At 37.7% G+C, this 72,089-nt stretch overlaps 1 long non-coding RNA gene across 1 annotated transcript; it reads right to left on the bottom strand.

Annotated features, from left to right (window-relative positions):
* Positions 1-13,504: 13,504 nt before the first annotated feature.
* On the bottom strand, positions 13,505-71,345 carry LOC110352940 (uncharacterized). The gene is made up of 4 exons (XR_005266453.2): positions 71,259-71,345; positions 40,146-40,228; positions 31,742-31,836; positions 13,505-15,111 (listed from the first exon to the last, which is right to left on the bottom strand). It is a non-coding gene; the product is annotated as an uncharacterized lncRNA (long non-coding RNA).
* Positions 71,346-72,089: the final 744 nt, after the last annotated feature.

The raw sequence follows: 72,089 nt of genomic DNA, 5'->3' as shown, positions 1-72,089 counted from the left end.
CTCTTTTCCACCTGAGTTAAGTAGGATTGGAAGTAGGATTTATTTATTTTTTTTATATAATGCTGTTTGTTTTTTGTTTGTTTGGTTGGTTGGTTTTGTTTTTAGTTGTTGCCTTTTGTCTATTTTTTTTGTGTTTGTTTTTTGGTGGTTGTGTTTTTCTTTGTTTGTTTTAAAGTAGTCTACTGTGGTAAAACAGCAATGGCAGGAGAGCTGTGAGATCTTTTTACTCTAGTGAGTAAAGTCACTAGAACTCTCAGTTTACGATGATTTGGCTGAAGTTCTGCAAACAAGGACAAACATTCCACTTCCCTCAAATTAACAGTCAAGTTCACCTTCAAGTGGTGGGCCCCATCATAGCATTAAGGAGGGTACTAAAATTTGCCCTTGCTCCAAATTGGCTGTGGGTATCCCAGAGCATGACTGTGTATACTTGGGAAAGCTACTCAGCTCAGCCATGGGAGATGTGCTTTGCCCAGGGTTGGGATAGAAATAAGTTCTATTCTGATTTAATATTTTGTGTGTTTTTCACTGGGTTGGTGCCCAAGCTGCCTCAAATTCACAACCATTATTACAAGTTTCAGATACTCTTTCCAAACCTCATACCCCACCTCTCTTGCAGACATGGTGTGAATGATAAGAGACAGGCTTCAGTTTTTCCATTGAGGGAAAGGGCCTTTTATTAAAGCTTCTAATATGGAAAATATCTTACATGCAATGCTTTAGATCACATATTAAACGTGCTTTATATGATTACTTACTCCATCAAGAAAAGTAAAGCACACACTATCAGAGGAAAAACCTGTACCTGTACCTTTCCTGTACCAAAGAGGTTAAAATCTGACCTTACACACTTGCAGTACTGGCAGCACATGATTGTCTTTTGGTCCACGTCTCAACTGCACAAGCAAGAAATATACTCCCACACTTTTTTACACACAAAAGGCATATTTTTCAATGTAACAAATGTATCTTTAAATAAACAGCTATCAGACTTCCAAATTCAGGACTTCATACAAGGGAAGTCTGGCTTCAATAATGATAATTTTGTAAAGAATTTTGGGTAATGTAAGGGAATATGGATATTTAGGACTTCAGGAGAATAGGGATTTGTATCCGCATTTCTGAGACATTTATTTTGCATTATGTTGTCCTATTCAACTTTTGTGTAGATTTAAGATTATGAAGGTACCCAATCCCCTCCAAAGTATTTTTTTTCCTCATAAAAATTATATTTCTGCCCTCAACGAGAAGAAAGACAAATCTCTCTCTTAATTTTAGTGCCTTGAATAAGAGTTTAAAGATCTCCCATTTTTAAACTGTCTTTTGAAAGATCATGTGGTGACAGGCCACACCAAAATGCCTACAGGGAGAGCCAAATCTTCTACCTTTTCTTTGCCCAAAGATTACTGCTTTTCCTCATCTCTTCTTTCTTCATTCCAATGCCATAGGACTTATTCATCCTTACAATGTCACAATGGCTCTTGCAAATCCTTCCTGGGACCAGCGTTTGCCAAGTTAAAGTCTGTTTAATCACTGCTAGAGTACATACAGAGGGTAACTTGATATTTACAGGGCTGGAGCACCTTCCAGCGACAATTGGTTAAAACTGTATGATTGTATAGTGGTCTGAAAAAAGAGAAATAGTTTATTACAGATAAAAACATAGTAAGTTGTACAGTTTTAACTTTATAACCAGTGTTAGAGTAACAACAAAATTTCCAACTGTGAAAAGTTGCGAGGCAGGAAGGATATGTAGACCCATAAGAGAGGAGAAATGGAAATTTTGATTTTAAGAGAGATCCTTATCCCTTTCCAAAGCTGGTAAAGTTATTACATTGTTAATTGGGACAGGTTTAGGGTAGCCAATAAGCATTGTGAGATCAGCTTCAGTGAAATAAGGATTCACCTAGGCCCTTATTCTTCTCAGCAGGGAGTTCTGTAGCTGCTCATGCTTTCACAGATTACAAAAACAAAGCTTTTTAATATGTGTATTTATCATCCTCAACATCAAGAAACAACATGAAAAAATCCTTGAGATGCTGATAGCTTTGCAGTGTAAAAGCTTACTGGCTTCTTTATATTTTTCTTGCCTAATAACTTTGGATAACTTCCTGTTTACTGTCAGCGCATCTAATGCATATGTCAGCCTGGTGCAGCACTGACATGATATATGCATTAGACCACACATTGATAGCAAAGAGAAAGTTACTTGATTCTGACAGGACAAGAAAATTACCCACAAGCAGTAAAATATGGGGTTGCCATGTGACTATGTTCTGCTTCAAAACCATGTATCACATGGTGATAACATAAGAATTAGGAAAATGTGAGAGATATTGGAACTGCAAAAACAGTTATCTGGTCCCTTTGCCTGTATGTGCCCTGCATTACCACACATAACCAGTTTAAGTCCACTTACATCCTGTTGAGCTACTGATTTTTATTTTGTGTTACTGAGCATTGTTTTCCACCACAGTCAGCCTGATTGCTACACCCTTTGTGCATTGTCTTGTTTCCCTTGCAGCACTAGGTGACTGCACCTTTGATGCAATTACTTCTGTTTGCAATGGCTTTGCTGTTCACCTACCCACACACACCTTCTGGTCACAGTGCCTGCACTGCCTTAAATTTACTTGCCAGACTGAAAGAGGTAATACAGTCCAGAGGAAAAAAAAAGCAAGGTTGCAACAAATAACTTACTCTCAATAATAACAGTTTAGTGTCTTCCCCAGAAAAATGCAGGATTGCAGTGAATTGAGACTGAAATTCCTTGCAAAATTGTTGGGGTTTTAATTGGATCTGAAGTATCCAAATCACCAACTCAATGAAATTAAGGAAGAACAAAATCTATTAGCTACAAATAAAACAATACAGTTAAGGTATTCCACAAGGAATCCACTAGGCAAATTCTGGCATTTTATGTAGTTAATGTGAGGTACTGAAAAGTAAGTCGTTGGTTAAAAGTCCTGTACATGTATTTTTGCCTTTACTGTGATTTGCATAAATGCCGACTGTGCTACCTGAAAGCGTTCCTGTCCTGATTTATGGGTGTGTTTGTATTGCTCATATCATAAATCTTCTCCTCTAGGACACTTCTGTTCTGGTATTTATTGACCAAAGACAATTTGCGTTAAGAATGTTTTGAGATCTTGCCAGATATGCACTAGGGGATATTTGAGAAAGCATTCAGTACTCAAGTGAATGAATCTAGGCAAGTGTATGATCTCACTACCCAGATAAACATTTTGCCATAATATTTTAGTACCCTATTTTATTAAGAGAAACCTATGTCTCCATATGCATCTATTTACCATAGAGTCAATTCATTTAGGCCAAATCAAAATAAGTGCTGTAAGAAGATAATTTAGGCTACCAGCCTCAGGTTGGAGATTATAGTTCACTGAGAAAATCTTCAGCAGGGTCAGATCTTTTTCCACTAAATCTAGATTGAGCCTAAGTACCACCCCACACTGAAACAAAGTGCCCAGGCATGCCCTCTATGCCCTATTTCTATTTTAAGAATTTTGTTTAGAGATACCTTTTTTTTTTTTTTTTTTTTTAACCAATTATTATTATCAAACCTGAAATTACCTGGAAAGCTTTGATTGAAATGGGCACTTTGCACTGCTTGTTGTTTCCTCAGAGTAAAGAGTTAATGAGCAAAATAAACAGTCCATACAAACACAGGGGGGAATTATGTTAATAGAAACCAAGGCACAGGGAGATTAAGGGATGCATGTGCAGGGGAAAGCAACTACGCAGCACTGGGTGGCACAGGAGCTCATTTCTCCATGCCTGTCCCATGGACGGCCCTCATCAGATGTCCCCTCCTGGGATTTGGGGAGGGAAGCCCAGTGCTGGAAGCATAAACCTCTGCTGTGCGGCCTCTTGTGGCTCAGTGGGGGCTGAAGCCCCCCTTTCCCTCAGGACTAGGCACCTTTCCTTTGGAAGGCAGAGAGAGAGAGGGCAAAGATTCCCTCTGCTGTCCCCTTCTGCCCACCCTGCCTCAGGCAGGGTCTTCCAGAGTCTGCTTAAGTCCCCCAGGGTAGCTCTGCCCACCCACTGCTCCATGCTGAAGTTCTCAGTCCCTCCTGCTAAAGCTGTTTCACTTTGCAAGAAACATTTAGAGATTCATTTGGCCAAAGAGAAAAAGCAAGACCGAGCATGAATCTCTATCCTGCTGGTTAGGGCACTCACCTGGAAGGGAGGAGACCTGGGCTCCAGTTTCTCATTTCAGTGAATGTTTATGTGGTTCATATCAAACAGCCATTGGATAAAATACTTAAGTAGTCATTAGAACAGGGACTGCAGCCCAGGTTTGCCCCCTCCCCTTCCAGGTGAGGGCCCCTAACCACCAGAGAGTCATGCTCAGTCTTGCTGTCTCCCTATCTCCCTATCTCCCTATCTCCCTCTAATGAATCTGTAATTATTTGATGCAAAGTATAACAGCTTCCATAGCAAAGATGGGAGAGCACCCCTCCCTTGCTCCCCTCCCCCTATTTGCTGGGGAGATGGCAGAAGTGGGTTCAAAGGCTCTTGGGCAGAGCAGGAAACTACACTGAGGTCTCCCTGTCCCGGCTGGCAGTGGGAGAGGTGGCACTGCTCCTCCAGCGGCTGTGCTTTGAGTGAAGCTGTGAGGCATGCTCTGAGATCACCTGGCAGACAGAGCCCCTGAGGGGACCACACACAAAATAATACCTCATCTGTAGATCCCCATTCAGCCAGGCATGAATTAGGCGCTGAGCTACCCAGGACTAAGACGATTTGTGGCAGGCCCACCAGCAGAGCTGAAGGCACGGGGGCTTCTCCACAGTCAGGTGTGGGGGGCACTGGGATGGTGGCAGAGGAGCAGGGGTTGGAAGGGACTCTGCCAGGACAAAAGTGCCCACATCCTTGCCTGAAAGCAATCCCCAGTCATTTGCCAAAGACCACACAGGGAGACTGGGAAAGGAGCGAGACCTGAAGAACGATCTCCTGAGGCACAGCCTGGGCCGGGGCAGGCAGGCACCTCTTTGTTCTCAGGCACTCCTGTGCAGTCGCTCAAAGATTACCGGTAGCAAGAGTGGACAAGGCAAGCTGTTCATCACCCAAAAGATTGCATCTAGCAGCCACTGCTATTTCCAGTGGATATATGTAATTAGCAAAGCATTCAGTAGACACTCCTGAATGAAAAGCACAAGTAAAGCTGGTGAGTTCCTGGTGTAAAGATTGTGTTATCTTTCCAGAGGAAAACAATGTGTCTATGTGTAACCTTTTAACTCTTTTTCTTTTTCCTCCTCTCACTCTTATGCTGGATAATTATTTATTTTGTAGCTTAATTAGCTAATTATACATGTGTTATGGTGCTTTTAAGCAGAAAGTCACTTTGTTTAGTTGTTGGTGGCATGTGGCTTTTGTTCAGCTTCTGTGATGTCAGTTTATAACATAATCATCCCTACTTGCAGTGGTCTGAGGTGATGAAGTCTGTTGCTGATGCTAATATTTTAATTATCAGAGTAATGTTTGAAAAAGCACCATAACTGACAGGGAATGGCTTCACGTGGGTCGAGGGCAACCAATGAGTTTGCATAAGCCCCTGACTGCCTGTCTGTGAGGTGCAGTCACACTGCACTCTCTAGAAGAGTACATTTTGAAGCTTTACAGAAAGGACTAAAAGGCACTGACAAGAGTTCACCATATCCACTCATGAATTATTTTTTCTGGCAATCATTGTTTGTTTGTTTGTTTAATAAAATGTTTTTATTATTTTTATGTTTTTTTGTTTGTTTAAAAATATTTTGTTGTTGTTGTTGTTTTGTTTTGTTTTGTTTTGTTTTAAATAAAAGGACTTGAACTGGATCCCCATCCTATCAGCTCAGCAATAATGGGGTCTAGGCAGGACTGTTTTTTGGAAGGATATGCAAGTGGAAGCATATTGCAGGCAGCAGAGGCAGCTTACCTTGCAGCCTGCTACATCTTCACACAACAGCACAAGTTCTACCTGCCTTCAAATAAGCACTTGTAACTTACCCTTGTAAGTTCAGGCCAGATGCAGAAGACTATTGCAAGGGTTAGTGACTCAATACCTTACCAAATGCCCATCCAAAAAGGCAGCTACAGTATGTATCACTGGTTATTCTCCACACCTATCCAGCCCTTTAGTTTGTCTTATTCAGAGATATCCAGCATGGTGCCTTGTGCCAGCTCTAAACCCTGACAAATGTCTCTTGTTTGAATTCAGTTGTCAGACATAATGTATACAGTCACAGACCTGCAGTAACATTTATTCCTCCTTCTACTGAAAAGATGAGTAAGGATCTTAGGGTCATTTCACCAGTGGTAAATTCTAGCCATCTCAGTTAGGACACTAGTCTTCCCCAATTCCTTATCTAGTCAGCTGAGCTGCTCACAAGCACTATTCTGAATATGTGAATTAGGTTCTCCTGAGGATTGCCCTTTAAAAAGCCTATCTCATGCAACAACTCTACAGCCACTATCTTACATTCCCTTTAACAGTGTTTAAAACTCTTTTTTATACTCACAGATTAATACTCTACACATTTCTATATGTTAATATGTTAAGAAACACACTTTCCTATGAATCTATTAATTTGTCCACCAGAAACTACTCTTGCTACCTAATGAGTACAGAAGGGAAAAAAGTATAGCTTTTGAATAAGTCCCTTAGAAACCATAACATGTACAACAGTTCCTACATGATCGGCTTTGAGACTGAAATGTTGCTTATGTTTTTAAGCTCACTGACAGTTTTATGATTTAAAGGCATTTTTTCTGCCTCTTTCCCACCCTCCCATTCACGTATTCTTCACGGTGGTGCCTGTGCAACAACACTCAGTAATAACCCTTTTCCCTAAGGGATCAAGGAAGGAAATTCGACAAGTCACTGCCTCTCCCCTTTTTTTTTCCTCTCTCTCTTTTTTTTTTTTTTTTTTTTTTTTCTGTGCGTGTGTGTGTGTTTGGTTTGGATGGTCTCTGAAATGGGCTGGAATGCAAATGGAAGATATTTGGCAGGTTGACATTTGTCTGCAAAGCTAGGCACTGAGCCAGAAGCATGGAGCAAGCTGGAGTGGGTTTACATAAAGTGGGAGCAATGGTGCCAGAGCACTCCAATACGTTTTCCCCTGAGACTCATAGGCAGCCCACTCAATACTTCATTAAGGGTGAAATCCAGCACTGTTTGAAGGGCCTATGCACCAATTAAGTTCTCAAGGCCTCTGCACTGGTCTGAATTCCACCCAAAATAAGAACTCTTAGCTGAGGAAAAGATGCTATTACCCAGATTACTGTGTGCTCCTGTGAGGAAAAGACTGTTGGCATATGGTTGGAAGCAGCACAGTCCTTCTGTACAGTCCTTCATAGCTGCATCCTTGCAGCATATTTGGTGCAGACTCTTCTTTGTCCATGAACTTTTACAGTGGGAGAGAGTTCAGGAAAGCAAGAGGGCAGGATATCTCCAGGAAAGACCTTAGAATACGATCATTGTTAAAATGGGAAAACAGGAGTCACTCCTACGGTGACGGGATGCAATGAATACAAGTAGAGGGCTGACTATGGTGACGTGGCTCAGAACAGCACCCCAGAATCATTTCTTCATCTATAGATATGATGCAAAAATACACGATAAAAGAAAATGGATGGCCATTATATGGCATTTACTACAGACAAGAATTATCTGCTCTCCCTTCAGTAGGCTGGAATATAGTTTCTACTAGAGAAGAGGTTAAACTAAATTGTTCTCTTTTCCTTTTTTTTTTTTTTTTCCCATATATATATGTGTATATATATATATAAGGCAAACAGGCATTTAGTAGCTCTCTATTGCAGTAGGCAGTTAGTCTTAGATGGAGAAAATCTTTCTATTAACAAGGTCATTGCCATTATTTTGCATGGGTTACATGAACGCTCATTTGTTTGCATGCAGTGCAGAGAACACTGCATATTTTAACTTCTAAACAATGGGGTGGCACAATGTCAAAGAGACACGGAGGGACAGGGGGAGCATGGCGAATGCTTGTAATGCCCCAGAGTCTTTTCACAGCAAAACAGTGATAATACAAGCTAATGGTTTCTGTAATATGAACCAGCATAAGGTCAGTTTAAGACTTTTTTTAGCTTCCATCAGAGGGCATCTGCTCCACAGATAAATCTCTTTACAAAGTGCATTAAATTGAAATGTAGAGTTGAGTACTGAATGCTGAAAATACGCTTTTCAATTAAAAACCTCTTCACACTACATAGAGATGCCAGAGAAGCTGAGTGCAGGGATAGGGATTCACCAAACAATTTGTGAGATCAACCCATCAATTGAATATTAGCCCCTTGATGCACATGCTTAACTCCCATTAGTGGCACTGGGAGTAACAAGACTGCACCAATGGAGAGAATCGACCTCATAGTCTTTACACAAATGCAGATGCTTCCCATTGAAATTAAGGTGCTTTTAAGAATGTGGGGTTAACAAAAATACAGTCTACACAATGCAAGTGAATCAAATGTTTACATTATATAATTGCTTTTGCCTGCTTTGACAAGGAAAATTAGCTCTGTAAAGTGCCAGTTCTAAAATGCATACTTGAATACACTTGATGAGCATAAGATCCCTGCACACCTAAGGCTAGATTGATAAAAAAACCTCACATATGCAATTGAGATAATTTTTTTTTCCCCTTGCAGTTGCTGTCAGGAGCCTGTGAATTGAGGCAGTAACTCTGTAATTTGCAAAAGTGTCAAATGAAAGGAAATATGCTTTAGCATGTGGGCAGGATACATCCAGCAACAGACTGATTGGAGAAGAGAATAGAAGTAGCCTTGCCGCAGGTCAGCAGTTGCATGGTCTTCAATCAGGACTTTGGATTTCAAGGTCAGAAAGAGTTATTGCTATCATCTAAGATACATTGCAGGACTTAGGTCTTTCTCAATTTAAATACTTGAAAACACACACAAAAAAATGTTTTCTTGTATGGAGAATCTACTGCAGAACATTATAATTACTCTCCCTATCCAAACAATAAACAAACAAATAGTCCCACAAAATATCATAGAATCATAGAATCATAGAATATCCTGAGTTGGAAGGGACCCTTAAGGATCATCAAGTCCAACTCTTGACACCGCACAGGTCTACCCAAAAGTTCAGACCATGTGACTAAGTGCACAGTCCAATCTCTTCTTAAATATGTACCTTTAAAAGTTTTCATCTAAATTTGTCAGCTTTTTAAGAGCTGGATTTTAACATAACTTGGGTCTGCTGAACCAAAGAACTCCTCTCCTCATGAGAAATGATTGGGATTTATTATTATTATTATTATTATTATTATTATTATTATTATTATTATTATTACTGTTCTCTAGTCAACAGCAGAGGGAGAGAGAGGACATTCTTTTGCAAGGTGGGACACCCAAGTTCACTTCCCAGTTTTGCCTGAATTGGAGTAGTGGAATTTGGGTTACATTCCCACCACAAGCCAGTGGATCACACTGGAGGCCAGAGTAGACTCTAAGCTGAGCTAGTTGTGTCAGCTGATAAAGGCATTTTCCAGTGAAGGTTGGAAGATTTTCTACCTGGATGGCCTGTAAAGTTTGCATACAACTCATGTGAAGTTGTAGGTTAAGTGGACAGCAGTAGAATTGCACTCACCATCACAGGGTTTTGAAAGCAAGTAAAGTCAGGGAGAGGAAGTAGAGTCATGAGCTCTATAATAGTTTTAGTATCAAGGCTAGGTTTCACAGTGAGGCAATGGCTTGTTTTCTAGGGCTGCCTACAAACACTGACACAAATGGTGCAAATTGCAAACAATGAGTGGGAGAAGTGTATGTACAACCTACTGTATTTTCTTCACAGGTTTTGTGTGTGCCTATTTCCTCCATGATGTTTTGTGAAAGCTCTCTCCAAGGTGCCACAACCTGATTATTATTTGTAGCTTTACTTGTAATGCAATTCCTCAGAAAGTAACAAAATGAGGAGAAAACAAAAACAAAGGCTAACAGGTCCCAGAACATCAGGAAACTGTATTATTTTTATGAATCAGAATGCAGGCTGAGCCAGATATCTTTCAAATCTGGGGGACTCATAGAGCCAAACACTGGTCTGACACACCTATGTAAACCCATTGCCCTCAGTGGGATCACACAAACATGTATAGAGAGACACAATCCATGGAAGGATTAATTAAGCAGATGGCTAAATTTTGGGGGTGTACTGTTTGCCTAGCACATTATAATTCTAGCAAATGGAATTTGTGTTACTTTTTTTATCAAGTTATGACCTGTATTTTCAAATGTGGGTGCTTACAGTTAGGAATTAAATAAGTGCCCTGTTTTCCAGAGACACTGAGTACTTAACAATTCCACTGCCTGTTCTGTTCTTGTTTTTTGTTGTTGTTTTGTTGTTGTTTTGTTTTCATTCATTTGTTTTTGTTTGTTTGTTTGTCAAAGTGCTTAAAATATTACTGGGTTCTGTAGAGATTTATGAAGCATCAGGGATCTGAAAGATCACTTCCTTAACCAAAACAGCTGTTTAAGGTTCATTTTCAGAGATACAATTAGGAGTTGATGAACTGGGTAACTTTCCCACTTTCCCACTTAGGTTCATGGAACAACAATGATGTAATATGCTGGTGGAAAGAAGAAGATCTACACCTTTACATTTGTCCTTCCAGAATCCCTCGTATTTTCCCTCCACTCTGATTATGTCTACTAACCTTATTGAAAGTCTTATGGTCACAGAGCACAGCACAAAACTCCAAGAAATCTGAAACTTACTTACAAAACTGAAGCTTACTAACAAAATACTGGTCGAAGGTTAACTCACATTTGACCGGTGTTTTGGACTAGATAGCCTCCTGATGTCCCTTCCAATCTACATTGTTTTTTTTGATTCTAGTTAAATCATACGCACTGTGGTTATGAAGATGATTTGGGGGGAAAGTCAGAAATGTTTGCTGAATAATGACACCTCTTAAGCTACTAAGAATTTTTTTTGCAAGCCCCGAGTAGACATTTAACTTTGTAAGGCCAAGAGAGTCAACCTAAGGGTACCCAAGGCCTCCAGAGAACTATTAATAAAAAAGTGAGATAGCTTAAATCATTCATAGGGGAAGGTGGGTAGGAAGAGGAGATGTGAGAAATCTTCCAAGTCATGGCTGTGGCAGCAAGAGCTTCTATCAAAGATGACATAAGACATTGATCAAGGCAAAACATACCAAAGCACAATGAGCTGAACTTCAAAGGTATCAATTGCTTTTGAGCTCGGAAGGGAAAACCTTGAGACCACTGCACTGGCCTGAAATCAAACTGGAAGAAAAATGCAGTAAGGAATGGTGAGTACTATCATTTATTAGTAGATTTATTATATATCATTTATTATATGTATCATTTATTAGTAGATGTAGATGACTGAAGAAAGTAAAGGTCACAGTGCTTCTCCAAAGTACTCAGCGGTATCTGAGGCCAGGACAACAAGCTCTGAAACATAAACCTCTGTATAGGAGAAACAAGGTTATTAAGATCTTCTGGATGCAGGTAAGTGTAGATAGGCAGCTGCAAGTGTTCAGATGGGCTCTTTGTTCCCATATACAGATATGATGGGGCAGTTCAGGTTATAAAAATATATGAAGTCAGCATCAAAGCATGAAGCTAGAAAAAGAGAGATTTGCAATGTGTTCACTACTCCATATGGTCACGTGAATTTAGGCTCCATGCTCAGTTTCCATGCTCCATGTTTATTCTACTTAATGTGATGTTTTTCGTTAATGGAAGGCCAATTCTCATTCATTTTATTTGAGTTAACAGAGATTGTTCTATTAACAGATGCAAAATATTGTGTGGCCTCATAAGTTAGCAGAAAAGAAATCAACAGCTCTATATTATGCCTTCCACAGCTTCTTCTAGAAAAACACCTGCTCCAGAACTGATGGTCATTACTGATGAGGGAAGGGAATCTCACAGATTTTCCTTCAGAAAGAAAACACAAATATTTGCCTTTGGGGAAAAAAAAAAATAAAGGTGATGTGAATGCTAGGATTTCCATAATTCTCTTTTCCATCAAGTATTTTACCATTCATACTGATAAGCTATGTTAACTGAATCTAAGCATGGTACCTAATATTTTTTTTTCTCTTTGTATAGTTCTACTCTATGAAACATTCTATTAACAGAGATGCAGCTTCTGTCTGAGAATCATATGACAATTAAAACACTACAGATCAGGTTTATACTTTTGAAATATATGAACTCAACCCTACATTAACCTAGAGCATTTACAAAGTCCTAGAAGTCATGGCAGGAATCAGACAGATGTAACCTGACTCCTCTTTACTTAGATTTCCATGGAAACCACTTTTCATTATTAGACCAGGTCCCAGATTCTTTTTTTTTTTTTTCCTAAGATACCAAGGTCAAACCATAATTAATGTTTAATCATCAGTACTGTTTTTATTTTTTAAATAAAAACACAATATTCCCTCTAGGAAAAAAAAAAAAAAAAGTAAGAGAATAAGGAGAGTAAGATGTTGACTAACATAAATTTAATACTTTCAGATCTAATAAAATAATGATAATTTTTGCTAGGCAATGTTATGCATGCTAAGTACCGTTACTGATCCAGTCCATGTTGAGACAGCTGACATGTCACAATTATTTCTATATCTAAGCATATTTGAAATTTAAACTCAGAAGAATTGGAAATATTAAGCATGCATAATCAAGGTTTAAATGTACAAGGCGTAAGTGGTGGAAGCATATATCTTCCCCCCCCCCCCTCCAATAGTCTTATAGTATTCTTAAATAAATCTTTTACTCAATATATCTGTTTGGTGACACACAATTGATGAATATAGTAAAGTCCTATAAACATTTGATTCATATATACATTTTTTTATCTTTCCCTTACAGGTAAGTAGTGCTGGTGTCCATCTTTTTATAATAATAATAATAATAATGATAATGATAATAATAATACAATAGACATCATTAAATCCACATTTATTTTTTTGTGCTGGTTCAAAACATGGTTAGATATGCCTTCTAAAAGAGATAACTCAGTGACAAATATAAATAGGTTTGGCCTGTTCTCTTCTGAAGAATCAATTAAAAGTTTAATTAAACATACTGTAATCCAAGAGGGAAGATGTCATCTCTCTTCAAGGACTTAAGTGGGAATTTTTTGTTTGCTTCTTTTTCTCTTTATTAGAAATCTAACTTTCAGGGGCATCTGACTTTTAAAATAAGACATTTTCTTTGTCAGATTAAAAAAAAATGAAATACCATGAGGCAATGACAATATTGTCAATAGGTGTAAATTAGCTATGTTTATTTAAAGGTGATGCAGAAATATTAATTTATATCAATGGGGAATCTGACACAAACACTGTATACTTTATCTGGGAAACATTCTTGATTTTACAAGTTATTTAGTCTTATATGTAGTGTTTTACACAATTAACAGACTTGTTTCATACAGTAGATGCTGTTGTTTTTCTTATTGGAAAATGTATTGGTTGTCATTGTTTTGTCATATATTGAAATTCATCATAAGGAAAAAAACAGTATCTTGATATAAAGAAGTTTGCTTTATTTCTTTCACAGCTATAAAAGAATCCAACAGTGATAAGGTATTTGAAAACCACACTGTCCAAATAATATTAATATGCAGAGGTGGGAAATGAACATCAAGTTACTCAAAATCAACACTGTCCAGGCAGAAAGTTGCATCTCACAAAATAAATTACTTGTAAAACTAAATGTCTATATGAAATATTAAAGTTTAAAACCATTCTGTATTACCCATTTTAAATACAGTCACCCAACTTATGCTGCTTCTTCTCCAACCATATCTGAAAGTGAGCAGGCACACTGCATCAATCAAAAGAAGACTGCAGTGAGAAAAATAATCCCCCATCAAAGCAAAATACATAAATACATAAATAAGGCCAGTATTACATAAAATATCAGCAGTACTGAAAAGTATTTAAATGAGTGTTTAAAAACTTAGGGGTGTTTTTCTCTCCCTCCTTCTGCTTCCCCTCCATCACACACACACACACACACACACGCAGCCTGCGCTTGCTTTATTTGGCACCTAGAGTCTGGTATATTAGGCAAATATTTATGAACTTGACTTTAACCAAAATCCTGTTCACAGCTGCACCTGAGAGTTACTCCAGTCTTGGATTGGAGCAACTCTTGGGGATCAGCAAATTGTTTGCACAGCCACGGAGGGAGAATTAAAAATCTTGTTGAATCAGGATTAGCAGTCCACACGAGGAGGAGGAAGAGAGCTTATTTCCATAAGCTCTTCATCTCCCAGGCTGCTTCTCAACTCTCTGTGGCCTGCAGACATGTGTGACCCAAAAAAGAAAAGAGGAAGAAAAAAAGAAAAAGAAAACAAGGAAGACAGGAAAAAGAAAGGCGGGGGGCTGGGGGACACTTTTGCAATAAGTTATTCGCCTTATCTGCTGGGCAGGGTCCGAGCTAGCCTTCCTGCCCCTTCAGTGGGACTTATTACCACCTCCCACACTTGGAAATGCATACCAGTGTAAAGACAGATCCCAACAGTATGTTTAAGCCTTTGTTCCTGCCTCAAGCAACATTGCCAAGCAGGTTAAACTTTGTGGGGCCATGTTTATTTCTGCCTTCTGATTAACGGTAGCAGAGCTGTGTATGCTGTCTGAAGCATACATCACTCTCATCTGTCAAGCTGCCTACTTACCTATGCCTCCCAAAGTCTGGACAAGAGCATGCTCTCTAATCATTTGGGATCCATTAGCTGCTTGCTATTTGCATGCACATCAACAGTGTTTAAACCCACAACACAGTGCACAAATAGAGCACGCATCAGTGTCTTCCATGCTAGATGAATTGATAAAGCTGGATGGGGTTAACAGCCTTATATTTAGCCTTAATCTGAAACTATGCAATAATTTACAGCTTCGTTAAATTTGTCGTACTGTGAACTCTCCTGAATATCCATGAAGAGAGGTTTCAAAGCAGCTGCAGTGAAAGACAGCTACCAGAGCAGGGACATGAACTTCATCTCCCCACTAAGAACAAAAAAAGTACCACATTGTTCCTTACTGAAAAGGGAGAACAATACCAAAGTCCAACCAAGGTATTCTGGAAAAAAAAAAAAAAAAAAGAGGTTGGGATGCTTGTAGAATCTCCATTACCCACTCAAGCTCCTTCGTGACCACAGGCACCATTGGCACAGCCTCCTCTCTTGAGTGCAGCTATGATGTTTGAAGTGCACCAAGATTATTTCTAGACAAACCAAACCACAGCCAAACAGAAAGTATACATATGTAAGTTCCATTGATTATAAAAAAATAAAAATAAAAATAAATAAAAATAAATAAAAATAAAAATAAAAATAAAATAAAAATAAAAATAAAAATAAAAATAAAATAAATAAAAAAGAGGTATTATGCAGACAGAAAAAGAAAAGAAAAAAAAGCTGCATAGTTCTGCATAGCAGAGTCAGATTCAAAATGACTGGGGACGTCTATGTGAAACCAAACAGAAGCAAGCCCTTCTTTATACATATACATTTCTTCTATTTGTATTTGCTGTCCCAGGAGAGCCAAATGAACAATACTTTCAGTATTAATTGGAGGTTATATAGCTCAATCTCTAATATACAGTGTGCCCCAAACCATATCCTTCCCTGTGATAGTTTGTCTATCAGCAGGTCTTCTAATAGCTGCAATTAAGTAGAAACAAAAGCAGAAATCAATTTGTGAAGTGCTCGAAAGAAGAGAAAAATCACACATGTCCTAGCTATGTGGTCATTTCAATCAACCATCCTTTTAAGAAGCTACATTTGTGACTCAAACTGAAGTTTGAACAGCTCAGGTTTGTTGACTTTGGCAGTCTCGGTTGTATTCACTAGAGTAGCTTGAAATTTTTTAATGAAAAATGTGTGTGCAAATGTGGCCCATTTTCAAAACTTTCAAAACTTGATTTTTTTTTTAATATTGCTAAAGCACATTAAGGTACTTATGATTTTAAAGACAGGGTTGATTTTTTGTTTGTTTGTTTGTTTTTCTTTTTTTCCTTTTGTACAAGCTTTTCTTTTCTCTCTCCTACCTCAGAGAAGCTGCTTTTGCTTGTTCCTACATTGCTCATTTGACATGATCTCTTCAATCACAGCCCCTACTGCTGCCAGCACTTACACATTGGAACTCCACTGGAAGGTCTTGTCTGTGACTGTAGGCCATTTTAACCACTACTGAAATCTTACTGCTCCTAGACCGCCTCAGGGATGGAGATCCTTAAAGTCACGTAGGCAACCTTTCACACCTTCGACATTGCAATTGCTCAGCCAGGCTCTCTCACAGGTGACTATGGCTGTGTTACACTTGCCTAAGCTACCACCCTCCTAGAACAGCATGAATCTGAGTGCTCCTACTGTTGCTTCCCCAAATCTGGTGGCTCCTACTAACAGGAGACATTAAGGCCCTTCTGGGAGGTCCTTGTGACATTTTGTCCTTTTACTTGGCATAAAACACCTGGTCTGCAAGAGGGATAGTAATCTCCCTCTCTCTTTTTTTTTTTTTTTTTTAAATGTCCTTCACATCCCACATCTCCTAATTTCCTCCTGAAATTTCACTTCTTCAAACTTAGTAACCAACAACAAGCAACCTTCCCCATCACCCCTCCAGTTTCTTATCTGCCCTTCACAGTGAGAAAGGCAATGGGAATCACCTCTTCCCCTCATTCTCTGCAGAGTAACTTCATTTTCCAACACCAGCATTTGCCTGCAGCTCAGGGAACCTCCACAGACTTGGTCACCCCTTCTCCAGCTTGCACAGCTGATGTTCCTCCAAACTCAACTACATTCAGCAAAGCAGCCAAGACTTGCTGTCAGTGTGTGAAATGAATCCTAAAAGACAATAAACCCCAAAGTTATTCAGTTGCCCATATTGTTTCCTTGGCAGTAGCACCAAGGTGACAAGGAGGTTGCTCTCCTAGTCACACCTGAAAGAGATAAATTGATGGATAATCCAGGGTGGGTAAGATCCACTTCCCAGAGATGTCTTCAGTACATTTTTGCAGATTTTTTTTTTTTTTTTTGCTTTTGTTGTCTTTTAGACTGGTGCAGTGGCACATTGCATTAGTACAAACTGGTGCTGATGCTCAGAGGCTGTGCCCACTCTGTCAGGATTCAAAATATTACCACAATCTGCAAGTAAGCAATAAGATATGACAAGGAGTGTGATACTGTAACATAACAATGTACCTCGAGGGACACCTGTGAGGGAGGAGGTGAAACTGAGTGTATTCAACTGCCCAAGGTGTGATTTTTATCTCAAACTATAATGTAATAAGATGTGATAATAAAAAGGCACAAGACTGAAACAAACCATGTCTTTTTTAGAATGTCAACCTGTTTATGTGGCATACTGTAAAAAGAATGTTGTGCAGTTTCCTGCCTTCTAAACAGACTACTTATAAAATTACCTGATATAATTTACATCAACAAGTTTCTTTAAAAATAAAATAAAGCCATTAGTCTTGGTAGCCCTAGATTATAATTTCCTCATGTGGGTTCTTCAAAAACCCCTTAGAACCCCTTATGCACTCAAAACTGTTTTGCAGTTATCAAAGACATGCTAGAACTGGGCTGAGTCATTTGTCTCACTTTATATACCAGGGATATAGCAGCACCATAAAAGATATATAATATACAGTCAGTTCTCCCTTTTCCTAATAAGCCCTCTCCTCAATATTCCACAAGTGTGTTCCCAACACAGATACTACATAAGCTTCAAACCCTCTCACAGCATTAAAAAAAAAAAAAATTAAACTCACTTAAGCAAAACTAAAGCACAGTAACTTACAAACTCTTTGGGTATAATTTCAAGGGAAAGCATGCTCCATAATTTTAAGTTTTTATGCATCTACAACACAAACAATACGTACAAAATATTTTTAAAATATGGCACACCCAAAAGATGCTCTCAAAAGACTTAAAAGGTAGAATACTCATTCTGACCTGCTACCAAGCAACCTCAGCTCTCAGCGATTCCAGTCTCAGAAGAGGTGTCATGTTATTACATGATCAGGTCACTGAAGATCAGAATGCCTTGGACAACAGATGGTCACTCCTGCTATCAGAGGTCTCCTAACAAATCTCAGGGTTCTGTTCATGTTCAAATATTAATTCAAGATTTCTCAGTGTAATCAAATTGTATCTTAGAAAATATGCTCAAATCAAATAAATAAACATGATACTGACAATGTTAGAAATATCTGTACAGAACAAGCTTCATTTATGGACATTTTGTGTAGGCTGTATATAAATAAACCCTTTATTTCTGTTTTACCAATATGACAAGCCTTGGTATTTGTTTTTTCCAAAAGATGTCATTGACTGTGTTTCATGAAAAGAGGAGTCTCAATGATTTGGACAAATAAATTCCAGTTACCACCAAATGGAAAAAATACAATAAAATATACAATAAAATAAAGTAAAATAAAATAGATAAAATAATAAAATAAAATAAATAAAATAAAATAAATATAAAATACACCCACAACTAACCAAACAAAAAGCTTAGAGATCAAACTGAAGTATAGTAAATAACTACTGTAGGCCTTGCTATGATTATATGCACTACTTATTTAAGCATTGAGATCCCATTGAATTGAAAATCTCAGCTCCACAAATATCTGTTCCTGTTATTAGCCATCCCTCAAGCCATTTTTTAAGCATGTGCATAAATGTAACCCCATGAACAGTTAAGACCCATTTATCTCAGTCAGAGCACTCACAGCCATAAAGTTCGCAATGGTGTCTTGCATTGGGGCTGTAGTTAATTCATCTTGCTAGTATTTAATGATTCTGGCCTATGTAGTTTACATGACTGACTCTTCAGCTCAGCAGGAGAGAATCTACTGTTCTTATTTGTGCTCTTCACAAACTTCAACATGAAATACTCCCCTTGCTCTCTAGCTCAAGTAAATCTTAGTGTACCTGCACCAAGTAAAACTTTATTTCTCCATTTTTCTTTCACTTGCAGGGAGGGAGCCTGTTTTCATGACTCACAAGTTCAGCAAAGCAGGATTATATCAGTCCTTAGATGGGAGACCTACCTGGGGAAAAGCAGGCAGAAAGTGTGTCTTGGTGAAAGGTACCATTACTTCAAGACAATACTAAAGTTGTGTTTCCACCTGGCACCGCTTCCGTCAGTTGATTGTGGTATAGGACATGTCAAAAGGAGAAATGAAACTGAGGTTTCAGCTATTTTCCACCATCAAAAACCTCATAGAAATTTTCACAATAACATCTCCATTGTTATGTCTGGTTTCAAATTGGGATAATTGCATTCTGCCTACCTCAATTTCTTTTCTGGGGTACATTTGGATAAACTAACACTTTTTTGCTGCCAGAATTCAAATGCTGTTTAGGGGTGCAATCCACTTTTAAATAATTATAGTTCTCCTCTCCAGAGCGAGGTTCGTGTCAATTCAGATACTGCAAAGGTAAATATTAGAACAGTACATATAAATAAATAAAGGAATTTCAGGAGTGGTTGAAGTTAATCCTATACACACGCTCCCACACAAGCACATGACCCTTCAAAATGAGAGGCAGTATATGAGACACTACGTCGTAAGACATTGCAATGTTATTATGCTTTGTATGAAGGATGCTATATAAAATATTAATGCATTTCATTAAAATGACTCTTAATGTCAATATGTAGTGTGACTGCACCATGATTTCTTATGTTAGTAGGTGCTTTACTAGAAGTTATAACTTTACATTATTCAACCACAATAGTCTCTGTAGTAAATGTATTGCCTCTGTTATCAACTTACTTATGCCCCATGAAAACCATTGCTATGGTGATGAGTATTTTATGTTACAGTATTCACCTAATTATAAAACTGTTTTCTAGCAGAGGCACTAACGTTATTTTCAACAGCAAAATCCATTTTCAAAATTAAAATATATGCAAATAATTGAGCCATAACCTTCAGCAAACATTATTTTTGATTGATAATTAATTCTGCGTATTAAAAACATTGAGGTAAATGTAAAAGTTATTGCAATGGGTGTTTAAGAGGGCTTATTTTTGTAACACTATGGCAAAGTGTACCTTTGTTATTTGCTGATGGACTACATGTTGTTAAAGTGGAAAAGTTACAATAGAAATAAAATTATCCTATTTCTATGTGAAGCATAAGATCGTGCAAAAGAAAAATGCAAGGTCTAGGTTTATTAAGCATTTATTTGTAAATAGAATCATCCCTTGAAAAATGACATATTTAGTTCTCTGATTTTATTGCCACTTCCATGGAGCTCAGTGTTTTTCTTCAAATCATTATGATTATTATACTCAGTCTGAGAATTTGATAGCTACTGTTTCAAAACTTGATCACAAATGTTTCAGGATATATATCAGATTGTACAGAAGAGATGAATAAGATTCAGACTACAATAATGTAGGAAGATTTTAAAAAAAGAAAAAAAAAAGTGAAAAAGTGAAGAAAAAATGTTCTTGCCAGTAAGTAAAATCAGTCAAAACAGAATCGAGTATCTGGAGTTAAATTAGTGTTATGAAATTTTTAATGGAATGCTAAAACACACACACACACACACACAAAACCACCACCAACAAAAAATCAACCCTTCTAGGAGAGGAAGCAATATTGGTTGAATCCTATATAAAAAACTGTCAGTAGGAAAGCAACAAGACTAACAGTAATACAACTGATAGTGAGATGGCTAAACACGTAATACCAGAAATGCCTGAATGAAAAAGAATGGAACATCATTAGATAAGAAAGGGTAAGAACAATGTGTGTAATGTTGTGCTTTATTTTTATTTATTAAGTGGGAAAAAGACAGAGCATCTGATCTAATTTAATATCTACTATTATAATGAATCTGGAAGTGATATTTAAAGTTATCTGAAAGTCTCTTTTATTTCACTACTTCTTAGTTTGTTTTTCTTTTCCTCTCATTTATAAGTGCGTTTTAATATTGCACCTTTCATTTTGTATAGTATTTTTGAGATGCATGTTTATAAGAAAAGCTGCAACATATCAATCAAGTAATAGAGAGTATTGTACTGACGATTATTCAAATAGCATCATCTGTTATTAGCCTGTGCTTCCTGTAGGTTAAGCAGGGTTTCAGTTTAATAAATCATTTAGACATAATCTTAACTTTAAGCATGTGCTGAAGTCTGTCTGCAGTCATCCAAATATTTAGGCATATGCTTTAATTGGAATGAAGTGTGCATGGAGGTTTAAGCAGATGCTTTGCTGAACTGAGTCACAGATCCCAAAACTGTGAGCCTGATCCTTGGTCTATTGAAGGCTTTCAACTCTGCTGGATGTTAGTTCTTTTATTATGTGCAAAGCTGTCCAGGAAGGATGAGATACTGACCCCAAAATGAATAACAGTACATTCAGCCAATGTTTTTGCTCATGCCTGCTTTGAATAGAAATAGGATAAAATTAATGTATAAAATCTGCCATATTTTGGGAAAAAGTAAAAAAGGTCAAAACTAGGAGGACCTGCATTTGGACATTGTACCAGTTTCTGTATTTTGTCTGAACATTACTGGCGTCAGTTTATGATAGGTAAGGACTAATTCCAGACTGCTTTGTTTTCTATTTACTTAGGATTTTTATCCAATGTGTTGTATTTCTGAAGCACAAATACTGGCATTTGCATCATTTCTTTAGGAAACAGAGGTAGGAAGGAACTCATGTAATGATGTCCAGTCTACTGTGAATGGAAACAGCCAGGTCACATAAGCCTGTTAATAAATTTATCAAACTGTTGGTTTAAACATGTTATTATTTTTTTCCTTCATTACCCCTACTGCTCCAGAACTTCAGTCTTCTGCTAGTTATAAATCTTCTCATTTCTTTCCTAGATGTGTTTACAACCAGTTTTTACCCACTTGATCTTATGCCAACACTGTCTTGGATTTTAACCCCTCTCTAGTTGAAGAAACAAGGTAAGAATTTTTAAAGGAGACAAAGGGATCGAAAATGTGAAAATATGTTATATTGACAATATGTTATATTGACACTTGTAAGAATTTAGAAAACAGAATAATCCTGCATCCTGACTTTTGGGAACACTGCAATTTTTGCTAGGACCCATTGAAATATAAAGCAAATATGGTTTTACCATTGTCTTGAAAAATATATTGAGAAGTCTTGAGCACGCTGGCAAGAACAAGAAAACAACCGAGAATTTACCCAAAGAATTAATTGCACTTAAACCAAGAGGCAACTTTGACACCTTTCTGGTCTGCTTAACAGTTACTTTGAAAAGCCACTGGTCAGAACACCCTCTCTGGTGGTACAATTTGGTTCTGAAAGTCAGAAAACTAAGGAAATCATGCTCCAAAATCTTCAAGGTTTCTGGATTGCACCACTTTAAGCCTATATATACAAAAGGGTTCTGTGTGGACAAACTCTATCTTACTCTTACCACTGAACTGGTCACTTAACAGGGATTCTCAACTACACCATCCATTGGTCTTATCCCAAGCCTGTAGCTCTCCTGCCTTATAGTGTCAGCAAGAATTCACATGAAAAAAAAAAAAAAAAAGAAAAAAAAAAAAGTACAGAAGTTCAGTTCAGTTCCTGGTAGAAAAGGAAATATTTTCCAAAAGAGAAGGGTGAACATATTACCTTCATATGATCATCTCTCTTTTGGTCACAGAAACATACAAACATACATGTATTCCTACATATATAGATAATTATAGATAATTTTCAATACACTACATATGTAGTAATAGCAGATTTTTGTTTAAGACAATGAAAATGTATAATGAATTTTCAAGATAATTTTCAAGATATGTAAAGGAATACAGTGTTGTAAATGTTTCCTTAAATTGTAACTCAGATTTATAGGTTTTGATTTAAAAAATATAAATCTTGTAGAAAGATTAAGACCTTAGAAAAATAAAGTAAAAGAAAGCCTCAGAAAACTTGAACACTGGTGGGAGAGAGTGGCATAAAAACTGGAATATTTGCATTTCACTGGTCCTGTACCAAAACAAATAAGGTCATGAAGAAAGACAATACAACAAGGCAGCTTGAGACACTCACTAAGAACTTTGCCTTTTTGGACTACCAATACTATTGCTTCCTGTAAGTGAAGATTTAATGTTGGAAATACATCCAATTTTGTTGGAGTAAGGATCATAGGACACAACTGTTCCAAACGTTTAAAGCCTCTGACAGGACATTACAAATCTCTAACAATATCTTCCAGATAAATAAGCTTGTCATATTGAACTCTTCTCCTTTTCAGGATGACAATGAATCATGTAAAGTTAGTTCTACTTTCAAAGCATAGGGAATAAACTAAAAATATCCCATAAATATTAAGAATTAAAAATGCTAGTGCCCAATCCTATTGATTTCACTTAGAGTTGAGGGCACTCAGCACCTTGCAGGAGGCTCTTGCAGCATCAGACGATCAGGCCCTTATGCAAAAGGAAATCTTTCATTGATTGCTCTTAACTATAAGCAGTGTCATTTCAGAGGAAATAGCACAGAATGTCAAATACATTGCACTTTAGGCCCACTCTTGCAAACATTTATGCACAGGGGAGCATTTACATAGGTGAGCCGATTTGATGCAGTCTGCCAGGCACCGGGAGCTCCTCTCACCTAACTGCCCATGGAGAACTGGGCTGCCAGTACACAGATTTTCTCCACTTCCTCATTTTTCATTCCAAGGCACTTTGAAGCACATGAACCGGATGCACAGTTACTCCCTTACAAGCAATCTCATAAATGATTCCTCCAACTCACTTTCTAAGTCATTTTATGCACTTACTTTCCCTTTATTAGCATGAACTTTCCAGTGCACCCAGCACCTGTCCCTTTAATATAGCACACAGGGTTCTTTCCCTCCATACTGTACGTTATCCTCATTAACACATATCAGTCAAAAGCACTGTTAATTAAACTGGCAAGATGATTACACACGCCTCCATGTGCCCCCTCAGAGCATCCGCTTGCCAAGATTTTTTCCTCCCTCATCTAAAGTGGGTGGAGAAGGCCTTGAGTAAACCAGAAACTAATTCTCAAAAAAAATATCCCAGTGCATTGTTCTTTTTGAGCAAAATGGCTTACACATCATCACCACCGTCCCAAATAAATACATGCAACACTGACACCAGTCTGTAAAACTAACACATGCATATCTGATCCATACAATGCATACAATGACATTTCCTTTCAAAGCTCCTTTCCAAATAGAAGACTCAATGCATTGACCTTCAAATCTGGATTAATGGGGACATCATAAATAATTGATTAAAGCAGGGCAAAACCCAACAGGTTAGGTGTGGCTGGGGTGTTTATTTTTCTTTTTATTTTTAAATCTGAATGACTTCCCAGATTTTCTATTCACTTCCACTTGTTTGTGACATTCCTGATAGGAAATTCATTGGCTTCCAGCAAACATTTCCACAGCATTTCAAAAGTTATAACCATTTTTGCCACATTGCCACAGAACTCTTAAGAGAGTTTGCAATTCTGTAATGTGCTTTGGATCAAGCTCTCTTCAAGAATACTATTGGAATGACAGGGCTGGAGGGTACAGCAGTGTAGTATAAATAAAGGGAGGCAGTGGTGATCCCTGAAGCAAAGATAATGTACTTTTCTAGTACACAGACAGGCCTGATAGCTGCAACATAAGCCATCCAACCATCTTGCTAGCAGAATACAATTCTAAGAAGCTGTAAGAAAAACTGTCTTGCAAGGAAGGAGGTGAATTTACAGAAACCCACCACTGAGGTTAAAAATATTTACTCCATAATAGAATATGAATACTCAAGCTCCTGGCAAATAGGACTGGAACTCAGCTGACCACTAATAACTTATTATCTGACACAAGAGATGTCCTTGAATACTAAAGAAACAAATTAGATGTAGATCAGGATAGTAAAGTGTCTTCCTTATGCCTTGAGAATTTTTCACCTGAATTTTATCTTCCCGTCCTGTATTAGAACAAATCAAAGTTTTGAAAATGTTTTTGAGCTGATGCAAAATTAAGAAAAAGGGAAGAACAAAAGAGAATTAGCTGAAATGATTTTGCAGTGTTTAGTTCCAAATTGTCCCTTGGAAGCCAAAAATTTACCATAAGTTGAATATATGCTTCCAGCTTAATATATAGAGAGAGATACATATACATACACACACACATATATTTGATTTCATTTCTTTTTCTATTAGGAAATTGTCAAAAAATACCATCTTCAAAAAATATTTCTTAGTTTCAGTAGACTGTATTTTCCATTAGAAATGGTCTTTTTTTTTTTTTTTTTTTTTTCAAGCGGACCATACATAGGTCAGTAAATGTTCATTTCTTCTCTTTGAACTTCAGACTTCAGGCTGAAGAGAACAAGACTCTTTATATGACATAAACCAGTATTCTCATCCAAAATGCCAACATACACAGTCCAGAAGCATCCTGCGTGCTGGTACAGATGCTAATAGCAGTGCTTTTGAATCTGAGGTTGTACTGTGACAGACTTTCAGCAACTGTAAATAACTGATTATCAATTTTAAATGGAAAATATTCATTAAAATATTTTCTACTTTAAAGCATTATTAAGATTAAACTGTTAATTTATTATCTAAAACATTGCATTCTGGTAACTGAATTTCAAATTTGGTTGCTAGCACTACTTGGTAGCTATGTTCCAAGCTCTGAAATGAAGCCACCTTTGATTAATCCAGTTTCAGTAGGAGAGAAGAGAAATGCTATGTGCCCATAGAGACATGCACGCACACTCACACACTGATAGTATAGGGCTTCATCATATGCAAAGAAGGTAAAGGAAAACTTCCCACAAGATAGATTAGAGCTTTGCATCAGTGCATAATTTACAGCTTGAATTTTTTTGGTACTTTAAACCTAGATGCCTGATTCAAAGGCTTAGTTACTGAGGACACTTTCTCAAAGTGACCTTGGGTTATTTTTGGAGTGCAGGCAGAGTTTGCTAACCATTGCTTCCAGTACTGTCCTTGAAGTTCCAGTCTTGATATTTTCAGCCTATTTGCAAGCAGTAAGCATACACTGAAACCACTGCTGGACCTGATTCCATCCACTTTGAAGTCAATAGCAATTTTTACATTGAGTTTCAATAGACACCTATGATGGAAAGGGGGGCTGATGTTGCAGTTCAGTTAGCACTGCCACTTGTTGCAGTATCTGAGTTAAAATTCAACAACTGAACTCTATTCTCCTATATGAACCCCTCACATCTTGTCTGAAAAATTGAATGTTACATATATTATTCTATGGACCGCTGAAGATCCACACAATTGGCAGAAAAGCATATAGATGTCGCTAGTATCATTTTTTAATGCATTTTAAGAACTTGGAATGAAAGGAGTGAGAAACAAAGAATACATTCGGGTTCTCTATTTTATCAAAAATTAAATTTGTTCTCTAATTGTGTTTTTGCAGAAGTCAAAATTAGGCATTAAACATTATTTAGAAAAGAATATTAATCCAAATCTGTCATTCTTTCTTTTTTCCTGCCACTACAAATGTTCACATTTTTACATGTTTTTTCTCTAGTTAAGCAAACACAATACTTGTCCACACAGCAGATTTTTTTAGTTGTTGGGATTTCTTTTATAGTTAACATTTAAGAAAGTGAGTCAGTTTCAAGAGTACCTAAAAATATCTGTATTTGTTCCTGTACTTATTAGCCTCAATAAATGTAAATATTAACTGGTTCTATAAATGGACAAATAATATATTCCCCAATTATCCCCAATTGGGGGATACTTTTGAGTACAAAGTACAGGTAAGTTTATTCAGATGTGTCTATGTACCTAAAAAAAAGCGTATGATATTGATTAGCTATTATTTGATAATAGACTGAGGCTGCTGCTCTTTGGAGGAATAAAGCATAGAGGAATAAAATAATCCATATGCCAGGGAAGTTTTCAAAAATATCTTCAGTTCAGTTTTGTGTTTGCATGTTGCAAGGACAAAAAAATATGTCCTTCGGGAAGATCTTTATGATTTTGGTCGGAATGTGTTATCAGGAGCAAGAAAAAGCAAACTCCAGAGTTGAATAGCTCTTGCTTCCTCAACAGTTAATTCTAGAATTAACTAGAATTTTGCTACAAGCAATCTTCATAGTGACTTCCCTAATGTTTAAGCATGCCTGGGCTTTATTTTACTTTGGTATTGTTTAATACATAAACGTTTCTACTTATGATGTTGTAAGAAATACTCTGCTGTGTCCAGACAAAGCATACTTTCACAGGATACCACCAAAACCATTTATAAACTCTTGGCATTTAAAGTTTGGATGGAAACACAGATCTGAACTGCCCAACTGTTTATACAGTACTCACTAGTAATCAAAATACTTTCTCTGGCTGAAGGTATCCTCCTTCAAATGGACTTCACTGTGACACATCAGTATACAGCACTCATACAACAGTATTGTAATTTTTACTCACATGGAGTGACCCATTGTATCTCTGCATTTACATCTCAGCCTGTATATATGCAACCTGCTGGTCATGAGGAAGATAATTAAAGAAAGTGACGCACTAAAAAATTAAATGCCTATGTTGATGAAATATCTTTGTGCCTAGTACAAAAGGGACCAATTCTGGTCATGTACAATGAGTAGAAAAATCAGCTTGCTGAGGACAACTTAAGGCTTGGGTGAACGCTCCTAGAAGTGACCCAGTGAATAATGAATATACCGGAATTAGAGAATAACTGACCTCTGCTTTATAAATCCTTTATAAATCTCTAAGTTTAATGTCCATGTCACACAACAACTCAGGAGTATAGGAGAGGTGATAGAGTGCTCACACCATTGAGATAGAATCATAGAAGATTTTTGGGTTGGAAGGAACTTTAAATCATCTAGTTATAACACCCTTGACATGTGGAACACCTTCCACTACACCAGGTTGAGGAACACCACTTGTTACTGATCATTGGATTTTGAGCCATTGACAACTCTTTGAAAGTGACCATCCACCCAATGAGTGGTCCATCCAAAAAATCCATTTCTCTCCAATTTAGAGACAGGAATGTAATGGTGGACAGTGTCAAATGCTTTATACAGGTACAGGTAGATGATGTCAGTTGCTCTTCCACTATCCACCAATGCTGTAACCACATTGTAGGCCACCAGATTTGTCAGGCATGATCTACCCTTAGTGAAGCCATGCTGACCGTTACTAACCACCTCCTTATTTTCTATGTGCCTTAGAAAAGTTTCCAGAAGGATCTTCTCCATGATCATGCCAGACACAGAGGTGAGACTGACTGGTCTGTAGTTCCCTGTGTCTTTCTTTTTTCCCTTTCTAAATACGGCAGCAATGTTTCCTCTCTTCCAGTCAGTAGGAAGATGGCAGTCACCAGACTGCCATGACTTCTCAAATATGATGGAGAGTGGCTTATCAACTACATCTGCCAATTCCCTCAGTACCTGTGGATATATCTCATCAGGTCCCACGGACTTGTGCACCCTCAGGTTCCTTCGATGGTTTCAGATCTGATCTTCTCCTACAGTTGGCAGTTCATTGTTCTCTCAGTCCCTTCCTTTGGCTTCTGAGGTCCAGGCTATGTGAGTCCCAAGCTGATGCAAACAGATATATCTCCCTTCTATGGGTATTTTAAACAAGATATCCTGTTTTTTATTTCATCTTATTTTTCTGACCCAAGCGTGCATAAGAAACCCCTCTGATTATCACCAGTAGGTGATGGTTATGTTAGTACTGACTACATTTGACTATATTTGATTGTTGGTAATACACCACAGTGTCAAAACACATAACAAGAACAGGAAAAACAAGCTAAACTATGTAGTGGTAGCCTGTGGGAAGCAATGGAAGCAGCAGGTTTGATATAAACCCAGATCCAACTGAAAGTGATTTATAGTTCCCTGAAGTATACTGCAGGAGGTGTAAGTCAGCCTGACCAATTAGTCTTCCCTCAAAATCTACCATAAATGTGTTTACATGATGGCAAAAGCCTCTAATTTTTTCTGAATTACAGTTGGGAAAAAACAAAGGGGGAGGGAGAGTAGGGAAAGAGAGGAGGGGGAAGAAGATAGAAAAGGAAATGTAATAATCACACCCAACAGGAACATTCCAATGACTTCCATGGGAAAGCACACTGGAAAGTAGTTTTGGAAACATGACAGAGGGATATGAAGGGACTTCAGGCATATAGGCCATATCTACCATCTGCTAGATTTTCCATTTTTACAGGGCTTGAAAAAGGCACTCGCCCACTTGCAGTAATGAGTGAGAAAGTCTCTGAAGAGTGCAGGAAGCAGCAGAGTGAACTTTACAAGACTGTGACTATTTCCTTGAAATGTTCAGAGGCTACTCTGAAGACAGCTCAAGTTTAGGTTGGTAGAAGAGACTTCCCACCACTCTAAGTATGAATTTCATGTTACTAGTAGAAAAGTGACTGTGCAAATAAGCCAACAGATGGAGCTTAAGTAAGAGTACTTTTCATTCTTTTTTCTGGAGCGTCTGGTCCTAAGTGATTTAATGACAGGACACTAGAATTACTGGGTCACTACTCTGATTTATTTCAGCAGTCACGTTAATCCAAGCAGTTTGAAGACTTATTAATATGACAGTCACTGTGATAGCAACTGTGTTCAGGTTCTGAGTGAGCCAGCAGCAAACTAAATGTTTCTAGAGACACAGGTTAAGTTGAATCCCATCGGTGTAAAAAGGTAATAGGATAAAAGCACTTTTCTCTTGCTTTTAATAAATCTGAAAAACTCCTGCAATATTGGTCACGCACCCTAAGCCAGAATTTAGTGAGAAAATTGTACCATTTGAAGAGAGAAAAAGATATACACCATTTTCTTCCCCAACTAATTTTTATTCGGGCACTGAGTAAACAGTGCCAAACAAGAACTGTGTGATACCTTCCCTATAATAATAGTACAGAGGGGGAGGGAAAGCATAGGGGCCAAAAGAGGTTTCTCATAGAACTGGTAATCTGTAATGCAGATTACCAGTTAAGAATACTAATTTTCTTTGATCTTTCCATTAAGGATCAGTTGACAGTCAGTTGGCTGACTATATTTAAACTATACAGACTGTGCTCTCCAAGTATGTATGATCTTTTCAGCCACAGTCAGGCACATGATTTGAACAGTGAATGTAACTAACCATTGGAAAATGGGAGATGGAGCTGATTTTCCATCACATGAAATTCTCCCATTAGTGTAGTCAGTATTTCCCCTGCCTCCTCCTCTGTTAAAAAATAAAAATAAAAAAAAATAATAAAAAAAAAAAAAAGATGCAGGTTTTGATGCAGAATAATCCTTTGGTGAAATATTCTGTCTTTTGTAAGATCTTAATGGTTCTTCTGGTCTTGCAGCCCAAGCCCTGTCTTGCACACTGAATTACTTACTAAAAGGTACGTTGAGGTCTACCAAGCTGTATAAGAAGTGCCTCTCATACTCTTGTGTCCCATTTTATGGCCAATTATTTGGTACATGTATTAAAACTGAAAAGGACAGGTGCATAGTCAGTCCAAAAGGAATACATCAAAATAGAATGGTTGGAAATTCACCAAAATTTTATGAAACACACACAGCTTTCATAAATATTCAGAAAAGCGTGAATTTTGACCCCTGCAAGACTTGAACTCATCAGCGTTGTTGGTTCTTCCTATGTACTTCATCCATATTGAAGAGAAATGGGAAATTGCACAATCCCACCATGTTGTTCAATAAGTAGAAATATTGTCATTCTCTACCAGTCTTCAAGTAAAGTTTCTTATTCTATGTTCTCCTGACTCTAAGAATGGTTCTTACAATTCTTAAAAACAAAAGTAATGCAATGTCATCACGCTGAATTAATTTCTATGTCCTCTGCAATTTAAATGGCTGAACCACATCCAGTACACTGGCTAGGAAAAGTCACTCCTTAGCGAACCTGCCAAGTCTCAGTCCTATGCATTTATCTGTTATGAAGACAGAGGCATCTATAGACACTGATTTTTTTTTTCCAGTGTATGCACACAGACAATTTTACTATAGAGTGACTAATATCTCTGGATCATTAAAATATTTTTCAGTCAGTATATTTATAACTATAACTAAATTTCTGCATTAAATTATATTGAGTTGCTCCAGAAAGCAGCCTAGCAGTTTCATGACAGACAGAAATAAAAGGCAATGAAATTATGCTGATTTTTAAACATAATTTTCCAGTAGTTTAAGAAGAATAAGTTTTTCATTTAAAAAAGCCAGCAGGATCAGCAGGCAACTAAGTTCTGTTTTAGTTGAAAATCAGTGGGAGGGAATATAAAGCCTTTTTTTTTTTTTTTTTTTTGTAAACGGAACTGGAGCAGCAGCAAAGCTAACAAGTTGTAATCAGCCAAGATTTTTTTTAACATATCGCAAAAGAGGTACTTTTTAAAAATCCATAGCGCCCTAGTGCAATACTACATAGCACATTTGCTTCAAGTAGTTATTCTTGCAGTAGAAAGTATAAAGAAATAAATATCTCAGGGAAGATAGAAAATAGGATTGTTATAGCCATATGCAAGTATAATTTAGGTTGTTAGCTTATATTTGTAAAACCTTTAATAACCAACTACCTTATGGCGTACTCCTTCCAAAATTTAAAATAAAATAAAATAAAATAAAATAAAATTAAATTAAATTAAATTAAATTAAATTAAAATAAAATAAAATAAAATATATCCTTCTGATGATATGTAAATACTCACCAGCCTAACGTCAGGAAAACAACCAAAAATCCTTCCAGCTCTCAGCTCAGCATTTCTCAGTAGAGTGGAAGTAGTGAAGTGAACTTTTCAGCTTACTACAAAGGTTAAAAAAACAGATCAATGGTAAACCAACTGTAAGAGAGAGCTCTGGAGAAATCATTACTAAAGATTGTCCTCCTAACCTCCCTTTCACAAATGCCTCCACTGACTTTACTGGGCTTTGGATTACACCCAGAGTGATTTGTTTCCCATTGCTCTGTTAGCTGAAGAGACAAAATCTCTCAAACAGGCAAATCCTTGGTCACTAGGACTCTGAGGACTAATGCCAGTAGAGTAAACTATCCAGAAATTTGCTGTCTGCCAGGACACATCCAATGAATAGCTACGTTCAAGCAGATAGCAAAATTTTGTGCTGAACATTTGGTTCAATTTCCAAATGGTTTCAAGGGCCTACAGAACTTTATATTTTAAAGGAATTAGAAGCTACACTAACAAGCATCAGAAACTGAAAGAGTGGTTGTCATAGAGTAAGGCTTCAGGCTTTGCTGTTTGCCGGACTGTACAATCTTTGTAAAGACTTGGATTTTTATATGCTGTTTAAAAGGTTAACAAATCTGCTATGCTATAAATGAACACCTCTCCTGAAAAGACTTTGTCCCTTTCTATCACAACAATTTTAAAGTAATACATATATATATGTAAAACATCAGTATAAGGGGAAAGTTACATATACGGTCACAAAACAAATGGCTAGATATTTCTATGTGTATTTAAAATATATATTGGATGAAAACAAATTGTAGGATGAAACCTTTTCCTAACAGAGGAAGGTAAGAACCAGGAAAAATGAAAAGCCTTCATTGATATTTTATCAGTAAAATTAAAGGGCTAAAAAAACACAAATAAGTTACAAGATAATGAATAATTGTTTCAGTCTCTTTTATAAATCCCTTGGAAAACCTATTTATAAGGTTTAACTTTGGGTTATATTTCATATTACTTACAGCAGTATCCATGGTACAAAAGTGGGAGGTTCCTGAAAGATGCCCGATTTGCATACAGCAGCATGATACGAACACACTAAATGGTTGTCACATTCTGCTTCATTCCATTATTGGCAGTACTATGATATCACTGGTCAGATTCTGATCAAGACCAGAGTTTTAGCATCTCTGTCTCCTTCTGGAAAAACTGACCATCTTCTTGCACAACCTTCACATATCCAAAACTATTTGATCTAGATTATGCATTTCTGTTCAGGTCCTTCTGACCACACTTTTTGCTCTGTTCCCAAATTTGTCTGTGCTGAAATATGACCTGGCTTTTTGGGGCATCACCTGTACAGTTTAGAACACAATTTCTTTCATAGGAAAAGCAAGATTATCAAAGATATCTATTGTTAAGTTTCAGTCACAGAGAGGTCAAGAAGCAGACAGATGACCTCCAGATTTTGATGTTTAATTGACTGCAGCTGTTCTATAGTCTGGAGAATAATTGGCATGTAAAAGAGCATTAAACTATGGGTACTCTGACTCCCTCACCCTGACAATAGCATTTCACATCATTAAGGTGGAAGAATGACCTGCATGGCTGACCAAACCAAACCTCAGGTCACTTTAATAATTAAAAAGACAGGTAAGATCAATAACAGCAAACTGTAGCACTTCATAACACAATAGCTGGTAACATGTAGCATAAGTGGCAGTAATAACCCCATATTTATTAAGGGTTGGTGAGATTAGGAAGAACAAGAAAAAACAGAGTGAAGTGCAATTGCACACATTTGTTTTCCAGTCATCAATATTTAGCTTGTTATGGAATTTCAGTGACTCATTGATTGAATGTGTAGATGTGTAATCAGCACACAGATTTTATTTAAACATTGATCTTTCAGTCAAAAGCCCCATAGCCCATCTCCCTGAGAATTTCTGGCTTGTAAAGGCAAGGCAAGAAGTGCCATAACTACCGATAGACTGTGCTCTTTTCTATTCTGCTCACAGGTAATGATTACTCCACAGACATTGAGACTTCTTGCCAAGCAATGTATTGCCAGGATATCCAAAAGCAAAATGGGAATCTAGTACTCAAGTGGCAATAGTAGGTATGCCTCTACTTCTGAAAAACAAAACAAACAAAAAAAAAAACAGTTCAAAACACAAAACCTTTTTCAGATTATTAACTACTGGACCTTTATTAGCTGTGAACCGCTTTTCTACTTCAAGTGTCATGCAGTCACCTGATCATGGACACAGTGATGTGTTCATAAAAAACTTACCAAAAATCAACTGGTCTTTCTTGATAATGCAAAAAATGTAGTCATCCTAATAGAATGGAAGGCATCTCTTATGACATAATTGGGTTTAAAAATAAATCCAAATTTAAAATCTCTTAAGGAAGTTTTTTTTAATTTTAAAATGAAATAACTTATAAGTAATAAAAATGACTATACTGAAAATGTTTAGAAGATAGAAGATATTAAAAAATTTCTTCTTTTAAAATGTATTATAAATATCTTCTTCTAAAAAACAGAAGATATTAAAAGAGCAAACACAAATTTTAAATTCCTGACATTTGGCTCTTCAACGTATACATCCACTGGTTATGCATACCATTTCATCCACAACATTTGGCATAGATTCCACTACTGTGGTTATTCTGATTTAAACCATCTTCTCTCCTGTGCTTGTAGAAGGTAAGTCAGAATTGCTCTCAGCAATGCCAAGAAAGTAGAGTCACTAGGAGGGCCAGGAACCTGCTTGTTTTCGGCAAAGAATTCCACCTGTTACCCTGATCTTATATTCTGTGTTTAGCCTGCTGGAGTTGTCATGACAATAACCTCTTGCCATCAATTTAACCTTGGTTTTAAGTTGCTTGTTGTTGAGCAAAAAAAAAAAAAAAAAAAATCATTGTAGGCCTGTAAATGATACCCCTCAAACTTTAGCCTTTGTTGGCTGACAGACCTCTTGAAACACAGAACGCAGCAAAACTGCATCAAGATTAGAGAGCTGAAGTGGTGATAACTTTCAGCCTTATTATCTTAATAAACTTTCTGTACTTGATTAGGCTGGATAAAGAAGATATAGATCAGTCATGATAGCTGGAAAACTACAGATAAGCTGGTCATCCTTTCAAGATAAAAATGCCCATCTGTTCTAAGATTGTAATCAAGAACCCTGTGCTGATATTTAGTCTATTCTTACATGGCCTCTAGCTAATTAAATACTAAGATGAAATCCACTGTTAATGCTTTTTCTTTTCATTTAACTCACTTTATTGTATCTCGTCCCTGCCCTGAAAATATCACAGCATACTAAAAACCTTATGGAAGGTTACAAAAGCCACTTACACCTCATCGTCTCATACAGTGGAAGGGCTAAGGCATAGCAAGGTTTATAACTCACCGTTCTTCAGTGAGAACAAGAAATATGTCCGTACTGCAAATCCAAATTCAGGGGAATTCATACTTCAGAGGGTTGTATCTAACGTACAAAATTTTATCTTTTTTTTATTTTTTTTTCCAGTACTGCTCTTAATATTCCCAATGTGGATTCTTTTCTGTTTTACTTTGTAGGGCTTTGCTTTAGAAATATAGGGGTTGGAGGTTTTGTTTGTTTATTTGCAAAGTTGTAAAAGACAGATTAGCATTACATTACTCATCCAGGAGTGCGAATGAATAAGAGTTAGGACTGAAAAGGACTAGGTGTGGAGGTGATTCTCTGCCAACCTTCTCAACGTTGCACAGATATATTTGAACGGATTATGGAAAAGGACCATAATCCAACCTTTCCTGAGGTTGCTGGTAGTACAGTATTGCTGACCCTCAGTTCTTCTGTCACAGGGTTACTTCTGAATACAGCTGGATATATAATTATTTCCCTGTTATTCTCTTAGAATACAAATTGTATAAATTTTATAATTGATTATCTAAAGTGACTTCTAAACTTGAAGCACACAAAGCTGTTTATAGTCTATGTACCTGTGGTGGTTTTATTCATCTGGGCAGCAGAGCTCCACAACTGCTCTCTCACTCCCCCTCCTCAAAGGGAAAGAGGAAGAAAATACAATAAAAAGCGCTCAAGAGCTGAGATAAGGACAGGGAGATCACTCAACAACAACCATCAAGGTCAAAACAGACTCAGCATTGGGAGATTATTGTCATTTATTGTCTATTAATAACAAGCTAAAACTGTGAGAAACTAAAAGCAAACTAAAAACACCTCTTTCCCCCACCCCCCCCATCCATCCTCTTCCACCTCCTTCCCCGAGCAGTGCTGGAGATCAGAGAATGGGGGCTGCGGTTATTCCCTAATGCTTCATCTCCGCTGCTCCTTCAGGGTCACTCTCAGCCACTGTTCCATGTGGGGTCCCTCCCATGGAATGCCATCCTTCCCAAACTGATCCTGCAGGGGCTACCCACAGGCAGCAGCTCCTCAAGAACTGCTCCCACATGGCTCCGCACCATGGGGTCCATCCCCCAGGAGCAAACTGCTCCAGCACAGGTTCCACACAGGCAGCAGCTCCCCCCAGACCCCCTGCTCCTGCGTGGGCTCCTCTCCACGGGCTGCAGCTCCGGCCTGGGGCCTGCTCCTGCGGGGGCTCTCCATGGGCCACAGCCTCCTCCAGGCCACATGCACCTGCTCCACCAGGGGCTCCTCCACGGGCTGCAGCATGGAGATCGGCTCCGTGTGGGACCCATAGGCTGCAGGGGAACAGCCTGCTCCATCAGGGGCCTTTCTTTGGGCCGCAGAGGAACTTGTGCGGCATGACTACAGCACCTCCTGCCCTCTTTTTGCACTGACCTTGGGGTCTGCGAGGCTGGTTCTCACTCCTCTCTCTCCCAGCGCTGTTGTGCAGAAGTTTTTGTTTTGTTTTGTTTTGTTTCCCCTTTCTTAAATCTTCTCTCAGAGGTGCCAACAACACCACTTACTGGCTTGGCTCCAGCTAGTGGCCAGTTCCTTTGGAGACAGCTGAAATTAGCCCTTATCTAACACGGGGCAGCTTCTGGATTCTTCTCACAGACGTCACCCCTGTGGCCCCCTACTACTAAAACCTTGCCACATAAATTCAATACACTACCTCTATTTGATATGTTGGTATCTATGTTGTGTTTTGAACTCAGAAATATTATGAGGTTTATATTTATTATATAAAATATTATGAATTTTTCTCTTTACAGTCTATATTCATGCAAGAGCTCGGTGTTACCTGTTTAACCATCTATTAATAGATCACTACAGGCCCACATTTTTAACCTTAAAATATTTGGTCGACATGTCAGTTCCATGTTCCAATAAAGAGATTAAAACCTCTTTTTTCTGTAAGAGAAAACTGAAATTGAAACATGTATTCTATATCACTTACATTGTTTACTTATGTTGTCACTACTACCTCTGCTGCTAGTACAAATTCCACTTCATTGTATGCTACCATCTATTTCTGGATTACCCTCTGATTTTGCTGTCTGATGGTTTTGTCAAGGCTACCCTGAGTGATCAAGCACCTCTGGTCTTGTACATGTAATGTTCTGGCTCTTCTAGTTTCTCTGTTGCAAACATAATGTTTATTAATTCCTCTCTTCAAAATTACACTAAGACCTTAAGCATTTGCTCCACAAGGTTTGTTTCAACCACTAATGTCATCATGAACAAATTTTATATCCATTTTATCACTCCCACATTACAGTTGTTTATCAGGTCACACTTTCAAACAGCTGTCTCTACCATGTATTCCAACTTAACTTCTAGCTGTGCTTAACTACACGATTTCTCTCTCTCTCTCTTTCTCAGTTCCTGTGGCCTTTATTTATCTTAGCCCCTGCTATGCCAGGTGTTCTCCCCACATTAGTTCCAGACCTTCTAGGCATACATGTTTCTGTGTCCCCATCATCCTTTCAGGAGGAGAAATAAAAAGGAAAAAAAAAAAAAAAAGCAATTTCCATGCAAGCCTTTGTACCCTATTTTATCTTAGCCCTACAGGCAAGCAGACTTCTAACATAGCTTTAGGAGCTTCTTGCATGCACCTTCTCTCAAGAACTTCTCCTGCTCCCTCAGCAGTGAACCCAAGCCCAAGATAAGCCTGCCTGCTTTGTTCACTCCTGATTTCCCCCACTGTGTATTTTCTTTCACGCTTCTTTTCTTCTTGTACCAATTTTACTTCTAATTTTAATCCACTGTCTCAAACCCACCAACAAATTTCACACACTTCAGATTAATTCATTAGTATCTGTGCAAGCATACTAACATAAATTTATCTTAAAACATCAGAACTGTCTACATAATAGAAACCTTAGTCATTTATGAGTTCTAATACAGCATTTATTATCACATCATTCATGAGGTTTATCTTGACAGAAAAAAAGAACGAAGTAATGACCATACATCATTGTAAATTGCTGTGGTTTGGTAGAGCTAGATTTTATAAGTATCATGAAGTACACGTGGAAACAGAAGATTCTGGCAGAATATGGCAATATTTCAAGTGCATAAAAGATGATTAGCAAATTGCACTGCCAGTTGTGTTCAGTTGCCACTGAGCAACTTAGTTTATTTCAGGCAGTGGGTTTTAGGTCAGATATCAGAGCACAGAAGACAATGGGACCAGCTATTTCTATTTCTTTGTATATTGAATCACTCTCATTGTTGTTCTGGGATCAGTGTAGAAATATTCCTCCATGGACTTTTCTTCTGCAGAGATCAAAGTCCATCCCTTCTTTCCTAAACATGCTCACAGACAGCTCTTTTCCATTGCCTGACAAAAGCCATCACTGGCACCAGTGCCAAGCATTTGTGAGTAATCCTGTCTGCAGATACCCAATGTACAAATTCATACTTCTGCTTTTTATAAACACTGCTTCAGCTACACCATATGAGCACAAGAAATTAGTTTCAGTGTAAGAGTGGGTGTTGTTCAGTTGGGCATACATTCACCAAATTTTTTGAAGATTAGATTTAACTTCATCTTTACTTTTCTAACATTTTTCTTGAGGAGCGTGGTGGACAGAGGGAAGACAGAGTGGGGACAAATTGTTCTCAACCTACAATTAGGACCCACAGGAAAAAAATAGGCTGTCCTATGTAACTTAATATTTGCTTCCCACAAATAAATTCAAATGCACTGGAAAGATGCAGATGACATGCCACTTTCATTCATCTTAAGGTGTCAAGTCAGACAACTCCATGCCTGCTGATGAAACTTTTATCTCACAAACAGCCTCTCTATTATTTCTTGAATGTCTTAGTCTGATTTATTTTTTAATGCAGATTCTTCTTGGGTGTCTTTTGTTCGTTTGTGGGCTTTTTTATCACAGCCTACCCTTAGTGTGAATAGTTTCTACAGAAACTGTAGTTTCTACAGAATGCCTTCTTCTTGCAATCTTTATACGTACGCTTTCTTTGCAAAGGTCTAAAGCAATTCTGGGTGCTTTAGTAAAAGTAGCAAGCAAGACTCCAGTCTCAAAAAGCTTTCAACTTCATAGGACAGATGATAAAATGAAAAATTGTACTGGCAATAAGACCGAACTGACTAGGGAAAGACCACAGCAAAAGCATTGCCATTTCAGTAAAGTACCTAGTTACATACTTATCTGTGAGCATAAGCTCCAGTGTTTTGACACACATGTTGTTCAGCTATTCAGTTCAGACATGCAACTTTTAGACACTAGCATGGATCCTTTACTAAGCAGTCACAGAAATTTTAAAGGGTTTTGGAGAATTCTCTTCACCAAGAGAACTGGTGATAGAAATTGAGTGTAAACACTGATCCCTTGATTTCTCTCATCTAATTTCAATTTTGCAATGCTGGAGTTTAATAATATGTCTGTCTAGATTTCTCTGTAACAGGTGAGAGAGAGGGGCAGTTCAGAGGGAAATTCATCATATTGTAAGGCCGCATGTGCAGAGATTGTTTAAATGAATCACCTTTTAGAGCTTATAGGCTCTCTGCTGATTTTAAAAAAAAAGCTCAGAAGATATCTAACTTTTCACAGCTAAAGTAATCCTTTATGTATGACTCATATGATACATGCACATCTTCTAGAACCTAAGGAAAGTACACTGACACCTGTCCTGAAACTTCATTCTGTCTATCCCCACACAATTCACTAGAAGTTTTTCTGCTAATAGCCTCAACTCTAGTTAGAAATAATAGGAAAAGAACAAACATTCTCAAAAGCTATTTGCATATACAAATTAACAGTACAAATTTTTCTTTCAAGACTTGCACACAAAGGACATTATTATTCTTATTGAATGATGGTGCTGTGGGTTAATATTTGCTATAACTATATGTGTTAGTTTTCATTCACGTGGTGTCAAATTGTTACTCCTTGTAATGCTCTAAGTGATGGGCACTGTGAAAGTGTGCTGCTCCTTGAATGAGTGCACAAGGCACACGAAGGGCACATCACCTGAATGATCTGATGATATCAAGGTCCACCTCCTGCCTGGGTCCCATTGGCTCTGGGAGAGCTTCTGAGGATATTCCCATCAACTGTAAACAGAACAAGGTCATGTACAGGGTATGCAAAGCAGAGGAATCCTTGCACAAAGAATACAGTCCCTCTTTAGGTTTTAGAAAAACAGATTGCTTTTAAATGATGAAATAGCAAAATCTTGGCTAATGAAAGAAAAATAGAGTAATGTAGGAATATGAGATACAAGGCACAGAGACACTTGCAAAGAATGAGGTGTCAGGCCTGGTATTACAAGGACAATACAGAGGGCAAGTAGAAAGACATGACAATAGACAAGTGTAAGCCATAAGGGTGTTTTTAGATACCAGAATGTAGAAGCTAATCAAAGGTTTTTTCTTACCAGAGCAGACTTCAGCCCTGCCTAGTCTATTGTGCTACAGCTGTCAGTGCCCAGCTGTAAGATGATTAAGTCCTTTATAATTTTAGCCACTGTGCACTTTTTTTTTTTTTTGACAGAAGGTAAAATTTCTTCCTGACCATTGCTGGTACTATAATCAGTTTATGTCCTCAAACTTATGATTTGATTATACTTATTATCTTGGCTTTCGTAGCTATAAAAATGTTATTAGTGATCATAAAAGTATCTGCCCCTTTTTACTCAAGTCAAATTATTTTACTTGGCTACCTCCTGTGGCAATGTAGTAAGCAGGTCAAATATATAGTGCATATCCAAGCTTGTGCAAAACTTTATGGTCCACAAATGAGGCTTAAAATTTTACAAATCTCATGAGAGCAAGGCTTCCAGTGATTTGATAAGCAGTTCCTGCTCATTTGAGGATTATTAAGGTAGTGCAAGAATGTTTCATGATGCTGTAGTTATTTCACTGTCAGGTTTAGGTGAAACCTTGAGATACTGAGGTAGGTCATGTGTTTGTTTAAACTACTGGAGGGTAAATCGCCCCACCCCCCCAAAAAAAATCAAACTATCCTCAAGCAACTTTGATAACACTCTTCATTTTACAAGCCTGCAGATATAAAGGCATGTTGTAGTTGTGGGCAAACGCTGCTCCTGACAATGCATGGGGTGAACTCACTGACTTGGGCCACTGTGGGTGTCAGATTAGGCACCCCAAACCTGAATTTCACTGGCACTTGCAGCCCTCCTCGCTATAGAAATTTCTGCAGAGCTACAGGAAGTGTCTCCCATTTGGACTGAGAAAAAAAATAAAACCTGACAGAGGAACTGAAATATCAAAACAAGACTTCTATGGGGCGACTGAGAAGGTATCCTCCTGGCATGCCCGAGCCCCAGCTGAGGCTGCACAGGGGCTGGCAGGGAAGGGTTAAACAAAGCGACAGAGGAGAATTAATGGTCAGTGTCAGAAGCATCCAAGAGGCCAACACCCCGCTGGGCATAAACTTGACCTTGCACCAACCCCGGCTGCTGTTGAGCCCTGGGAGTCACGGCCGGGTCTGAGGCGAAGTAAGGCGACCCGGGGGCGCCAAGCTGCTGTGGCAGTGACCTCCGGCTATGATGGATCGACCGGCATCTCTGCACGCTCCACTAGGGCTGTGGTCGCCGGTGAAAGATGTATTGATTACACATTAGTCTGTGAGGACAGGCTGGCATCGCTGGCTCCGGAGCAACACAGACCTACTCTCACACGTTATTAGGTTTGGCATAACTTTAAGAGGACACAAAAGATGGTTTTATTTTACCTGGCAGCCATGACATTCACTGATATAAAGGATATAATCACAGAAACTGAGTAAGATATTAATGTGGAATTTTGTACAATAACTCTGGGAGCTCCAGGCTGGAAATATATACGCTGCTTTCTAACATGTCACCATTTAATTTAGCATCTGAAACACTCTATCCATGCATATTTTCTCAATTTCTGTCAGCTGAAACTCTGAAATAAGGGAATTAAAAAATTCTGAGTACAGTGACCAAAAATACCAGAAAGAAACAAGATTTTTAACTGCTAGTTAACTTTGCCTTATGTTTATGCAAAACAAGAGGGTTTTTTGAATTAAAAAAAAAAAAATGCATGGACAAAAGGAGCTTAATTATCCCTTTTCTGTAATGTTTATTGTGACTCTGCTTTATTTACATATTTCCTTTCAATTATGAAGCCATTAGTTAAGAAAAACTTGTTAAGCATCTACAGAATTGAATGTGGGTGAATGTTAACAATGACAGTCTTCTGCATACTTGCTGAGTTCCAGAAAAAAAAAAAAATGTGGGTTTGGAAATAAAATATATGATCTCTGTTCCAAATCATAACTCCCTTGGCATCAATTTAGGTCTTAATATCAGCCTGAACTCCTACATGATTTTAGAGAAACACCATTTAGGTGAAAAATCATTTAAGAAATTGCCATCATTATTTCAGAATAGCAACAAACATCATTCATGCTGTTTACTTTATCACTCAGTTCTCTGTGCGGCTTGTCAGTGCTGGCCAAGGCAAGGAAAACATTTAGTTAAAGAAAGAGAAAAGTCAATTTTTGAAACTTTGTAAAGGCACGCAAACAGCACAGATGCCTGTAGAGCTTCTGGTCGTGGCTGGTCAAACTGTGGCTCTTGGGCTGCACCCACCTGTGAGAGGTTGGAATGCATGTCCTGTGCCTCCATAGCACCACACTCAACAGCCCACTGCTCTAGCCAGGGCAGAACAACATGTGTGCCCCGCCTTGTCTCACCTTAAAAACACCTTCCCACAGCTAGAAGCTGGTTCCTGAGCTTACTGTGCTGGGAGACACAGATCTGGCTCCCAGCCATATGGGAAGTTTGGACTGCAGCCACCAGGGTCAGATCAGGCACCCTCAAATAAAGATCCTTACAGGGCACAGAATGAGCAAGGGTATCTTTTCTGCAGCTGATTTTTGTTCTGTTTTTCATGTGATATGATATGCAGGAACCATTTAGAGGAGGGCAAAATAATGCAAGTTAGATAAAAAGTATTCTGATCAGATTCTGTTCAACCTTACAGTCATTCACAGTGATTTAGTGAAAACAGCAAATAAAGAACCAGATTTGCAGAAAGTTTGAATTATAGCTAATTGTGTTAAGTTAATTTTGGTCTTATTGAGCCTGTAGCACATTTTATTGATTGTAAACAGAGTAAATTTAAAAGCTAAACCATAAAAGCCTCAAGTCTACAGAAAGAAACATGATATGTATGCTTACTAGCAGCATATCACTCATTCTAATTAAAACAAAAATACTGTGCTAATGACACAGGGGCCTGAGATGGTATTGTTCAGAGGTGGTGAGATGTTTGCTTTTGGCTGAATAACACATCTGAACTACATCATCAGCAAATGCTAAGAGAAATCTGGATTTGCTGGAAGGAGCATCCAGTTGTGTCTCATAAGGATCTAAGTCACAATAGCATTAGCATGAAGGAAAGGCTCCCCACACTCTGATCCTTCTCAGTGTGGGAGATAATAACTGTAGCCTGTTCTTGAATAAGAAATCTCATGATTGACTCCAAGTTTCCTACATGTTTCAAAGCAACGATTCACTTAAAGGTTATTATTTATTCAAAACCCATTTTTGTTTTGTGCTTATGACATAACTCTAACACTACAAGGAGAAAGCTCATCTTCATCCTGATGATAACTTTTGCAGAGACTAAACTTGTGGGAACCCATCAATTTCAATAGGTAACCCAATCGGCACTGAATCTGATCATATGGAGTACATAGAGATGACAATTATATGACTGAGAATGAGCTAATCACATTCAGACTGCAACAGATAAACTGGCCTAATGGATCACAGGCTGATTTGAGAGCTATTGATAACATTGAGCATGCTACACTGTGCAAAATAAAAGGAAAGTAGGAATCACTTCTCCCAGTACATACAATAACTTTAATCCTTGTAAATAGACACATTAAAGTGTTATCAACCACTTCTATTTAGGGCATTATATACCACATAAGTGGAATATATGCCAAAATTTCAAAAATAATAACAATGTCTGGCGACACTAATTTTTAATTTAAAAAATAATAATCAAAATGGCTCGCAACAAAAAAAAAAAAGGGACTTATGCAAACATGGAAACTGACAATGTGTTTTGTATAATATCTGGTTATGCACTAAACTTTTGTTTCATTCTTGTGTTGTGATCTACCACCTTGTTTCAGACAAATGGCACAAAAAATCTCATCTACTGGTGGAAATGTTATTTTTCTGAGACAAAGGAAAAGTTCCTCTTCTGAGGTCCAAGATTGTTGTACCACACACACAGCAACAATCTACCTAGGTCATTTCTCTTGTTGGTGGGAGAATGGAACATATTTGTGAATGCTTGCACTGAAGCAAAACAAATTGAAATGATACTGCAGCGATCAAGCTAACAGCACCACAAAACTCAGATTTCAATGGAAGTTTCCCCTTGTAAAAATGGGAAACACATATGAAAGGCATAATATAAATGAGAACCTCCCCCAGCCTCCAAAAAGTAAATATACTACAGCAAGCAATAACAAACCAAGCCGATGTCTATCCCTCAATTCTACTGGAGCTCCAAAACAGGAAAAATAGTTCTATGTAAATTTCTCTGTGTGAATCAGAAACCATGCTAAAAATTGCCAATGTACAGAAATCAGCAAGCAGGGACTGACTTCAGTGTTCACACTGAGCCATGCTGAGAAGCACACAGTCTAACCCTGCACAACAGAGAAATTTCCCAGGTAGTATTTCCTGTTGTCTCACACATGGGACACGTGCAGGGTACCCATCTGAACATAAAATAGAAAATAAAATAAAATAAAATAAAATAAACACAACGTGATCAATCCTAGCAAGCCAGTCTGAGCTCAAGAAAAATGAGGAAAAGATGCCTAGGGAAATTTGCATGTCCAACTACCAGATGCACTGAGCTGAAAATGAAATTCCCAGTGGAATTCTGCAAAGGCAAGCAAAGTGTGACCCATCTGCCCCCAGTTTGCAAGCATGACTTTGACCTGAATCAGAGCTGGTTAGATCTTTCTGCTGTCTGTATTTTTATAATGTTTTAAAGAAAACTCCTCAAGGCCTTAGATGTCAACAAACAGTCCAGATACTTAACAGGTTCTTCCACAATGTCTGTCATGCTAGATTGCAACATATGACAATTAGCCACAAATGGCCGTAATTAATATATATATAAGCACGCATTATAATATATATTTATATATAACCCAAGAACGAAATGCCCAAATGCCCAGTCTCCCACACCTTGTATCCACATTGTTACATTATCAAGTGATTTTAGGAATACATCAGAAGTACAGACTAATTAGGAATGAATACTTTTTTATTATGCTTTATTTATAAATTTGTTTATAATAATGTAGAAGTTTTAAACAAGTTCCTAGTCACAGGTGAAAAAGAAGCTCTGAGAGATGGAGGGGTTTTGGAGAGTGAACAAGTGAATTATGTCCATAGAGGACAGAGGCATACTGCCTTTAGTAATGCTGAGGGAACAGCAGTCAGAAATATTTTCAAACAAGACCATGCTCTCCATGGTACCAGGATGCTGAGACTGAGTCGAAATCAAGGCTAAAAATAAATAAAATAAAATAAAAATAAATAAAATAAAATAAAATAAAATAAAATAAAATAAAATAAAATAAAATAAAATAAAATAAAATAAAAATACAACACAACTTTTTATTTTATTTTTTTCTTGACAAATAACTACGCAGTGTGAGGAAACTTCTATTTGCAGGTTACAAACATAAAAGTTTCTGTTAGAGTACAACCGAGAGCTCCGTATTTAACTCCTTCAGATGTTAAGTGTTGTTCTCATCCTTTAAAATATAAATGTCAGTAGCTAACCTGAAGGCTATCTATAAATCAAACCTGCACTGTATAAAAACTGTTACTTGTGTCCTAACGGGTCAACCAGAAGAGATGCCCTCTCTAAAAGAGCTGGATACCATATTCCCCTTTCATTGATTGAGGTTTCAACTCTGGGTGCTTGAGTTTATGACAAAAGAGTTCACAACACTGCTGGCAGGAAGTCGATAGTTTGATAGATACCCTTTGCAGTTGGTCCTGTCTCTAGCACTTTAACCATGCTTTCACTCTGACAGTTATTACTGCTGCAATAAATTCTTCAGTAAAACAAATAGGCTCTCTGAAAATGTATTAGCCCAGGCACACTATTTTACTTAATATAACTACAAGTCTTAAACAGGTAACTGCCACAGTAAATAGGCCAATATATTTAGAAAGAACTGTGTGTGTGTGCTTACAGTAAGTTACCTAAAGTTCTCTTCAGATCAGGTTGCACGGTATTTATTACACCTTCAGGTTATACTTTTAAAATTCACAAAGTAACTGACAGTAGCAAACGCTTTAAAAATATATTTTATATAATGCTGTAAGAATTCTCCCACAGCTTTCAAAATTGCATGGGTGAATTCGAAGCCTACAGTGTCCCCTAGACCCTTCTGTGCTGTTGAAATATAGTCTGCATTTTACTCGTTTGACCTTAATTTCTGCTTATCTCACAGGAAATCTCAATGCTATTACCATTTTCGTACAGAATGTTTAATAGTGAATAGCAGCAGGTTCTGTCTGAATTGGGTGGTGAAACAGATTGGGTCAGGAAGGCCTCACTGGGGTCCATCAGAAGCAGAAATTCACTGGCATGCTCTCTGTTTAGTAATGTTACACCATCTCGTTTAGCAATGTTAGTCCCAAAGAAAATTTCTGTACAGTTTGGAATCCAGTTCTCATCAGGTCATTGCATAGGTTCATCCAAATTGTTTTTTGCATTTCCATTAATAACAATGAGCAAAATGAGAGTTTTCTTTACTGTATTTTTGGTTTTCTTCTATGTTGTCAGGTTTCATGTTTTTCTGTGTGCATTAATTAGGCGTTTTCACTAGACATGAGGACAAGATTAATATCAAAGGTAAATTATTAACTTCTATCCATATTCACTTCACCTACCCCACTTTCACAGAGAAACTGTCTACATACAGAACCCTTCAGCACTCCTTTCTACATCCAGAGACTTTGTGTCACTTAGGCAAGATGTCTTGAGACATCTATCCTTCAAGATTAAATGCATCCCTTCTGAGTGGCAGTTGCCACAATTGAAGTAAGCATTTACTGCTAGTGCTCAGCCATGCAGCTAACTGCTCTGTAGCTGGCTGTGGCCTCTTGAGGTGTAGGACATTCATGGGGGAACACTGGTAATTTTGTTTTACCCTGCAGGCATGCAGTTTCTGGCTACATTGTGAGGAAATATCGTTGAGTCCATGCTGAGATTGCTGTGCCTGCTGCTCAGAGCTCTCATGAAATGAACTGAAAGGATAAGAGCTCTCTTGACCTTTAAAGTCTACTTATTTGGGGTGATAGATCTCCCAGACATTTGCAAAATAATAATAATAATAATTAAAAAATAAATAAATAAAATCTTAAGACCATTAAACAACAAGTAAGGATAGGGTGGAAAAAAAAAAAAGAAAAAAAAAAGTGATCAAAATTCCAGCTACTAAGACAGAGAGAAAATCTGTGTTTTAGCAATAGCATAAGTGAGTTGGGAAATAAACTTCATTTCCAGTATTTTATCAATAAAAGCTCTTAAGGATCTCCTTCTCATTCTATACCTTTCCCATCAAAAAGTTACATTCTTTTCATTTTTTTTAATCCCCATTCTGTTTTTTCAGACCTGCCCCCTCTTCTTAACAGGGATCAAATCAGCCAAAACATTGGCTTGGTAGTGTAAGCAAGTGAAATGATGCAGAAAAACACAGATCCAGTCAAGATCAGGCATAATCCCTGGGACAATATGACCAGAAATAAAGACAAATTATTATAAATTATTATAAACAAAAAAATATATATTTAAAAATCTCTCAATGTCCAGGGTTCAATCTGTTAATCAGATGCAGGCTGGCTAAATGGTTTCCTAAGAACAATCTTAATTTCCCAAACACTGCTTCCCCTCTGTATCATCAATACTTTGTCATTCCCCCACACCCCACATCTCTGCAAAGATAGGCATGATCCACCTCCCATGCAGTTAACTCCTTATATACCAAAGCAGAAGAATGTTTAGCCAGTTTAAACACTTCTGCATCTGTGCAGTGACTCAAACCCTGAAATTATTTATTTATTTATTTGTGAACTTTTTGAAAGAGATGTGCATGTAAGAAGTTCTTTGAGAATGTAATGCACAGGTCCAGCTGGTTGAACATCTTGTTGCTCTTAAGAGAGATGCACAGTGAGGAACAAAAGGATATGGTCCTGGAGGGAGAGGAAACTGTGTGCTTTTTTGTTTGTTTTCCTTGTTTGTTTGTTTGTTTTTGTTTTTAATATATCAAACAATAAAATCTGCAACAGTGACATGGAAAGGTCTACAACACTAATATATTTCTTTTTTTTTCTAACAGCAGCATTTACACATTTACAGTTACTGTATTTCACAAGTGGTAATCCATTTGAATTCAGCAATGTAGGATTTGTCTTTTTCAATCTTGGCATAGGACAGTACAGACCTGAACAGAACTACAAATATTTTGCCCCCTTTTATGTTTACATAAATAATGCTACTGTTTCTTACAGTCTGTAAAACGCACACTGCCATGACAGAGTACGTCAAACAGAAAGAGTGGAAAGCACAGTGGAAATCCATTTTATAATAATAAACTGGTTGAGTCAGGGATAATCATGCTTTGGTTCTTTGGTAGGACCAAAGACCTATCAGATAATGCTGCCTGTTTATCATTCCAGTGGGCACAAGTCTTCTTGAAATCATTAGGTTCCCCCTTCCTCATTCTCAGCTCTGAATTATTCCAAAGGGAGGAAGAATGACACATAACAGAACCTGGTTAAGAAATCACACAGAGAATAGAAATTATAGACTCCACCAGGGGAGAAGAAAATAAAAATGCCTGATAGCACTGAACTAAGAAAAAGGAATTTCTCTAGTCAAGCTCAAGGTCAAGACCCATAGTAAAGGTTGGTCCCACTCTAGAACTGGTGATTCTTAAACCCGTGAACCTGTAGCAGAATTAGAGGAAGACTGGAACAATCTCCACTGCCCCAAAACAGCATTTTTGAAGAATAAGCTCCTGTGCAGCCTATGATGCTGTCTTCTGGTGTTAAAAAAAAAAAAAAAAAAAAAGGGGGGGGGGTAACCTAGAATAGTGCCAAAAACATTTGTTCCATAGCAAGGGAAGGAATGTGACTGTACAAAGAGGAAAGGGTATCTGAATCACCCCTTGATTTCAACTTGGAAAAAAAAAAAAAAATCTAGCCATTACCAGATGGCTAAGGAAGACAAACAGCAGGGCAAACAAACATACATGATAGTTCCAGCTAATACTTTCCCAGACACCAACTGTTGTCAACATGGGGACTTTCAGAGCTGGATGTGGTTTCTACATATTTAGCAATCTTCAAAGGATGTCTCTTCCATAAACTTGTCCAGTCTCTCTTGAACCCGTCTCTATTTTTGCTATTTAGGAAAAGAAACGAAGAACAAAGGACAACTGTTCGTATGCCTAAGACTGGGACAAAGGCAATCTGGGTTTGACTTTGCATTCTTCCTCCAGTTTACCTGTAGTTTTGACGTGGAGATCCAAATTCACCTCACTGAAGTCAGGACAACAGTAACCCTATAATCCCTTCATAGCATACTAGTGAGAGAAATCTGTTGTCAAAACTGGTTTGGACCTTGAAGATGACTACAGGCCATAAACCGCCATATAACCTTCAGAAGAACTCCTAGAAGTTCTCTCCCATCTCTATACACATAGACTACCCATCAGACAGGCATCTGTAAAAGACCAATACATTACTTTCATTTCAACTGCATGCTGAAATCACTGTGCCAGCAAGCTATGGCAAGCTGTGATTCAAGGGATTCAGACAAATTGACTGGGGAAGCAGAAAACCTCAGAAGAACTCCAGTTAAAGGCAAAAGGGCAACTTCCCAGCGCAGGTGAACAGTAATGACACCTACTCAAAGGCTGAGGACAGACCACATTATGGTAGCTCCAGACACATCTCAGCCTCTCACTAGAGCACCGATACACTGGTTCGCACTTTTGTCTTCAGAGAAGAAGGTACCTACTACCACACACAACAGTGTGGGCAACAGGAATTTGAACTGAAGGGATGCAGTAAGGAGAGAGTGTGCTTTGCTTATCCATCACTAAAAATGGAAGACTAAGTCTTCAGTAATGCTGCCATTATTTTTCTTGTCTTCTTATACAAGAGGTGTATAATCCTCCAAGATTTACACATGGCTTTAGTCTTGCATGTTGATATTAAGTTCCTTGGAAGTGTATACTGTGTGTATGAGAAAGTATGAGTAGTCTTACATTTCCATCTAATACCATGCAAGATCTGCACCTTAGAGTGTGAGGCCTTTTGGACCAATTCTATAATTTGTTTTTCCATATTCATTTTGCTTGAAACAATGGATTCCTAATGTTTATCACAGTTGCTACAATATATCAAAAGAACGATACTGCATCCAAGAGACTTTTAGCTGCAAAGTAATGGCACTGGAAATTCAATCATATCGTATGAATGGATATATTCTTCACAAAATGGCCATTGTTTCCTTAACTAGCTCCCCCCCCCCAAAAAAAAAAAAAAAAAAAAAAAAAAAAAACACTTCATAACACAGAGCAATACTTGGTTATTCTTTTCATAATAACCCTTCTTTGCTTAGGGTACAAACTTGAAGCTGTTCCTGATGGATTCAATCTTAAGGGCTTGATATATAGGTTTAGTATTTTCCTTATTCAACTCTGTTTATTCATACATGCAGAGCCAAGTTGGAAGAAGACAAGAGGACAACTACTGAACTGATTTTCCTGTCACTACTTCCTCTTGTTCTTGTCTGCATCTTGTCCTTCTTGCAGAAGGCCCATACTCCCCTCCATGCACTTGCCCAGGCTTGCTAGAAGGAAACAAGCTTTGCTGTTCACATCAAACATCAGCCTATTGATTTTTCTTTTATTTCTACAAAGATTTCTATATTCACAGCACTTAGCTGAAGAAAACCGGACCTTGGCTCTTTCCCTAGCCACACTGGACACATATTTGCTGACATGTCTTTTCAATTAGACTACCCAGAGCTGCACAGAAACAGGAAACCACTCTCAACCTCAAACCAATCCAGACACCGGAAACCAGGGATAGACAGAAGCAAGCTGCAGCTTCATTAACAACAGTCAGAGCAGAAAAAAGCAGTACTTGCAGGACAACCGACCGTCTGTTGATATATGCTGTACTGAAAGGCATAAACCCATCATTTATCCTTCTCACTTTGCTGTCTTAAGATTTGTTTCAACACACACAGGTAGCATTAGCCAACTGTGAGCTAAGACTATGTCTTTACTGAAGTCACATGCAGTGAAAAGTTTATTGCAATGAAGGGATGTGCAAACCCCTTCAGATTCTCCCAGCCATGTAGCCAGGACATTAGGGAACTCTGTGTGGAAAAAAGATATCCTGACACCAAGGAATATACAGCTGTGGCTGGGCAGCTGTAACATAAACTAGAATGTCTCATACCTAAGTTCACGTAAAAGTAGCAGGGAACACATTACATTGTCTTCTGGTATGTAAGTATATGCTGTGAGATGAACAGAAATATTTGGGGAAAAATCTTTAATGGGTTCTTCAGTCCAGAAACTGAAGTTGGCATTGTAACACTTCAAGATACTTCCTTTTTAAATAATGTTCACTTGCAAGCTAACAAACCACCTTATTAAAAAAAAAAAAAAGCCAAAATCACTACACTGCTAACTCTTTGCTGAAACAATATTTTTAGAGGAAAAAAAATATTTATGTATGTAAAAATAAAATAAAATATAAATATAAAATAAAATAAATAAAATAAAATAAATAAAATAAAATAAATAAAATAAAATAAATAAAATAAAATAAATAATTAGTGTTCCTGGTGGACTGTAGATCTGGCAAGATGACTGTGTTGAAGTCTAAAAACAACAGATGTCAGTGATGATACCACAAAGTAACAGAGCATGAGAAACAAGTTTCTAAAGAAAAGCAAAATCTACATAATGGGAATAATATCATCAGTAACAACATCCTTACAGTTGACATTCTTCACACCCACTGCAAAAGAGCGTCATTTATCAAGATATCAGGAGTGTCACAGCACAGCTAGCCCCTGTCTTTGGCTCTGGGATCTGGATGTCTGATCCCTGATTGCCTTTCCAGTTATGCTGCTCTTCAAGATAAAAATCAACTATTCTCTTACTGACAAACATCCAGTCAAACAATCAAGTATTTTTCTACTTGTAAAGCAATGAATGCTATCCTTTGCTTGCTGATAGGTGCTCTTTTGTAAAGTAATACAAACCTGGTACCGAAAGCAGAGAAGGTTGAAAGAATATCCTTTTCTTCAATGTCAGCCATCAATTCCGTGACACACCCTATACAAGACACTGAAAATAGCACACGTATCTCCCAGAAGTCTCCACCATTCTGCGATAAGAATTTCTCTGTCATCAGCAGCTATAGGGAGTTTTAGCTGTTCCACAGGACCTGGATCTAGGCCTAATTTCATCATTTGGATCAAGATCTCACAGGTATTAGAGATTAGAGACCATTCATAAGGACCACATTTTTTCTGAGATACGTAGTCAGACTGGCATCTAGTGGGATTTTGAAATGTGCCCAGGAGCCTAACAATTTCTGACACCCCCCCTTCATTGTTGATCGACAGTTTTTGGTGGCTAAAAACTTCCAGGCAAGCACGTGGTTTTGATTTGTAGTCAATCTTCTGCTAGCAGAGCAATTCTAAACTAAAGATTCAGTTCTTGTTTCTCCCTTGACTTATTTTTTTATTTGAAGAAAAAAAAAAAAGGCTGGTTTGCACTTGGACAGAGCTAGGAGTGGCAGCTGAATGTGGTAAACAGGAGACAAATGCATCAACTAGCAGGGTGGGTTTTTTTTTAGAAACTTCAAGTATCACTTGCAAGAAGATTTGGCACAACATGTTTTTATACAAGTACCACGTGTTGGACAGTTCAGTGCAAATATGTTCTCAGCAGACATACAGAGTGACACTAAAATGCTTTACTTCTCATTTCATTAGGAAAGTAGCCCTCTAGATAACATGATAGCACTGATGTTGTTGATTATCTGACACCAGAATTTTAATTTCCATAAAGACTTTTATTGAGATGACCTGTGTCAAAGAATGACATTAAATCCTATTGGTTATCACTGGTTCAGTGAAGAGACTTAGCCTGCAGGTGTGTCAATTTTGTTGAGTTTAAGTAAAAACGTTGAGTATTTTGATGACGGTTCATCTACAGAAGCAAATCAAATAGGAAAGGGGGAACATGTTCGTAACTAGAAGCACGTTTAGATCAGAATATAGATGTTAGGCACATATACAGATAGAAGAAATATGTAATGTGAAAATTGATGCTAAGCCCTTTATTCAATTAAACATCTTTCAATTGCCAAGAGACAATTCATAGGATGCTTATGTTGAGGAATAAATGCAGTAAAATAGTTTTATTTTCATTTTATATTTATTCATAACACTTAAAGTTGCTTTTGATTAGAAAAAAAGTTCATTCAATGTTGTTTTTTTTTTTAAAGTACCAGTTTGTGTTTGCATCTCTTGACGTGGGATGTTATATTAAATTATTCATTTTTACAGAATTGAAATTAATTATTGTGTATGAAATCCCAAACACATATGGTCACAGTGTTGGTTAGATCTGCCTCCTGCTATGCTTTAGAGATTCAAATTTGGAGGTAGCATGTTATTTTCCATGCCAAGACCACCTATGGTTTTCAAGATATAAGTATCTGAAAATTAGCATTTTCACACTGAGCACTTGTTCCAGCTTCAGTGTACATTGACGACTACCATCTTGTAACTACATGTACTAGAAGGATGTTAGCAATCTATAAATGTAATTTAAGTTCTGAAATTCACTGACTGACTGCATTTTCTACATCTACCTTTAGTACTATGTAACATCAATCTCTTCTTTTGAAATCCTTCAGAATGTCTCGACTGATAGCAGTGATTGGCATTAATTAATTTCAAGGGTCAGTTGTGAATGATTGGTTTGTCATGGTCAAGGACTGAATTATATACGATCAGGAGAGCGTGCTGAAATGGTCAGTCATTCAGTGAAAATCAAAGAACATAAGTTCAGATGGAAAAAAAATCATGACTCTGTTTATGAATGCAGCCAAGCTACTTTACATCTGAAATTAAGGGGTTTTGAAAAAATTATATTTCTTTCTGCAAATGTCAGGGAAAGACCTACTCAGAAGATTCAGAAAACCTATTATTTATTATCTCTCTATATATAGGAAAATCAGATTGATTCATGTTACTATATAACAACTTTTTATTTCTTAACTCTTCATTAATACATCTGTAAAATATTCTATCAAAATTTAGGAAAGGAGAGAGATTCCAGTCTAACAGCAAAAGATAACGATCACTGCTTTTTACTTTTTTTTTTTTCTCTTTTTTTCTTTTTAATGCTTGCTTATGTTGATTCAACTTTGCATTCTGTTTTGTTTCTCTTTCAGTGTGTAACTAAAATGGAAGTGAAAAGCAAATAATAGAGTCAGGGGAACAATACCTTCTTCCAAGAAAGGAAGAATCACCCATGATTTTTTTGTTAACTTACATACTGATAAAGATCAACGTTGAAAGCATTCTAAACAAACACATCAATGAATGTTCATTGCTTGAAGCTTTTGTAATAGTATAGTAAATATCTAATCTCCTACGTCAGCACCTAAGGAACATATGGAGTAGCCATATTGGGGAATATCATTGTAGAGAAGTATTTAGAAACCTGCTAGATATTGATAGCAAAAATGGTAACCCAGTTTACTCACCCTAGCATCTGAATTGATGGTGGTGCAAGCTAACAAGTATTCAGTAAAAACATAAATATATATTTTTAAACATAGTTATGGAATTTTCTTATTTCATGAACCTCTTGAGTTTTCCAGGCATAGAAAGATATAACAATATTTATCAATCTATATAAGCACTCGGTTCATTACCAGAGAATATCATTTATTGCAATATTAAATGTTTAATATATAGCTATCATACATGGACCAAGCATCAGACCAAAAATCAAACTGGGTAAATTAATTCTCTACAACTCTTTTGTACTCAAATTAGAATATATTTCTAAGAAAACTAAAGCCATGACAGTACAGAAAGTCTTGATATTCCAGTCATCTGGAATAGTACATTATTTGTTCTTGTTGAATCATAAACATGAAAGATGGCAGATAGAAAATAAGATTAAAATTTATTTTAGAAGATGAAACTAAACCTTTGGCAGACAATAACAGACTGATGGGCTAGAATATACTTTGGTCTAGACATCTTGGCTAAATATTTCAGGGCTTCTCAGGGCAGTAGCTCAATAGACAGGAAATATTTATTTTAGTGACTTGAGATTTAACTGTAAACTAAGGTGTAAAATATATACCTGTTATTTCCAACCAAACCACTGGAAACATAGAAAGCAGGCAGAGATGAAAAGATGGAGTGCAGCTGTGCAGAAGGAACATACAAACCATAGTTATGGACAGTCCCATTAAGTACACTCCCAGAGCTAACTGTGCAAATTAACACAGTCTACATCTCTATGGGTTCATCAGCAGAACTGTAAAAGCAGGACTAGTTGATGAAAGAGTAATCATTTTCATCAAATGTAATAGTCTGTCATACATGAGCATGCTAGCTTATGAAATACAGAAGGGAAGAAAAGAAAGAAAATCCATCATGAGTGTTCTGCTCAGAAAAAAAAAAAAAAAAAAAAAAAAAAAGGCTATTTTGCATCTGGTACATATCATCTAATCACTCAGGCAGATAGATCCACAGTACCAGCCAAGCATCACTGGCAGTAGGCATCACTACTTTTTGGCATTGTGCTGTGACTTTATGAACTCCATTAACAATACATCCCAGGATCCAGGGCTCGCCACTGCAGCTGCAGGAAACATATTATGGTGGCAGCAAGGACTGGAAGACCAGGAACTAGGGAACATGACTGTGTAGAGCACGCACATCAGAAAGCAGCACCAGTTCTGCTTCCTGTCAGCAACACAGTTACCTTACCAGGTTACTTTGCACTTGTACCATTACCAAAAACACCACGGAGAAACAAGTATTAAAGATAAAGTTGCTTGGCTCCAGTAATTTTTATTTATTTATTTATTTATTTATTTAATCAAGAGGACTTGGGCAGCTATTTAGCTATTTGTAAGAGCTTTTTCAGGATCATGAAAGATGTGACTATGGATCTACTGAGGTAAAGTGATTTTTCACAGTTCATTATTAATACTGAACTCATCACTACTGGCTGCCCAGATATTATTCAAATTATTATGATATCAGTGCTTTCTTTTCAGATGTAGATGAAAAATTCAAGAGGATTCCAATTTACAAATCCCACTAATCTCTATTTAAATGGGCTTTGTTTGTTTAATAGCAATTCTAGCCTTCATTGTTTCTGAGAAAACTCTGAAGATAAGGTCTAAATGCAGTCTAAGTCTAAAATCAAGTCTAAAACCAAATCTAAAACAAAGTATCTTGTTGACTATAAGACAGTCTTATAAATTTGGAACTTTGGGGCATAGTAATGCCACCACTAACTTATCACAGAGATTAGAGTAGTCCAGTGAAGTGCAAAATTTCTCAATGCATCTCTCTCAGGAAGCCAAAAGAATGGGGCTTCTGACAGTGAGTGGCACATCAGTGTTCTCAGGAATGCCATGGTACACATATCTAGCATTGTTTGTAAATAAATAAATAATCACTATAAGTATGCTTAATGCCAGCTCTTCCCATCTGCTCCTCAAATCTAACAAGATCCAATTTCTTAAAGTTGTCGAGGCAAAAGTGGACCTTCTGTATTTGTAAACTAAAAGGGAAATTAATTGATTTCATTTCATTAAATTGTAGTTTTAAATTAGGTCTTTTTTGTTGTTGTTTTTAAAACATAGGGACCATTGTCATTGTAACAGTGTCATAGTACAATATTATTAATGCAATAGCACCTAAAGTCCTAGCCATGCTAGGTTCTTAAACAGGCTAGGTTCTGTACTAATATAATACTTCCAATCTGTGTATGGAAACCATGCCATCAGTAATCCCACACATGTAGAATATTCAAAAAATTCTGTTAAAGACTTAAAGGTGAACAGTAATGCTAGCAAATACTAAATGAAGAGAATTTGTAATATTGATTGCAAATCATCTTGGCCATCAGTGATAAACCAAGTAAAGAAAAACTAAAATAAGCAGCGCTTTGTCCATAATAAAGAACTTGCTTTCAAAAAATGTTTGGATATCATCCACTGCCATGACATCACATTAGACAATTTTACTCTTGACAGCTCTTAAATATGATCTAACAACTAAAACTGACAGTAAAGTTACTGCAGAATGATCTGGTGTCCTTTAAAATGTACAGGAATGCTTCCACTGCCTTTAACGGAGGCCTTAAAGCAAGGAAGATTTGATCAAAACACAGGAAAGTTAAAAGTTAGGCTTGCTAAACAGTTAAAGGTAAATACTAAGGCTTATGAGAAACCCTGGTGATGGACATATTAAAAATACCTCAAACGGAGATACATAAATAGGCTGTAGATGAGTAACGAGGTCACGTGGCATCAGTCCTCAGGTGATGCTGTTAGGAGACAGCTGGTGCCTGGAAGCATGTACTGGATCATATGTTTTTAGTTGTGCGTTTGTTTCTTTTTGTTTGTTTGTTGTTTTGTTTTTCAGGAAATTTGGTATATTTCCAAACGTTGGTGGAAAGCAGAAACAGAGAGAGTAGGCCAACTATCCACACTTCTTGTCTGATCCCTTAATATTAGGATTAACTACAATTACCAATTAGGATTAATTATGCTTACCAATATGATTACAATTATTATTATTAATTTGGTATGTGTACATGGACATAAGTTTACCAAGGAAAGTACACTTTCTGCTACAGTAGATATATCCCTGATCTTTTTTCCTTTCCTCAAGAGAAGATAACCCAGCTTCAGAGACTCATGATACTAGAGAAGCAGTTTAATAAAACAGCAAGCTCTGCAGGAAGAATGATCAGACATTAGGTAGTGATCAAACTAATGACCACACAATGCAGGTAAGTGCAGAACTATCAGTAGCTGACACAAGTGTTGCAAAGAGTCTAGCCATCACTCTATATATTTGGGGGAAGAAAAAAAGAAAAAAAAATAATAATATAGATGGTGCAGACCAGTGCTACCATATCAGCAAACTTAGGGGGTGACAGCCTGTGTTGAAAAGTAAAATAACCTACAATTTGCTCTGTTAGTACTTTGTCAGCCAAATAGAGAGCAGACTGTGCAGACAGTTTCTAATTCCAATACCAGCAGGTTATGGCTAGCAATCAGTCAGGAAAAGACCAGGGTTGAGTCTACCTTCCTTTACCCGGGTTACTACAGTTCCAGGACAGGGAATATGAACTTGTATTAGAAATGATTTTATTGGAACTTTTTTCCTTCTGTATTTTTATAGTGATTGTGCTGCCTTGAATAAAATAGTCTGTTTATTAATATGCTCACTAAAAGGAAGATTTCTCCTAACATGCAATGTACAGTCATTGGGCCCTTAGTATATTCTCTATGATTTTTATATTATTACTACCTTCAATGTACTGTGCATTATAAGTTTGGGTTTGTTTGCTTTTAAATCATGACCAACTGACTTTCATTTTCTGATAAGAGCTTTAGAAGAAGAGGAGGAAAATTTTGTCTTAAAACCTTCAGTGGTCAAACTAGACTATAAACTTAAAATGAAAGAAATCTCTTGCAACTCTTAAAGGCATCCATATTTTCTCTACATTCAAGAAAAGATGCAAACTATTTCTGTGGACACTGACAGCATATCCTAACAGATAACAACAATAACCAAACAGCCTGAGTGCATATGCGGCCAATTGGACACAGGTTAATTACCATCTATGAGTACTACCGCTGGGATTCAGCACAATCATTTGGATGTTAAACTGCGCTAGATTTGCTTGTTGAAAACTGGTACTCACAATAGAATCATAGAATAGTTTGGGTTGGAAAGAACCTAAGGTCATCATTAGGTCATCTAATTCTAAACTTGCTGCCATGGGCAGAGACACCTCCCACCAGACCAGGTTGCTCAAAGCCCTGTCCTGCTTGGCCTTAAATACTTCCAGGGCATCCACAGTTTCTCTGGGCAACTTATTCCAATGCCTCACCACCCTCACAGTAAATAATTTCTTTCTAATATCTAAACCTACCATTTTTGTTGGTTGGTGTTTGTTTTGTTTAAAGCCATTATTCTTTATCCTATCACTCCACTCCCTAACAAAGAGTCCCTCCCCAGCTCTTCTGTAGCCCCCATTAGGTACTGAAAGGCCACTATAAGGTCTCACCGGAGCATTCTCTTCTCCATAAACCCCAACTCCCTCAGCCTGTCTTCATAAGACAGATGCTGCAGCCCTTTGATCATCCTTGTGGCCCTTGTCTGGGCTCATTTTAATATGCCTATGTCCTTCTTGCACTGGGGGCCCATACCTGAATGCAATGCTCTAGGTGGGGTCTCACAAGAGCAAGCAGAGGGGTAGACAATCACCTCCTTCACCCTGCTGGCCATGCTGCTTTTGATGCAGTGAAGAATATGGATGGCTTTCTGGGCTGCAAGCACACATTGCTGGCTCACGTCGAGCTTCTCATCAACCAACACTCCGATGTGGTCCTTCTCCTCAAGGCTGTTTTTAATCCACTCTCCCCTCAGCCTGTATTTGTGCTTGGGATTGCCCTGGCCCAGATGCAGGGCCTTGCATTTGGCCTTGTTGAATCTCATGAGGTTTACACAGGCCTACCTCTCAGTCCCGTTCATGTCCCTCTGGATGACATCCCTTCCCTCCAGTGTGTCAGAAAAAAATAAGTAAAAGCTCTAATTGGTGAACTATGAATGTATTATAGTTCTAGTTATGTTGGTTCCCTGCCATCTAAAAAATACCATTAGGTAGAAAAAAATGGAGAAACAATGCAAGAGATTAATGGATCATTTTAAACATTTAATAAGAATGAGGGTACATTTTGGATACAGGTCATAAAACTGGCTCAAGACTGACAACAATGTGTAATGACTGTGCAAAGGAATCCCCATTATCAACCTAATAGGCAGGAAAAGATAGATTAGGATGGCACAGTGTTCACATGTGGCCTCTTGGGGATCGTTTCTTAAATGAATTCTTAACATGCAATGCTGTAAAAAGATGATTTGTTGAGACTCGAGGACAATTTCTTTCTCAGATATTTCAATGGTTTTAGCATAGCTGATGACATTTTCTCCTTAGGTTGTGTACCAGAAAAAAAAACACTAGGAATATATTAAATGGTAGAAGAGCGTAGTTTAACAAATTGAGCATTCTACGCTGTATTCATCAAACTTCATATACTGCAGGGCAAAAATATATATTGCATTAAAGCTTTGAGAATCACAAAGAGAAATGTTGAGAAGAGAAATGTTGAGAAAGAGAAACTGTTGTTCCATATTGGATCCATTGGACCTACAAGAATCAATCATAAAATTCGGCTGTGAACTCATGACTGGAACCAGTCTCCTTAAATCCCAATGGCAGCCATTAATCATGTGAAAATCCATACTGCATTTTGTCCATATTAAAATATGGGGGCTTTACATGGAGAACCAATGACAGACACTGAAGACATTATATTAAATTACAGATTTGGACAAGTTATCCTAGTACTGAAAAAAAAAATCCTTCTATCCATATCTGCCAAAAGAGTAACAAAAAGACAGCACACCATATCTAATATCTATTAATGAGGGCTTTTCACTGAAGGAAAAGGATAGCAGGTTCTAAGCCACCTTTCCTTATGCAGGAATGTATAGCAGAACATAAAGTTGTTAATTCCTGTCAAGGTATGGGAAACAATGGACAGAAAAAAAAAATCTTTTGTATTAATTCCTCTATGAAAAGGTCAATAATTACCTGTCCCACCATTGGCACAGAGAATTAAAATATTTAGAAGAAACCAGTCTTATGTAACCACACATTTATCCTCTTCATAATGACTGTCTACTGAGTTTCTTTGCCTTCATCACCCAGTGACTTTGAGCCTTCAGTGATGAATTTCTACCTAGTCTGACATACTTGTAACAACCTAGTTCAAGATAGGAGTCCAAATGTTAATTCAGTTTCATAAGTGTTTTTGAAAATCAGCACCTGATTAGATACTAGTTCTCCATAGAGAGAATTCCTCACATAGCTTTGTACCAGATATTGTTGTCCCCTGGGCAACCAACAGGTCAAAAAAAAAAAAAAAAAGATCAGTAGGAAGCCAAAGTGACAAATCTTTTGAGAGGGAGCTAAAGATACTGCTGCAATAGGAGGCCCAAAGAATTTTGCAGTGGGTAAATTAGGCAGCACTTTGACACACTACATACATCTGTAAGGAACCAGGCTCCATTAAGTGTGCTGCTAGCAGAACTTTTATTTTTCTTTTTGTTAAATAGAAGGAGCAGCCTTTTATGTACACAAGTAAGGATGTGAAGAGACCTCCAAAACATTTTTTCTTCAGTATGACAGCAAACTGTTATACTTGTAACTTAGCTGAACTGGGATGCATTATACAGGGGATCAGAATTTGGTGTTGTATATATGATGCTCTGAGTCAAAGTCAGCTAATGTCAATGGGGCCCCATCTGCTGCCTTCAGCAGACTTTGAATCAGGCTCGTTGCATACTGATAAAGGTAAAGCAGAAGGGGGCCTTGAATTCTCATTCTGATTTATGCTGAGTAATTGAATACAAATATAAAGACAATATAAATAACTTCAGAAAGGTCACTTGGCTAGTGAGGCTAGGAAATAAATTTAGAAGCCTTAGGTACATGCTTAGACTATCAGAGAAAATACTTCATCTGAACATATAATTATTTTATCATTTTTTCTTTTTGTTGTTTAGTTGTTTGTTTGTTTTTTTTTTTTTTTCTTTCCTAGAATACTAAGCATCATTCAGAATCAGGTTTTTCTTTGTTTTATTATATTTTTTTTCTCCCATTCTTAATGTAGTAAATCAATAGGGCTTTTCAGCTCTTCTCTTAAGGCCCAATCCTACTATTGATCTCAACTCAAAGATCCCATTTTACTTGAGTAAGTCTCAAATATATACAGACAGCCAGACTTAGCCTTAATAAGTTTCTGTATCAGCATCATACATGATATATGCAAGTTTATGTACAGATCTGAGAATAGCGCAGCAGCACAACTGCTAGATACACCAAATACAAGAGTGCTGCTTATCATTGTGACCCACTAAATGTTCTTTGGCAGTAACATATGAACCAGTCTGCTAGGTAGTCTAAGGAATAGGGTGCTTAAGTGTGGATATCATGTACAGAGTGAAGAGAGAGTTAAACATGTGTTTTCTTTGTCTTTGACTTAGATGTTTGTCTTCTGAGAGTCATGAGGTTTTCTCCAATCTGGACAGTTCATCCATTTTGGTCCTGTATATGCTTGAAGATGATCTATTGCCCCATTCTCAAACCCAAATCCTACATATGTAGAAATCTACTTTGTACTTCCTGACCTGAGATAAAGAAAGTTTTGAGGTAAACCATTCTCAGGCTCATGAATGGTTTAAGCAATCTGCAGGTTGTATCAAAAGAAACTGATGTGTCCTCCCCTCCCTCCAGATATCCTGAGATGGTAAAATAGTAATAAAGCTTTCAAATACCATTTTAAAGTTGTGTTTGCCTTTTAGTCTCTAAGCTTCTTGAACATACAGGGGTTATAAGTAAACCTAGTCATAACTTAGGAAATGGAGAATCTGACCAGAAAAATACGAAAGTTGGGATTGCTGAATATTCATGTAGCCTGAAGATGAAGATTATAATCAGTCAGGAGAGCTGGCAAGACAGGCAAGTCTACTTGCACCAAGGCCATCACATCAGCTGTAGAAGCATCAGATCTATCCTACAGAACTTGTAAAAGAGGAGTAGTGCCAGAAGCACAATAACAGCAGAGTCCTAAGGCTAACTTACCCTGCTGAAAAGGATGCACTGGGACTCCAGGGCAACTAGTCTACATATAGATTGGGTTATTTATATTGATTAAATACCAACTTTACAATGGAGAAGCTGTAGTAAACAAATTCATGAATGAAAGCTATACAGGAAGGCAGTAGTGATCTTGGACCAGGCCAAAGCAAATTTTCCAGTTTCTATTCCAGTGTTCTAACTACTAGACAGTCACTCACCTATTCAGGTTTATATAGTATTCTGTGCTGCTTACAGCAATGAAATCCAAGCATGTATTACTAGCAGAACTACAGCTTAATGATCCTACCCTCAATAGGGAAATGTTTGAAATGCAAGTCCCCAGTCTTGTTCACAAATTTAATGTTAGCCATATGACAGTCCTGTCTATGAAATGGCATTTTCAAGATTAAAGCTAAGAATGTTTGTTTACAAGATTTACTTATGACTTTGCAACCAATACAGATCACCTACAAAGTCCAAGAGCCAATTTAGACCATCATTTTTTCTATCCCACCTGCAGAGAACTTGTTCTTATATGTCAAAATGCACAATGCACATCTAAATGGTCCCTGATTGAAATAATGTATGAAATTATTACTAAAAGATTTTTGTGCAGACAGTGCACACTCTTAGAAGGAACACAGCTTTTTATTATCCCACCAAATTCATTTTACCTCACACTATGTTTCTGGACACTTAGCAATTGGCCGGGACAGAATCTGAAAGTCTTCTGAGGAAGGAATCTACTGCTTGGGTCTGGGGTTGTTCACAGTGCACTGTAGAAAGGAGAGTTGCTTTGCTTGACTGCACTTCTTGTGCCATGCACAGAAAAGTTACAGCACATCCAAGATCACTGGGGAAGGACAAGTGAAGCAACCATGGGAATCTAGTGACTTATTTGCCCTGCCCCTTAAGGTATAAATTGTTTGGTTAAAGGAAAAGGTGAAATTTTCTAAGAGCTGCAAAGAACTGGGAAACTGTTCCTGGGGGCAAATGAAAGCAGTAGGGAGAGAAGAGATGGTGTTTGGGGCTGGACAGGAAATGGAAGGAATCCATGATACTTAGTCAGGAGCCAAAACAGTTTTTGGCAGAAAAGTGTTTTATTTCTACTGTATGTTCTGTAATTAAAATGGATCACGAAAACAGAAATAACTACTGTTATTTCTGAAATACTAATACTACTTCAGTTCACCTAACTCATTCTCATTTGTGGCACAGCAAAGAAGGCAAAGGTGATGTTATAGACTCAATTTATATGAATGCATCTCATTTTAATTGTCTATAATGGATGTAAAAAGAACAGCATGCAAACTGGGATAAAAGTCACCACCACGTTACATTCTGTTGATCTGTTTCACCTTATCTACTTACAAATCCAAATAACCCAACTACCCAAGTCTTTTTAAACCATTGTATTTCACCAGTGTGTAAAGGAATGGGGATAGAAACCTATGCAGACTCCTCAGGGAATAAAGCTCATTCTGTTTCGGCTAATTAAAGTATCATTTTCAATGTAAGTGATTATTTATATTACAGCACTTCACAAATGCAAACATATTTACCTCCTTAACAGCTCAGTGACATAGGCAGTGTTCAGTCAAGTTCAGCATTACCCTCAGTACTTATATGGAGGGTGAACTTGATCACTTCCCTCCACCTTATATGTGGAAAAACTAAAGAAAAAACAAGTGGCTGCACTGGAAGGAAAGCTGCAATAAAACAGAAGCAAGTAGTTTTTCCCTTTATCCTCCTCTTTACAATGAGCTGCTTTTCTCTCATTCCTGCTTTGTTAGAGCAATATTAAAGGTTTAATACCATAACCCTGGCTCACCCGAGAAGTCCTTCTGCAAGCAGAAGCATCCCATGAGTTTTGTGAAATTAGTGAGTGCTGCTATATGATGGGACTTTTACAAAAGGTCCCCAGGTGGAAGTTGCTCCAGTGCAACTGGTGGAAATCCTTTATGCCATTTTCCATGTTATCGAAAACCATCTGTGAAATTAAGATTTGGAACCCACAACACTAGTTGGTATTAGAAGCTCCCCACAATACTTCAGGCTCCATCTTGTACTCTGCTCTCATGTATTCTGCTCACCTTGTGTTCAGCTCTGGTGAGGCCACACCTTGAGTACTGTGTTCAGCTTTGGACCCCTCAGCACAAGAAGGGCATTGAGGCCCTGGAACATGTCCAGAGAGGGGCTACTAAGGTGGCAAAGTACCTGGAACAAGTCCTGTGAGGAGCAGCTAAGGGAACTGGGGTTATTTATTCTGCAGAAGAAGAGGCTCAGGGGAGACCTTATTGCTCTCTACAGCTACATGAAAGGAAGCAGTGAGGAGTTGGTGGTCAGCCTCTTTTCACAGGTAACTAGTGATAGGACTAGAGGGAATGTCCTGAAGCTGTGCCGGAGGAGGTTCAGGTTAGAAATTAGGAGACATTTCTTCTCAGAAATAGTCAGGCATTGGAACAGGTTACCCAGGAAGGCGGTAGAGTCACCGTTTCTGGGGTGTTTAAAGAAAAGTTGGATGTGGTGCTTAGGGACATGGTTTAGTTAGTGGGTGATATTGGTGGTAGGGTGGTGGTTGGATCAGATGGTCTTGGATGTCTGTTCTAATCCTAATGATTCTATGGTCTTACATAGTGCACTGATTCTTACCTATAATGGCACACTCACTGCTTGCTATAACATGCATCCAAAATCATTTGCTCTGTTCTTTGGGATTCCATCCTCTCATATGGTTGGGCCAGTACACTATGAACTCTTCAATGTATATATTTCAGTAAAATATCCTGTTTCTGTAAATGAAGAATACTTGTTTTCTCCATCATAGATGTGCAGGCATGCCTCACTAACAATTACTGAGGGTCATAGGCAAACAAATTTCTACACCTACTGTACATAGTAATTGTCATGAGAAATTATCTTCACAGCCTTCTAAGCTTCCCATTTGCAAACAATGAACTGCCTGATAATTCTATAGTTTACAATGCATACACATTAGCCTGGCATATACACAGCAGAACTTTCCAATAGAAGTCAGCATTGATCATCAAAAGTTTATTCCATACTTCATAGCTGGGAATAAAATGCTTGGCATATTTTTACAAACAAAATAGTCATTTTCAGTGCTTCTGGCTGTATATTATTCCTGACTAAATGGACATGCTGCAAGCCTCCTACATTCTAGCATATGGCTTTCTTACATGCTTCAGAAAGAGAAATTAAACACTCATTAATAGTCTCTATAGTGCTAAATCAAGAAGAGATTTGGGAGTATTATATCTCATAATATGGTTGCTTCAAGAGACGCCTCTTTAAAAAAAAAAAAAACAGAATATTTTTACATTCAGAAGTATTTTCTTCCCATTTCTTGTAATCCTTTAATATCGCAGACGTGCACTTGATCATGCTGTTTCCCACACAGCAAAGCATGTTTGTCTACTGCTAAATGCTAATGCATTTCATGTACACAATACCTGTCCTGCCAAGTTGTCTTTTTCCACGCATGCTGTAAGAACATTTTTAATACAACATTTTTTCATTAAAAACACTTTCAAACATGTATGCTAACCAAAAAAAAAAAAAACCACACACTTCTGCTTTGGACTAAACTTGATTTTAAATAACAAGCAGCACTATTAAACTTACTTCCCTCCACTGGCACATGTGCACACACACACAGCAACATAGTTCTTTTTCCTCTGAGTATCTCATGTCCCCAGTAGCCTTTTAATGCTTAAGGCTAAAATGCTAAAATACTGAAAACAGGTGTACCTTGACCCTCTGAAGATCTGATAGGATCTGACTGGATCAAAGGCCAAGGTCACTTGAGTCATGAGATTGGCTGAGTGATATTATTTTTGTCATGGTTCCAAACTGTTGAGAGGCAGGACTCCAGTTCTGGCACATGAGAATCAAATGATATGATAGTCTAGTTATTAAATATGACAGATAGAAAAAGCTGTATGTTGCAAAGCTACTCTGTGATTAGTACCCTATATTTTACAATGTCACTGTTCTGAATACTGTAATACTTCCAAGACTTTTTCAAGAACCAAGGCTTTTGAATTTAAAAACAAACAGTAAAAGAAAATACAGATGAAATCTGGTAAGAGCTCAGCTCTGTAAAATTTCACAGCTTATTTTCCCAAATGGCATTCTAGTTCAGAAATTCAACTGTAAAACTAGTTCTCTACTACCAGTTTTCCTTAGGACCACCTTTGCACACGGATAGTTGAATAAACTGCTGTGAAGCATCAGAGGAAAGCAAACAAGAAAAGTCACCTGTCACCTCATTTTCATTTTATGCTTGCATGTAAATGCAGCGTTTTAAATCCAGCTCTATTTCCTTACAGGAAACCTATCCTGAGAATTAGGGAGGAACACCACCAACAATAAGAATAGCCATCTCACCCAAGTATTTCAAGCACCATCCTTTTAATACAATCAAATGTAGAGTAGCTGAATGTTTAGCATAGCATATCATAACTTAAACGGTTTATCAGTTCACACATATGTAAACTGGATATGCACTTCTCTCCCTGATGCTTTGCAAATGCTTTTTTAAAATGCTTTGAGATCCACTGATGAAAGACATTCTAGTAGTATGCTGTATCATCTACATGGGCATCTTCAGCGCCTACTTGCATTTTGAATACAGTTTCTTTAGGAGACCTGAAACCCTAATTAAATCAAAAGATTTCTTGTGGGCTGAGGGATTGTACAGTATTAGATAAGTTAGCAACAAATCCATCAAGTAGTCTGGGGGGGGGGGGGGGGGGGGCAAAGGTGGGTTTGGAAATAAAATGCAATCAGGTAATCTTACAATCAACAGATAAAAGCTAAATAGAAACATATTACATAGCCTGTAACTATAAAATAGGCTAACATTGCATTATTTCCAAGACATAACTGCTGCATACAGTCAAAACGAAGAACCCTGAGAAATGCAGTGAAAATGGTAGAGGAACAGAGAACTTGCATTTAAAACTTCGAATTTTCTATTGTTTCTTCTTAGAGAAAGAATGATTGCTTGTTACAGATAATAAAAATGATCACATTAAGACATGTCTGCACAGGCAACTCTAGGTACCATGCTCAAGACCGGAGCTGGGAGGAATGACTGTTTCTGTTTTGAGTAGAAGTGGGCCCCCTGGTCTCTAAGAATGTGTGCATGATGTATAATAGATACCTGTCTGATATAATTAATTATATTTTTCCTAAATTTAACATTGCCTGAAGGGTAAAATCATTTTGCTTGGTGAAATCCCTCATGCCACACAAAGTCTGTGCAAAAGCCAGATTTAATTGCTGTGATAAAACCACAAGAAAGACCAGGTTTGCATTAAATCTATAACCACATCTAGTGAAGAATAGCTTTAATCACCTTTGAAATGGTGACCACAAAATAATTAAAGGGAAAGTGTTCTCATTAGTAATTATCCCAGAATATCAAATCTCAGTTTATCATAAGTCCAATTTAAAATGGCTTGGCATGGTTTTAATTTTTTCTTCTATTTCTGAGGTTATGAATCTCCTAGAATTACTTCCATGAGGGTGGGAATAAAATTAAGTTTGCCCCGTGCCATTTCATAATCCACTGTCGTGCTCTACTTCCTCTGCCAGTGCTGGTCAGAGTGAAGATATCAGGTAACAACAGTGACTTCTCATTGGCACCTTTGCCATGCGCACATTCAAGACAAACTGAAAAATGAAATTTCATTGTTACTGAAGACACTAACGCTGGTGTTGCTCTGCAATATTACCTTCTTGCTCCTATCACTAGCTACTTCCTGTTGAAGGAGTTTCTGTGGATGTGGTGGCAAGTATTTTTGTCTTGCAGATATGCTTCCAACGCAAAAGGTAAACAGAGTCTAAACTGAATCTAAGCAGTAATTTCCTTTAATTTGTGTGTGTAAATCAGCTCTGCAACAGTTTTTGATTTTGTTTGTTTTTTCAAACAGCATGCAGGACCACCCCTATTCTGCAGAATCAAAGCACAGTACTGATTCTAGGCTTTGACGAGTCACCTGTGTTATGAACTGGCCCTGATCAAAGACCAGGGCAGAGAGCAAATCCTCCTGCTGCTCACATTGTTTCCTCTGTCTGACCTGTTTAACAAACCTAATACATACCACATTTTATTAGGCTCAGCATTTGCCTGCTTGTAAAGAAAATGAATTTGGAATACTATTCGAGACCCTCAGATAGACATAGCAGCACAACGTGGCATGTGTAGTAGCATAAGTTTGATTCTTTTACAGGAAATATTTCCCTGTTTCCTTTTGCTCCTCCTTTCCTCTTTACACACCTAAGCAATTTTGCCAGGAGGGGAGATTCTGGTCTGGTCTGAACTGCTGCCTATGAAATTTCAGACAGCTTGATTTTTGGCTTGGCAAAGTTTGGTGGGGGTCGCTTTCAATATTAGACTTGTAATGAAAGGCTTATTGTAACCTTATCTATGTTATGTGGAAGAGATCAGCATCATTCAATCATAGAAAAAAGGCAGAAGGCTTCTTTCTTTAAATGTAATTTAGTTTTCCTTTCCCCCAAGTCTCATTGTGGGTTCACTGAGCTATGCTCCCCTTCAGGCAGAAATGGAAACCAGAGGAGTTGCATTCTTTCAGTCCTATTCTGACAGCGAGTGTGGCTGCATCAAGCTTAGCAGCTAAAGCCATGCCCATTACTCTGTAGTGCAGCTGTGCAGAACTTGGCTTTTTTGGATCAGTGTTTTTATAGAGACTTTCCTGAAAATTTCACTAGGTTTGTTGCTGCTGAATTGCACTTTGAGACCAAAAAAAATGCACAAAAAAATGCCAAAAAAACTCAGTGAAAAGACTTGCATTTCATCTGGTTTTGTGTTGAAATTGCATGATGTGTTGAAATTTCATCATACTATGAAGTTTGCATGATATAGAGGAATAAAAATTATTTGAACCTGGCCCAGGTTTGCACTGAAACATTCATGAACCATAGCAAAACTTTCAAGTAATGTAAAGTGAGATTTGAGTTTGTAATGAAACCAGGCCATTTTACATGGATTCAGGTTTCATAATGCAGGTCTCTTACAGCTGTACTCTCAAAGGAACATATTCCTATCTCAAGATGGGATTTACATACTGTATGTAACTCCCCACATATCCCAGCAAGATTATTACTTTCTTATATAGCTGTAAATCCTAGAGCTTTATGTTATGTCAAGGGAAAGGATAATCAGCTCACGAAGGGCCAAATCCTACCCCCTGAACAGGCATGTCAGGGCCCAAGAGGTAAAAGAAACTCTGTTCTTTGAGGAGGTAGATTAGCAAGGTACGCCCTCCACTGCAGCACAGAAGACACTCAGCTCACACCAGACAAAATGCAGTCAGCCCCTACATACAGAGCATCACATCACTTGGTGCCCACACCAAACAGGTCAGGCACGTCAAATGGTCTCTGACACAAATTATTCTTTTTCCTAGACACAGTTCCCTTACCTAAAATTCAGAGGATACTGTCCAGCTAACATGGGTAATGTTAAATTATGATGAGGCTAAACAGAAAGCATCTGGTTCTCAGCTCCACTTCTATTCCATAGCATTAAGTGGGAGGAAAAAAAATCAAAACAGAATAAAAGTTATAGGCCTGCACCCTATCTGATATTATTGAGACCAGAACAGGGCTTTTTTTCTTTCAGAAATTGAATACTCTTTACTACTACTTTCCTAACATCATCAAACAGCCTCATGAAGAACCCAAGCCTCTGCATCCCTCATTATCTACCTATTTAATTCCCCTAATTTGGCATCCCTCCTGTCCTGACCACATACAGACACTCTGAATTAATAGTATCTATTGATACACCAACAAAAAGAGGGAAGACAGAATCTCAACATTTTGAACATCATCACTCTGAGAAGAAAATCAGCCAGGAAGGATGCCCCACTTCAAAGGCCACAAACAAGAAACTTCCCTCCTCATCAGCAGCCCTCATGTAAGAATGGCTTGTTTCTACCCAACTTAAGTAGTACTCACATCAGGAAAGCACCAGAGAGCAGGACCTTGTTCAGACCTGATCTCAAATACTAGACTCAGCTTCCTTCCTATCTCATCCTCCTTGCCAAACCAGAGCCCTCCCAACACACCCCTTTTATGCTGTGCATGGAGGGGTGTGTATAGGAAGCAATTAACTCCCCACAGCTGGCCTTATTTCTACAGGATGGAGTGACAACTGTGGTCCCTTTTCTAGCCAGCTTAAGGATTAACCCCTTCTTCCCTACCTGTGTCTTAAGAGGATGTACGCACCCTTGCACAGCTTTGAATTTATTTCATAGCTGACTTTCATCAGCAGTCCCACATCTGAATGACAATGGGCTATCCAGCTTTAAACAAAACACAATATCAAAAACAGATTAAAAACTGAGTTCTGTGTTTACACTCAGTATCATAGACCTGGTCCAAGCAAATATAATCATGTCCAGTAGAGATTATACAAAAGCATGGGGAGGGAAGTCAGAACCATATAGAAAAATCTCCTTTCATTCATGCAAGTGATTAATACATAATTGAATGCTAATATTACAAATAATGATACATGGCACTTATATAGCACCTGCCATCTGAGGATCTCAGCACTTTGCAAAAAGCTACAAAATCTCACACATGCTAACAACATGGCTTATGATCTTTTCAGCCTAACCTTTCAAAACTTTACATGCCATATGAGCGTGTTAAAACCAGGAAATGAATATGCCTGTGACTTCACAGAATTAGACATGCTTTTAGTTTGAAATCTGGTGCAAATATGTGCCCACCCTACATGAAGCTGGCCCCAGAGAAGCTACAGTTAGGATATTATTGGAGTGA

Source organism: Anas platyrhynchos, chromosome 5 (assembly GCF_047663525.1).
Source record: "Anas platyrhynchos isolate ZD024472 breed Pekin duck chromosome 5, IASCAAS_PekinDuck_T2T, whole genome shotgun sequence".
NCBI classification, from domain to species: Eukaryota; Metazoa; Chordata; class Aves; order Anseriformes; family Anatidae; genus Anas; species Anas platyrhynchos.
This window is presented reverse-complemented; position numbering and strand designations above follow the sequence as displayed.